Here is a 72,089-nt window from a genome sequence, read left to right as displayed (position 1 = left end):
ATTGTTAGTCCACAGCAAGAATCTCCTTCCCAAGCTTTCCAGCTGATTCAATCTATTGTGTACTGGGCTTCAGTAGGCAAGGAGCAGACCAGCATAGTTACAACATCATTTATTGACTCAAACTAGAACTGGAGAACTGCAGGCAATTGCCTGTAATTTATACTCTGAGCCCACTGGGCCTTAACCAATCACATTACTAGAAAAACCCACCCAAATATGAATGTTCAAGTTTCCCTCCAAAACAGTTGGAGTTAACAGTCAGGTTCATCTAAAGGTTAGTTTCATTTTAGCTTCACAAGCAGTTGGAGTTAAGTTAGTTTCACTTTAGCAGGGACTAACACTAACACTAAAATCCAGTAGCCGCTCTACCAAAAGTATACATAGTCCACGTGTCAAGCAGAGATTTTTTTCTATGGAGATTCTCAGTCATCCAGGTCATGGTTGTCCCAAGGATGCTTTTTCAAAAGGCAACTGGACTTGAAAACATTTTATTTCTCATCCAAAAAGTTTCTTAGTTCAGAACAGAAGAAGATGTTTGAATGAGAAGTAAACCATTTTCAAGGAAAATTTTTGAAAAAGCACCTTTGGGAAAAGCAGAGATCTTCTGACTTAATGTATTGTGGGACTTGACAGAAATCTCACAATCATGGCTTAGTTATCTAAGAATATTCATTTCAAACAAAAATGAAGCCAAATGAAAAAAGGACTTGCTTCTGCCAATGCAAAGGTACAATCTCCCCAGTGTTTTAAACCAATAAAGTGCCATAAATTAATGAATTCTTTGCTTGCACATGGTGGCTTTGAAGCCAAATGGTTGTTCACTGTTTATGTAATTTCCATTTCTGGCCTGAGAATATGTGACTGTTGCCCTAACTCCAGGGAACCACAGTCTCCAGTTACCAACCATTTCCCTTACCACATCATTTAGGTACTGTATGGCCAATAAGAGTTAAAGTAAAGATACCTCTGGTGATTTTACTGTATCAGTGCAATATATTTGGCAGTGTTACAGAAATGCCTTGCCGTTGCTTTCTTCTGGGACTTTTCAACTCCTCAATGATTCCCCATCAAGGACTAATCAGGGTTGATCCTGCTTAGCTTCTGAGATCAGCTTAAATTGGATAGATGCTGCCTCAGGTTGAAGTTAATCCCTTAGTTGAATTTCTAAGTAAAATGCATATTTAGGAGAAGGGGCAAAAAGAACCTAAATGTTTGGCTTAGCAATGCAATTTTCAAGATAAAACATCCACCTTTTGGGGATTTATTTTAAAGTAGTAACATACAGCAATCCCAGTTATATGAATAACTTGCCACCAGTGGAGACCTCTTTGCATAAATACAGTACAATGAAATGTTGCGTTGTTAGAGATGAAAGCAATGGAAAATAGCTGAGGGGAGGGGGAATCAGACCTGAGATTGTAGTATTTTGTTAATGCTGAGGACGGGCAATAATATGCACAATCAAAGCAAGCCTGTTTGATTAGAAGGTATCATCATTGCCTGGTGAATATAACTGGCTCCTTTATTGTCCTTCATACATTTTTATCATTCTGACAACTTAGGGTCCTATGGAAAAGAGAAGTGCTTAAATATTTCTCTATAGCCAGTCCTTATATACAGGTATAACATAACAGAACATAAAGTAGCTTGTGCAAAGTAATTGAGATGCTCTGGAAACTTGGAACATATAACATTTTTTTTTAGGATGGGAAGGGATAAAGTCACTAGAAAGATCACAGAGGTAGAGAGATGAAACAAAAAGAAATTACCTGAACCAGAGTCAGACAAAAAAGAATGAATGCCTATTGAATCACATGGAAGAAAAGTACATTTTATAGCCTAGTAAAATAGAAGAGTCTTTACCTTATCAAATGATGGATGAAATGATTTTTCATTGTCCTACAGCAAGCAAGAGGCAATTGACAATACAGCATGATGTTTAAAGCATTATCCATATATCTAGAAAACAATTTCAGTATGATATTATGAATTGTCAGTTGCTCTTCCTTGCTATAACACAGGCGTGGGCAATTAATTCTCCCAAGGGGCCTCATGTGAAATTAGCAGGGCCAAACCAATAGGGCTTTTGTCACCTCCGTTGGCCAGACAGGAACAGCCAAAGGGCCAGACGTGGCCCATGGATCATAGAATGCCCAGGTTTGCTATGACAATGAAGAATCATTTCTTTCAGAAATGAAAGAAATTTAAATTCAGAGCCAAAAATATGGAACATTTAACCAAACACATCTGGAGGGTGCCAGCTTGAAGAAGGCTCTCTTAAATCTAAAGGGCATCAATTCTTTTAAGATTCCAGGATTATCTTTTACATAATACATCTAAGCGGATCAGTATAAACAGCCATACAGGTTTTTTTAATGTAACTCCCTAAAAATAATGAATATATGCATCCAAATGTATGTAATTCCAAAGTTCGTATGCCATTCAGTAACTGTCATCTGAGCTATGACACAGTGACTTATCTTTCTCCAAATTGAGAAAGATAGATAGGAACCTATTTATTTCCCGCAAGACAAATGTGAATTTGCCTCTTATGCTAGTTATCAAGCCACCTTATTTCCACATCTGAGCAGTTTTTTAAAGTGTGAGGGAACTATATTAACTTTCTGAGAGGATTTCTGAATTATTTCAAGCCCCACTAGTTGCCTGTATAACCCAACAGTCTTAAAATATGCAGAGCATTCATATTGGTTCTTTCAATGTTCTCCTTTCTGCATTTCTACAAAGAAGATACTCAAGGTTTCCCTTGGGGAATATTATTTGCCCTGAATGGAAAAAGTTGAAACGATCAGTCATGCCCTTTTGTATTGTTCATTTTATTGTGGCACCTGATCTATTCTCATGCCCATCCCCACCACATTTTCAGTGAATGTGAATATTTACTATATTTAATATTATACCCAATTACTTTTGGCAAATCTGAAACCATCAATCACTCTCAGCATAGAAAATTCTGTGCTGCTGCCTGTTAGGCACAAGATCACAGTAATCTGAGCTTTATTAGCTCTCATTATTTAAGTAAACATGTGCATTGCTACATATGAACATATTTGCTTATCTGCTTGTTAGTTGCTTATATGTTTGTTCTGCAGGTTCTTGCTTGTTTGGCCAAGGTCTATAATAAAAATTAACTTGCCTGCTTGGTATTTTTATTCCAGTCATGAACCACTATGTCTTAATTAATTAAGTGACATTCCCCCTGGTAGCAATACTTAGGTTGCATTTTGCTAGGTTCCAGTTCTTAAAATGGATACAAAATCAAACAGAGCAAATCTCGTAAGCAGCTCCTGATAAAAGGGTTCAGTCTAATTTGTTTATAGCCATTTGACTACAACCATTCCTGCAGAAAGGGATGCGGTGGCTCAGTGGGTTAGGACGCTGAGCTTGTTGATCAGAAGATCGGCAGTTTGGCAGGTCGAATCCCGAGTGCCGCGTGACAGAGTGAGCGCCTGTTACTCATCCCAGCTTCTGCCAACCTAGCAGTTCGAAAGCACGTAAAAATGCAAGTAGAAAAATAGGGACCACTCTGGTGGGAAGGTAACAGCGTTCCATGCGCCTTTGGCGTCTAGTCATGCCGGCCACATGACCACGGAGACGTCCTCGGACAAGCGCTGGCTCTTCGGCTTTGAAACGGAGATGAGCACCGGCCCCTAGAAACGACTAGCACGCATGTGCAGGGGAACCTTTACCTTTAGCTTACTCCTGCAGAAAAAAAAAACAAAAAGGTGGGTAGTTTTTGGCCAATATACTCAGATCACTAGTTGACTGTGGGCTTCTCTGCTGGTATATGTTCTGGTGATAGCAATTGCTTGCAAAACGTAGAGGGGGGATCCTTAGATTCCCTCTCATAATTTCACATACAGCCAAAATCCTAAACAAAAGAAGTATTTTGCTGCAAAATCCCACAGCTATCTTGTGTTTCATATGTCTCAGGACTTGTTGGTAAACTCCCAAAACATTTTGACAAAATCCCAAACATTTGCCTAAATGCGGAACAAAAATAAAACTGAGAGAACCAGAAGTGTTATGCTAAATATCTGCATATTGTTTGGAATATCTCTGTTGAGGGAGGCACTTAAATGAGATGTCAGTTCAGCTAAAAAGGGTGGGGGGGGGTTGGATGTGCACCGTTTGGTATTATAGCAGCAAAAAAGATAATTTCATTTAACTTCCTGAGGGCTGGAATACAAAATATCTTCTTTATTAAACAGCGACAGTTTGTTGCCGAGGCAAAAAGAACAGCTTTCTGATTAAATACCTCTGGGAAAAAGTCTGTAGCAAAGCAAGTTATTTTATTTCAGGGGGACATTTCATATAGAACTTATTTTCTTTGCTAGCCCTGACCATTTTTCTTTCAGAAGCAACACCCCTCTAAAACCAAGCAGAATCAGAACCCAATCCCCCAGTGCAACCAAGAGGACCGTGGGCAACCTACACACTGTTCTCCCTACCTCGGCATTTAAATCGTGATTCCGAATGTGAAATCCCCTACAGCCCCTGAAATGTCTCTAATAATAAATTCAGCACATTATTTATGTAAAAATCTGCCCCACTGAAATTTCAACTGTGGAAAAAGCAGAGGGATGGAGAAAGTGCATAATGAGATTTTCCAGCACAATTCTTTCTCTTGCTAACTGGGAATTTTAACAGAATCTGCCACTTGACCTTTTTATCTTATTCATAACAAGAGCAAAGAAAAATAAGTCAGCTGTGGAATCATCCATAGCTCTAAAGAAAGCTTACTCGGTTTCTTTTAGGAGGAGAAAGACATTTAATGATGCGTGTAGATATGTACGCACAGACAAAAATATGATTTCAAAGTGTTTATTAAAATATTTCTTCCTCCTTCTTTCAACATGATCCAAAATTTATTTTTGGGGGGTGGGGGGATCCCTTTGAGTCAATTTTGATTCCAGGGATTGTCTGTACAAGCCCCTGCAGTTTTCTTGGCAAGGTTTTTCAGAAGTGGTTTGCCATTGTCTCCTTCCTAGGGCTAAGAGAGAGTGATTGGTCCAAAGTCACCCAGCTGACTTTATGTCTAAAGTGGGATTCAAAGTCACTTCTTCATGGATTTCTAGCCTGGTACCTTTAACCGCTACACCAAGCTGGCTCCAAACTGAACATGTAAAAAGAAAAAAAATGTATGCTACTTTTAGGTATGTCTACTCAAAACTAAAGCTACTCAGTTAAGCAGGGCTTATTGCTAAGAAACTATATAGGTGACTGTAGCCAGAAACAGCAACATATTGTTGTTGTTAGCTGCGAAGTCGTGTCTGACCCATCGCGACCCTATGGACAACGTTCCTCCAGGCCTTCCTGTCCTCTACCATCTTCTGGAGTCCATTTAGGCTCACGCCTACTGCTTCAGTGACTCCATCCAGCCACCTCATTCTCTGTCATCCCCTTCTTCTCTTGCCCTCAATCTTTCCCAGCATTAGGCTCTTCTCCAGTGAGTCCTTCCTTCTCATTAGGTGGCCAAAGTATTTGAGTTTTAGCTTCAGGATCTGGCCTTCTAAAGAGCAGCAACATATTACCAATAGACAGACAGACTAATGGGTGTTAGGCAAAGGGGTAAGAAATAGAAATCCCAAACCTCAAAAACTGAGATTTCTTTTTAAAAAGGAAACAGTTAAAAGTAGCTTACACTAACCCCATATTTCTCCATAACTCTATATGCCATCCTTGCTTCCATCTGTCCATAGCACAAAATGAAAATGACATTACACTATTTATGACATCATCCCCAGATGATGCAAATTGTATAATTTATCCTTATTGCATCATGACACAAATGACATGCGGAATGTCTGCCATTACATGATGACATCATGCTGTGCACAATTTCTCTTCCTCTTTGCCTCCCACACTACATACATTAGCTTTGTTTTTTAATTTTCCCATCTCCCTCTCAAGTTTTTATCAAGGCTGCCCGCCCACGAACCACCTATCCTTTCCTAAAATGGTCCAGGTGATTCTGAATGTTACCACCAGGCAGGAATTTGCAGATGCAAAACACTTGGAGAAGAACTGACATTTTGCCCCTCTTACAACACAGGGGAAGCTGAGATGTGAGTTCTTACTAGTGCTGAGTCAGAGCCACTAGATTTATAACACTGTTTCTCTAAGCATCTTTGCAAGCACTTCATTCCCCTTCACTGGCCATCATCAGTTTGGTCAAGTAATGACTTTGTAGAAAGGTGTTGTTGTTTTTTGCAATATAGAGCAAAGTTTGATTAAGTTGCCAACTTTAGCTGTATCATGCACAGTATTCACAGATATTGTTAAAAGATAGTTCCAGTCAATTTAGGCACTTGGTGGCTAGCATGCACAGTACAACCAAAAACCAGTTTTATCTTAAACATGCTCAAACTGTTCTGTGTAAACTAAGATTACTAATCTGGAGACTACTTTGCAAACTAACATGGCTGTTGCCCATGTTTCTAATAACAAGTCCAAATACTGGAAAAATAACCATTTGAAGAACAAAGTATTTTTTTTAAAAAAATCATACATTAAAAACTATTTGCAACAAAGGTGTTTTCATTCAATTGAACTTGCAATATAACATATTCCTAGAAATGCTTACCAAGAAGAAAATCCCCTCAAATTCACTGTGGCTTTTTTCCAAAGTTGTCCATATAGGTATGCAGTCTTTAGAATACAAAAGCTTTCCTAAGTCTTCAATCCTAACATATGCATAAGTCTGAAAAGCGAGAAGTGCAAAGCAAAGAATTGACTACATAACAGAAGAGTTTAACAGCACCAATGAACAGTTAATAGGCTTTTCATATTTCAGACAAAAAACTTATACTGATGGTATAACACCAAAGGATGTACTTACTGACTTCCAAAATTGGGGGGAAATGATTGAAAATAATGCAAGATTGCTAATTTTACAAGATAATTTATTTCCTTCCATGATTTTTCATGAGAATACACACGACTTGATGATTTTTTCCACAGTGTTATGAGACCTTGTGGGAAATCACTTATATGTTAATGCAGCCATTTGTGCAAGAAACTTACATAAATGGTCTGCAATGTATATATAAATCTTATCTAATATTACATAGAGTTTAAGTATAGGTAAATGTAAAACAAACTTCTGGAAAAGAACTTCTGTCATATCAAGTTAACCTGTCTATGTTAGCCTTTAGCACAAATTAAAGAAATGTTGAGAAGGAAAGTTTTGCTAAGCAGAATTACAAATAACTTCATTTAATATCTTATACTGAACCTTCTCTTAAGGATAATGTCCAAATCAATGAAACAAGTTGATAAAATTCCAAAATGTGAAATGGATACCAGTGTATTCCCTGAAGAATAGGATACAGAGGTTTTATTAGAAATAGTGTTACCTCTTTTCCTAGGATGATGATGATGATGATGATGATGATGATGATGATGATAATAATAATAATAATAATAATAATAATAATAATAATAATAATAACAACGATGATGATGATGATGATGGAAGGGACCTTGAAGGTCATCTAGTTCAACCCCCTGCTCAGGCAGGAAACCTTATACCATTTCAGACAAATGGCTGTCCAGTCTCTTCTTAAAAACTTCCAGTGTTGGAGCATTCACCGCTTCTGGAGGCAGGTTGTTCCACTGATTAATTGTTCTAACTGTCAGGAAGTTTCTCCTTAGTTCTAGGTTGCTTCTCTCCCTGATTAGTTTCCATCTGTTGCTTCTTGTCCTACCTTCAGGTGCTTTGGAGAATAGCTTGACTCCCTGTTCTTAGTGACAGCTCCTGAGATATTGGAACACTGCTACATGTCACTCCTCGCCCTTCTCTTCATTAAATTGGACATACCCAATTCCAGCAACCGTTCCCTATATGTTTTAGCCTCCAGTCCCCTAATCATCTTTGTTGCTCTTCTCTGTACCATTTCTAGAGTCCTGACATCTTTTGTACATTGTGATGACCAAAACTGGGTGCAGTATTCCAAGTGTGGCCTTACCAAGGCATTGTAAAGTGGTATTAATATTTCACATGATCTTGATTCTATCCCTCTGTTAATGCAGCCTAGCACTGTGTTGGCTTTTTTGGCAGCTGCAGCACACTACTGGCTCATATTTAAGTGATTGTCCACTAGGACTCCGAGATCCCTCTCACAGTTACTACTTGAGCAAGGTACCACCTACTATACCTGTACATTTGGTTTTTCTTGCCTAAATTAGAATTTTAATTTTTTCACCATTGAATTTCATTTTATTAGGTAACACCCAGTGTTCAAGTCTGTCCAGATCCTTCTGTATCTTAAGCCTATCTTCTGGAGTATTGGCTATTCCTGCCAGCTTGGTGTCATCTGCAAATTTGATGAGTTCTCCATCTATTCTGTTAGGCATATGGTGTTAGCCTACAATGTTGGGTTGAAAATATATTAACCATAATGCTATGGCTTTAAGATGTTAATTGGCCAATGGGTGTGTAAGTGTTCTCATGGCCATAAGAGGAAGCTAGGAACGTAGCTTCTCTCTCTCTCTGATTTCACTGATTTCTACTGTTACTGTTTTTGCTCTGCTGTTGGTTTACTACTGTTGTAACCTGAACTGTGTTTTGACCTCTGGACCGGTAAGAAGACTTTGTAGCTTGGACTGTTGCTATTGTTTATGACCTGGACTGTTTATTTTTGACTGTGCATTTTTGTTCTTACACCACCTCAAAAGTAAACTACTTTTTGCTTTTAGAACTCAGTGTACTCCTGTGTGTGACTTTTACTACTCTCAGTACCCTTCCTTGTCTGTGCAACTCTTTGGTAGCACAAGGAGACCTCTGCACAACAAATTCCTTAACATATTCCCTCGTCCAAATCATTGATGAAGATGTTGAAGAGCACTGGGCCCAGAACAGAGCCCTGGGGCACCCTACTACACACTTCCCTCCATGTAGATGCTGAGTAAGCCCGGTCAGCCAGCTACAAATCCATCTGGTGGTGATGCTGCCTAGTAAAGGATAGCATAGTTCAGCAAAAAATAGTAAAGTCAAAGGTCAAGGTGTATCATATTTAATTTCAATTGTGATGCAGATCCTAGCAAGTGGGTTTGGGTAGGAATGTATTGTTTGGGGGAAAGGGCTCTTTTTTTAGTCAGTGGTGATAAACTGGAAGAGGTTAATATCAAGAGAAGAATCTTTCAAGAAGAACTACTATCATTGTACTGATGCCTCTTTCAACAGTACTGAACAAGTCAGGCCATGGCTATCAGCATCAACACCTTTAACACCATCAAACAATATCTCCCTATTCCAGGTCATTGGGACTCGATAGGTGAACAAGAATGTCAAGTCCAAACATCTGGCTGAATATGCATCCAGCCATAATACCGAAATGTATTAAACTTGTATGCTGCCTGATTCTCAATAGAAAGAAATAAAATGCAAAATCTATAAAATTGCACCTAATCCAACTAATATGTTGAAAGTTAGAGATGATGGATATGACTATTCACAGGGCAGGCAAATGACAATACATATCATTACTCAATTGCACCATGATGCATGTGTCCTTATTTTGACATCATTGCCGCTTGTTACAGTTGCCATTGATGATGAAAGCTTCTGCTGCGAAACATATAGATATAGAGCTTACTTTTGTTTATTAGGATGAGAAACATAATGCAGAATGTTATAAACAATACTATGTGTGCACACTACTACACTACCCTTGATCTTAGCCAAAAGGCCGAGAAGCCTCCCTGGGTTCCATCATTCTGTGTCACAGAATGACCATCCAAGTGTGTCCTGAAAACTTATAAAAAGGACAAAAGAAGCCTTTTCAACTGCTCCCCTCTAGAATTTGTATTTAAAGTAATCAGTATTAAAGTATTCAAATGGAGACATATAGTATAGCCATCTATGGTGGCCTTCCTCAAACTGGAGCCTTCCAGATACATTGGAACTGCCATTTCTGGAGTTCCAAGCCAGTTCTTAGCAATGTTGATCTGTGATTCTGGAATTTGTGATTCAAATATATCTGGAAGGCAGATATACCTTTTAACACCAAATATTATTTGGCCATTAGGTTATTCAATAGATTTCTCTACAGTACTATTAATCAACGGTAACAGAATATTACCCCTTCATGGATTACTGCCTTGTCGTGGCGAAGGGGCTTGCGTAATTCAATGAAGCTATGAGCTATGCCGTGCAGGGCCACCCAAGACGGACAGGTCATAGCTGAGAGTTCTGACAAAACGTGATCCACTGGAGAAGGAAATGGCAACCCACTCCAGTATATTTGCCATGAAAACCCTATGGACAGTACCAAAAGGCAAAACGATATGACGCTGGAAGATGAGCCCCTCAGGTCGGAAGGCGTCCAATATGCTACTGGGGAAGAGCAGAGGGCTAGTACTAGTAGCGCCAGAAAGAATGAAGCGACTGGGCCAAAGCCGAAAGGACGCTCAGCTGTGGATATGTCTGGTGGTGAAAGGAAAGTCCGATGCTGCAAAGATTTTTTTCTCCATAGGAACCTGGAATGTAAGATCCATGAATCAAGGAAAGCTGGACGTGGTCAAACAAGAGATGACAAGACTGAACATCGACATCTTAGGTATCAGCGAACTAAAATGGACAGGAATGGGTGAATTTAATTCAGATGACCATCAGGTATACTACTGCGGGCAAGAATCCCTCAGAAGAAATGGAGTAGCCTTCATAGTCAATAAAAGAGTAGGAAAATCAATACTGGGATACAATCCTCAAAATGACAGAATGATCTCAGTTCGAATCCAAGGCAAACCATTCAATATCACAGTAGTCCAAGTCTATGCCCCAACCACCAGTGCAGAAGAGGATGAAATTGACCGGTTCTATGAAGCCCTACAGCACCTTATAGAAGTAACACCAAAAAATGATGTCCTTATCATCATGGGGGATTGGAATGCTAAAGTAGGAAGCCAAAAGATAACTGGAATAACAGGCAAGTTTGGCCTTGGAGTACAAAATGAAGCAGGGCACAGGCTGATAGAATTTTGTCAAGAGAATACGATGGTCATAGCAAACACTCTTTTCCAACAACCCAAGAGACGGCTCTACACATGGACATCACCAGACGGTCAACACAGAAATCAGATTGACTATATGCTCTGCAGCCAAAGATGGAGAAGCTCTATACAGTCGGTAAAAACAAGACCAGGAGCTGACTGTGGCTCAGACCATGAGCTTCTCATTGCAAAGTTTAGGCTTAAACTGAAGAAAGTAGGGAAAAGCACTAGGCCACTCAGGTATGAATTAAATCATATCCCTGTTGAATATACAGTAGAGGTGACAAATAGATTTAAGGAATTAGATCTGATAGACAGAGTGCCTGAAGAACTATGGACAGAGGTTCGCGACATTGTACAACAGGTAGCAACCAAAACCATCCCAAAGAAAAAGAAATGCAAGAAAGCAAAATGGCTGTCTGAGGAAGCTTTGCAAATAGCTGAGGAAAGGAGGGAAGCGAAAGGCAAGGGAGAAAAACATAGATATGCCCAATTGAATGCAGAATTCCAGAGAATAGCTAGAAGAGATAAGAATGCCTTCTTAAATGAACAGTGCAAAGAAATAGAAGAAAACAATATAATAGGGAGGACCAGAGATCTTTTCAAGAAAATTGGAGATATGAAGGGAACGTTTAATGCAAAAATGGGCATGATAAAGGACCAAAATGGCAGGGACCTAACAGAGGCAGAAGAGATTAAGAAGAGGTGGCAAAATTACACAGAAGAACTATACAAGAATGAGCTTAACATCCCAGATAATCACAATGAGGTGGTCACTGACCTCGAGCCAGACATCCTAGAATGTGAGGTGAAGTGGGCCTTAGAAAAGCTGAGCAACAACAAAGCTAGTGGAGGTGACAGTATTCCAGCTGAGCTATTCAAAATCTTAAAAGACAGTGCAGTAAAAGTGCTACACTCAATTTGCCAGCAAATTTGGAAAACTCAACAGTGGCCACAGGATTGGAAAAGATCAGTTTACATTCCAATTCCAAAGAAAGGCAGTGCCAAAGAATGTTCAAACTATCGCACCATTGCACTCATTTCTCATGCTAGTAAAGTCATGCTTAAAATCCTACAAGCTAGACTTCAGCAGTATGTGGATCGAGAACTACCAGAAGTACAGGCAGGATTTCGAAGAGGCAGAGGAACTAGAGATCAAATTGCCAACATACGCTGGATCATGGAGAAAGCTAGGGAGTTCCAGAAAAACATCTACTTCTGCTTCATTGACTATGCTAAAGCCTTTGATTGTGTGGATCATAACAAACTGTGGCAAGTTCTTAAAGAGATGGGAGTACCAGACCATCTTATTTGTCTCTTGAGAAACCTATATGCGGGTCAAGAAGCAACAGTGAGAACTGGACACGGAACCACTGATTGGTTCAAAATTGGGAAAGGAGTCCGGCAAGGTTGTATACTGTCGCCCTGCCTATTTAACTTATATGCAGAGCACATCATGAGAAAGGCAGGGCTAGATGAATCAAAAGTTGGAATTAAGATTGCCGGAAGAAATATCAACAACCTAAGATACGCAGATGATACCACTCTAATGGCAGAAAGTGAAGAAGAACTAAAGAGCCTCTTGTTGCGGGTGAAGAAGGAGAGTGCAAAACTTGGGTTGAAACTTAACATTAAGAAAACCAAGATCATGGCATCTGGCCCTCTCAATTCCTGGCAAATAGATGGGGAAGAAATGGAGGTAGTGACAGATTTTGTTTTCCTGGGCTCCAAGATCACTGCAGATGGGGAATGTAGCCAAGAAATTAAAAGACGCTTGCTCCTGGGGAGGAAAGCCATGGCAAATCTAGACAGCACACTAAAAAGCAGAGACATCACCCTGTCAACAAAAGTGCGTATAGTCAAGGCTATGGTCTTCCCAGTTGCAATGTATGGCAGTGAAAGTTGGACCATAAGAAAGGCTGAGCGCCAAAGAATTGAGGCCTTTGAACTCTGGTGCTGGAGAAGACTCCTGCGAGTCCCTTGGACTGCAAAGCGATCAAACTGGTCAGTCCTGGAGGAGATCAACCCTGACTGCTCTTTAGAAGGCCAGATCCTGAAGCTAAAACTCAAATACTTTGGCCACCTAATGAGAAGGAAGGACTCACTGGAGAAGAGCCTAATGCTGGGAAAGATCGAGGGCAAGAGAAGAAGGGGACGACAGAGAATGAGGTGGCTGGATGGAGTCACTGAAGCAGTAGGCGTGAGTTTAAATGGACTCCAGAAGATGGTAGAGGACAGGAAGGCCTGGAGGAATGTTGTCCATAGGGTCGCGATGGGTCGGACACGATTTCGCAGTTAACAACAACAACAACAGAATATTATGAAGAAAAACCCAAATGAGTTCTGTGTAACATGGAAGGATTAAACTATGGTGACAGCCCCTAACCAAGTAAGGAGGCTATTAGACACTCCCAGGGTATTAGACTAAACTGGGAGATAGAATAACACACTCTGGAAGAAGACAATGACAAACCAATTCCATCTGGTTGCCAAGCAAATACAAGGATATCTCTATAATGTCACCAGAAGCTGACAGAGTGAATGAATCTTTATGTTTCTATTTGTTGTCTCTCTGCAGCAAGAGTTATAGACTAGTAGTTGGATAGCATCAGCAATCAGCAAGGATTTGGAGATGGTGAAAACATGCTGCAGTAGTGTTGTAGTAGGTCTGTTTGCTCTTGTTGACCATTCCCCAAGGCTTTCAGCTAAGCTACTGAGAGATTGCTGAAATGCATTTAGAATAAAACCAGCCTGGAATGTCTTTGATTTTTCTCCCCTCTATACCATCACTTTCCTCCTTCCTATTCTTAACGCTTCAAGCACATCAAAGTGTCTTATACATCAGCTTAGTCTTATCGACGGACGTTAGCAATTATTTTTGCTTCATTTGTTGCCTTCTTTTTTTTAGACTTAAAAACATAATCTATGAGTCTAAGTTAAAAACTATAATCACAAATTAGCTAAAGGCTTTGTATTAAACATTTTGTTTTCTTTACATTTTCACAATGCTTTTCCTGAATAATTTTGTCTGTAACCTTTCATGCTTTATCTCATAGCTTTGAATAGTAATTCTAAAATCAATGCCTGCATCAAAGGCAGAAATATACTTTGTTCTAAATTGCAACTTGAAAGAAGAAGGGAAGAATCCAATCAACTTTACATGGTAGGTAGAAGAAAATAGTGTGGACAATTTTTCACTTCTAGAGATATAATCAAAAGAAAGAAAAATCTGTAACTAAGTTAATTCTCACCTTCCCACCCCCAAATTATTATTAAGAACATCTACTATATTAAAATATCACAAGCACACTCAATAAGTCATAAATCGAAGACTTTGCATAGCAACAGCAATAACAAGTGATTATTTTTCAAGTAATTTGCTCTACCTTTGAGTCCTGGAATTATAACCATTATTGAGCCCCCAACTATGATCATAAATCATGAGGATGGTGAAGTGGGTCACCCCATGACCAGGCCCAATTTTATGACCTTTTTTGTGGTAGTCGTTGATCAAAAGCTGCTGTTGTTAAATGAACACATCATTTGCTATGTGGCGGTTTTACCAAAAACCAGAAGCAAAAACATCAAAAATCACATATCTGCAGGGCACCACAAACTGCCATAAATCCATGCTGGTTGCTGAGCACCCAAAATGTAGTCATGTCACCAGAGGGAAAGGGCAGACATTGTAATTTCAAAACCAGTCGTAAGTCCTTTTTGGGGGGATCTGTGGTAACTTCCAACAGTTGCTAAGCAACCAGTTGTAAGTCAAGAACTACCTGTATACTTCAGTTACTACTGAACAATATATGAGAATTATTTTTGCAGAGGGATAATTATAAATGTCCTCCTGGCAAAAAAAACCTGGTCATTGTCTCAGAATATTATTAAAGAATACTCCAGAATTTTGTTATATAATATTACTACAGAATATTATTAAATCATCTTAAGCAAATATGCATTGACTCATTTAAGTGACACACTGTGGGATTATGTGACTGAAGAAAAGCAGCACTGTTAAAAAGGGTTGTACAGGGCAATACAGATGCATTTTCAGTCTTCTGTCTAATCAGAAGAGGGTGGCAGTGCGCATTAAATTTATTAGTCCTAAAAAAATTGAAGTCTCTCAATGCAATGCTGCTACAAAACCCTGTTCTCTGTACAGACTATTACAAAGTGAAACTTGAGCACCAGCTTTTCTCTTATCATCTAATCTCCTGTTATCCAAGTATCATCCTTGGTTGTCTCTGAAATTTTCATGCGTTAATCACACCTTTTCCTTTCCTTTCATTTTCTTGTTTGGGAGTTTTCAATATTTGCTGATATGTATGTTATTTTATGCCTGCCCAGATAAATGTCAGCAGATTTGAAAAGCAGGCAGAAAAATAGGTGAATGGGAAAAGGAAGATGATATTGAAGAATTGCTGAGGGTTTCTGTGCAATCCAAAATGGAAATAAGCAGGTCAAATAGGGCAGAAGAACCACACAATAACATCTACATCAGAATATTGGCGTGAAGGAGGGTCCCTCAAAGAAGCAAGAACTACACAGATTTTCAGAAAAGTGACTTTAAATCTGCAGTAGTCTGGAGTAAATACAGAATCTTGGAAACTGTATGGGGAATTTCCCACTATTTATAATAGGTTAATTAAGGCAAGTTCCCTTTGACAGATTTGAAATGCTTCCCCCTAAATTTCTCTCCATCAGGTCTAAGTTGCTGTTTATGAGATGAGCTTTAAAGCAGCATCTCCTTAAAGAAACTGCATTTTTTCCCCAAGCTCACTCATCTATCTGACTGCTGCTGCTTCATGAATGAATGAACCTTTATTATCAAAGTACAACATGTATACAGTGAGATTGGCTGAGCCTCCCAAAACATCATTTAGATTAATGATGAATGAATGAAACTAGATGAATCTAGATTGCTGAACAGGATTAGCCCACACATATATTTGTGTATGTGTGCACGGTGCCTGAAGAAGGATTCTGAGAAATTGGAACCATAGCAGAATGATCAGCAACTTAAAAACGAAGTCATATGAAGATAAGTAAACGACAGCTAGGCATATTTTAACTCTGAGAAGAGAAAACTTATGTGAGAGACCAAAAAAGATGCCATTCAGAAGATCAAGAAGTATTCTTTACCATCAAGGATGGCAGGATGTGGAATTAGTGGTTTAGATTGCAGGAAGGCAGATTCCAACTGAAATTTAAGGAAAAAAATGCCAAAGCTCTGTCGTGCTATGGGGATGTTCAGTTGTGCTTTAATGGACCTATCTATCTATCTCCATTTATACATAAGGCTGCCCACATTCATGACTCTGAGCAGCTAACAAATATTTAAAACAGCATTTTAAAAAGTCCTGATATACAGCCAAGACTAAAAGCAAACTCACCTCACCACAACCATTACACAGATTCAGCCACACACCTCCAGAATCGCAGACCCAGTGACAAAACCATGTCTCAAAGGTCTTATGAAAGGCTGACAGGGTCAGGGCCAGTCTAATATATGGGAGAACAATATTCTCCAAGCATCCCTTCAAGCATAGACAGGGCATCTATCAGCTGCAATACTTTAATTTATATTTCATGGTCCAAGTGACCTCTTTCAGTTCTGTGATTCCAAGAAAGGGACAATGAATGGTCTTTCCTTGACGTCTCATTTTTTGATTATATAATAATTTACGTATTTGGCCTACAGTACTTTTTTGAAGTCTTTTTTTGTAAATAGGGACGTGTATAGTATAAAATCTTTTTAAATTCATAATATCTTTTCCCTTGTTTTTGTACCTAATCGCATATAGAGGTAGTCCTTAGTGACTGCCTCATTTAGCAACTGTTTACAGGTATGACAGTATTGAAAAAAATAATTTTACAATCAGCCCTTGGATTTATGACCTTTGCGGGTCTGTAAAGCAAAGGAAAGCAGAAGTAAGATCATAAATACATTCTGGTTTCACTTACTGACCACTTTGCTTAAAGACCAGTTGGTGGTCTATTTGTGGTTATTAAATGACAATTACTGTAGTTTGCAGCTGGGCACCTTTACTCTGAATTCTGTTCCTTTCTCTTACACTCTTACACTTGTAATCTGGACTATATTGTTTTGACCTGTGATGATCTAATTTGAATAGACAAAAGACATTCAACAGTTGTAGTCCTTTAGAGGTAGGATACCTGCAGCCTGACATACTACAGGTAGTCCTCAACTTGCGACCACAATTGAGCACAAAATTTCAGTTGCTAAGCGAGACAGTTGTTAAGTGAGTTGTGCTCCATTTTACGATCTTTTTTTGCCACAGTTGTTAAGTGTATCACTACAGTTGTTAAGTTAGTAACACAGCTGTTAAGTGAATCTAGATTCCCCATTGACTTTTCTTGTCAGGAGTTTGCAAAAGGAGTTTGCAAAAGATAATCACATGACCCTGGGACATGGCAACCCTCATAAATACATGTCAATTGCCGAGCATCCCAATTTTGATCATATGAACATGGGGATGCTGCAACAGTTGTAAGTGTGAAAAACGGTCATAAGTCACTTTTTTCAGTGCTGTTGTAACTTTGAACAACCACCCAATGAACTGTTGTAAGGAGAACTACCTATACATCACATCTCTGAGAAATCTTCATGCTGATAAGTTGCTGGGAATTGTCATGGGGGGGGGAGAGATTGTGTGTCTGTTCACCTTCATTCCTTTAGCCAAATATGAGCGAGCAGTATGCTGCAGCCAATGCAGTCCTAGGCTGCGTCAATAGAGGGAAAGAATCAATATCACGTGAAATGTTAATACCGTTGTATACTGCCTCGTAATATCACACTTGGAATTCTACATCCAGTTTTGTTCACCATGATATAAAAACATGTTGAGATTCTAGAAAGAATGCAGCGAAGAGCAATAAAGATGATTAAGAGTAAAGGTTTCCCCTGTCCAGTTGTGTCCAACTCTAAGGAGTGGTGCTCATCTCTCTTTCTTAGCCAAGGGAGCCAGCATTGCCTGCAGACATTTCCATGATAATGCGGCTAGCATGATTGTATGCCGAGGCACACGTAGTGCTGTTACCTTCCAAACAAAGTGGAACCTATTTATCTACTTGCATTTTCATGCTTTCGAACTGCTAGATGGGCAGGCACTGGGGCAAGTAACTGGAGCTCACCCAATTGCGAGCACTCTGGTCTCGAACCTGGGCTGATATCATGATTCAGGAGCTAGAGGCTAAAACATGCAATGAATGGTTGCAGGAGCAAGGTATGTTTAATCTAACAAAGGACTAGGGATGACAGTCTTCCAATATTGAGCAGCTGTCAAGGAGAACTGGGGGACAACCTATTCTCCAAAGCACTTGAGGGCAAGACAAGAAGTTGTGGGTGCCTCCAGAAGTTGTGGGTGCTCCATCACTGGAGGTTTTTAAGAAGAGATTGTCATTTGTCTAGAATGATATAGAGTCTCCTGATTGGGCAGGGATTGGACTAGAAGATCTCCAAGGTCCAACTCAGTTATTCTCTTACAAATGTCTCCTTCCTACAATGGCTTCCCTCTGTCTGCCTCATCCAGAGTGGGGACAGTAGGACAGTGGGAAGGATAATTAGACATAGATAGATAGATAGATAGATAGATAGATAGATAGATAGATAGATAGATAGATAGATAGATAGATCCCAAATCTAGAGTATCTTTTTAATATCCCTGTGTTTTCTTAGTTCCTAAACAACATATATTTTATGCAGACAATTTAATGACTTGAAGTAGTTATGACATCATCTGAGCTGTGCTTATTATTGGGCGATTTGAAAATGTATGAATTAATAATGTGCTTGCACATTGTGGAAATTAACACTTAAAGGTAAGTCTCTCCCTCTGGGGTTGCTGCTTTATAACTACAAGTCTTGTTGCGTCAAACTCTGTTTCCCACCATGCAACTCAAAAAATGAGAATGGGATAAGACGGCTCCTTATTTAGAGCTACCAAATATCAAGGTCTAAAACAAAGAGGAAATATCTGCATATAAAGTTGCATAATATTTTTAGTTTTTTGATTCCAACTAACTCAACCCATAATTTGGGTTGGGTTTTATTATTTCTTTCATTCCATCATCTGTAATTTTTGTTTTTCAGTTAAACAAAGCTGTTTTATTCCAATAGTATAGTAAATAGTAGAAACACATCTCCTACATGGCAACTATAAGCTGGGTGGAATGCTCAAAATATTAGGGCAAGAACAGGCAAAAACAAAGCAAATAGTGCTATAATTTTTGATACAGATGATATACTAAAGTACTATGAAAATGCCCCCCAATACAGGTAATTCTCGACTTACAACAGTTCATTTATTGATCATTCAATATTACAACGGCACTGAAAAAAGTGACATGACCGTTTTTCACACTTATAACTATTGCAGCCTCCCCATGGTCACATGATCAAAATTCAGACACTTGGCAACTGACTCATATTTACGATGGTTGCAGTGTCCCAGGATCATGTGACCTTCTATTAAGCAAAGTCTATGGGGAAGCCAGATTCACTTAACAACTCTGTTACTAATTGATCAGTTGCAGTGATTCACTTAACATCTGTGACAAGAAAGGTTATAAAATGGGGCAAAATTAGCAACAGAAACATGGGGCTCAATTATGGTCATAAGTCAAGGACTGCCTGCAATTTTTAAAACATTTGAAAGCTCTTTTCCATTTTCTGTTTCTTTCTGCTGTGCCCATGCACATTTCTCATTGGAATTAATTCTTTTATGCGAATTGGATTATTCGGCAAATAGGCATGAAGGTTTTTGCATTACTCTCTGTTCCTGCTACATTTCATTGCTTCTCCCCACTCCCCCCCCTCTCCTTCTCATCTACTAATCATACCTAGCAACCACTTACACTGTAATTTCTTGAATATTCTGCTTCAGAATTTTTAAAAAGGGCCACTTAATAATAGTAGCTGAGGTCGACTTCCGGTGGCTCCGCGGCGACGGAGGGAGCCTTCCCGGGCTGCCCGCGGCTCAGCTGTTGTTTTTTTTCGCCCGAAACAGCGCCGATCAGCTGTTCGGGCGAATCCGAAGCCCCCTCCTCGGGAGAAGAGGAGGGGGCGAGCTCCCAGGTAGGGGTAGAGTTCTCCAGGGCCGCCTGAGCTTATGGCTTGGGCGGCTGAAGGATTGAACTCCCCCGTAGCCTGGGCTGCTCCCAGCTGGCCGTCGCCTCTGCTCCTGATTCTTGGAGCAGAGCCAGCCGTCTGCGACCACCCCTGCCTGAAGGAATGACTATGATTTAAAGGAGCAGGCAGAGCGATACAAGAGGAAATGGTAAAGAGGATTACTATGTTTTACTCTCCAGCTTGATGGACTTTTTTGGATTACAAATCTGAAGTGAAAGTGCGTCATATTTGGTAAAAGATGGCGGCTAAACCACCCCCTAAAACTCTTCGGAGTGCTGGAACTTCTCCCGTGCAACAATCATTATTGCAGGCGCTGCATCCTCCTGATGTATTGACATCAAAGGACTTACAAGATGCTCTTGAAAAACATACCCAGGTAATTTTGGAATCAATTAATATTAGATTTGCACAGATGGAGGAGAAATTGGAGAAATTGGAGGAGAGAATGGAGGAGAGGATGGAACAGAAGCTCAAAGCGATGAGGGTAGACATCTTGACTTCAGTGTGTAAAGTGGCTCGGTGTGTGGAAGAATTGGAGGAAAAGCTAGAAGACTTGACTCAAAAGAATGCTATATTAGAAGCAAAAGTATTGGAGAATGAAAATAAAATGGAAAAGGAACTGTGTCTTGCTGAATATTTCCAGATGCAGTTTGCCATTAGAATTAGAGGCTTAAAGGAGAATACTAAGGAAGATCTAAAGCAGCTGGTTTCTGAGGCTTTTGAAATAGTGTTGAAACAGCCAGCATCTGAAATAAAAGGAGGCATGGACAAAGTGTTTCGTGTGAATTCATGGATTGCCAGACAGAGGAAGTTGCCTAGAGATGTGGTGGTATATTTTGCAAAAAGGGAAACTAGAGATGAAGTTATACAAGCTGCTTATGATACTAAAGTTATGATTGCTAATCAAGAAGTTTTGGTCTTAAAAGAAATTCCTCCAAAGATTCTAAGGAGAAGGAAGGATTTTACATTTCTTGTGCAAGAGCTCAAGCAACGAGATATAAGGTTCAGATGGGAGATCCCAGTGGGGTTGATGGTGACGCACGAAGGTAAAAAGTACCGTTTGGTTACTGTGATGCAAGCGCGTGATTTCTACAATAATGTTTTAAATGCAACGCCATTAACACTTTTGGAAGCTGGAAAGGGATCTGGAGAAGGAGTGCATCAAGAGGCCGAAGATGGTCAGATAGAAGACAACGGTGTTGGAGGAGATCAAGATACAACCTCGTTGGATGAATCTATAAAACAGAGGGTGACGCGTGCTGCTGCAAAACGATCTAAGAAGAGAAAGTAGCAGGAATCGCAGAAGTCTTTGGAACTTTTACGATATAGTCATGTAGTCAAGTAGGGGAGGGGGGAAAAGATTTGGGTGTAGACGCAATATATTTCTATATTTGGTGGTTTTGTGGAAAGGGTGAGCTTTTTTGGATTAAAGTTCAAGTTTTGTTTGCAATTTTTTTTTTCTTTTTTGTTGTGTTTGGAATAATTATAGATGTGGTACGGGAAGAGGAACGGTCGATTACAGAAGAGTTGACTTTAAAGTTTTTTGATTTGGGATCCTTGGTTAATTTGGAAAATTATTTGTAAGAATGTTATATCATGGAATGGATAAAATGGATGGAGTTTATTTAGGATAAGTATAGGGTTGAGAAGGGTTTTTTTTTTTCTTTTTCCTTTTTTTTGTTTTTAATATATGTTTAATACTATTAAGGTTTGTTCCATTCTATATAAGCTAGAGAGTGTCCTTTTCTTATTCTAGTTTTTTTTATATATATATTTAATATTGTTAAGGTTTGTTTTATCCTATATAAGCTAGAGAGTGATGGATTTTAGAATTTATAGTTGTTAGTATATGGTTGCTTAGGTTTGCTTTTTTTTATATATATATACCTTGTATTCAGCTCTGGGAAGTAGGGGGGGGGAGGGGGGGAGGTAGGGGGGGGAGGAGGGAGGGGGGAGGAGGGGAGGTAGGGGGGGAGGAGGGAGGGGGAAGGGGGGTTTTTCAAGGGAAAATTGTATTTTAAAACTTTTCAATTAAAAAAAAAAAATAGCTGAGAAAGAAAAGGAAAAAAAAGAAAGGAGAAACAAAATAAACAACTGCAGGAAGTGGCATCACTACCATTCCTTTTGGATGCCTTGCATCATATGTGGATTTTCTAAAGGGGTTTGTGTGTTTGGGGGGGACGGGTTTGAGGAGAATAGAATTAGTTTGTAGACAGATCGAATTAGAACAACTGGCATATTCAGTTCTTTAGTGTAAGCATTTGATTTAATCTCTCTGAGCCCTGGCAGTCCCTTTTTAAAAACTGAATTTTATTTTTATGTGACAGTAAACTGTTAACAGAAATCAGTTCTAATACATAAAATAAGCATTAATCATTGTCCTCTCTGCCATTTTGACTTTTTTTCCCCAGTATCTGGTCTTGTGCTTCACACTAAGTTGTAACAACAAGGTTTGCTAGGCAAGGCTAAGCTGAGCTGGTACTTTATGCTTCATCACAATGTAAGGATGTCTTTGTATTAGCTTTGCATGTTTGTTTGATAATAATGAGTTATGTCAGTGCAGCAGTTATGATTTGTAAACCTTCATTAAGGGTTGGGGATTTATTTATTTATGTGATTTCTCTACCACCTGAAACCTAAAGGAGTCTAGGCAGCTTACAAAACCTGTAATGCAAAAATACAATATAAATGTCAGAATTATGATTACCTAAAATAATAACAGAAAACATATCTTTTCCCCAACAGACACTAAAAATAAGCTGAAATATTTGATATGGCATCTAAGACTCAAAGTGTTTTCACCTATTTACAGAAGACTGTGAAAGTGGGAGCCATCTGTCAGCCCTCCCAGAGAAAAGACATGACTAGATGGATTAATTCTACTTTATTATAAAATGACGTTAACAGAATTTTGCTCATCTGAAAGTATAAACTTCTTGTAACTGCTTGATCCATTAGGCTGAGCCCTTCCTCTGAATTTTTTTCTCTGACTATTAAACCTCTGGGAACTTCCTCCTCTCTTGCCTAATTGTTTTCTAGGCAACATCTCCTCCCTTCATTCTCAAAGTCATCCACACATTCCATTACTACACAATGCTTTCCACAGGAGACAAGCTGTTCCCAAGGAGAGAGAGCCACCACACTGAATGCCTGTAATTACAGGCCCCTTTCATTAAAACATAGCTCGAAGGGCTTCCCATTCAATCATATTGCAAACAATTTAAATCTACTTAACAAAAAAACAATTAAACTACAGTGTTCTGTTATATGGAAACCATGATTTTGAAGCCCTCCAACTTGACAGATACCTGAGATTTGGTGGAATTTCAAAATCCCAGGCCAACGTGGTACTTTCTGAATGTTGCTAGATCTTTATCTCAATACCTGCTAGGAGGATAGAGGAATGAGAATTGGATGTACTTGAGGAATTGTCTGAGGCAGTTTCTCAATATTGGCAACTTTAAGGACTTCATTTCTCAGAATTGAAGTCCAGTGCCAGCTGGCTGATTCTGGAGTTGAAATCCACACTTCTTAATGTTGCCAAAGTTGACCTAAGAATTCAAAGACTTGGGTGGTTTGAAGAAGCTGTCATTAAACTTTATTAAAAGCTCATTAATTCACCAGCTACTAATGGACATTGAAGAAGATACCACAAAAATAAAATCTTGGATAATTTGAGGAAAGATTACCTGAATACATTGGAGGTACTTTCATATATGACGATTTTCATTCTATTTTCTCTTTATAATCTCTTACACACTTGTGTTAAGTGTTTGTTCATCTTACTTCAGTCAGCCTGAACATGGTGAAAGACAATACTATAAACTGATTAGTTCTTTACCAAACTGACCAATAAATCTATTTTTAAAATGGTATTCAAATTGTGTCACATTCTATGGAGTAATAAAAAATATCTTCCCATCACTCCAAACAAAATGAAATAAATAGTCCTTCCCAATCCACATAATTTCATTTTTTTCAGGTGTGCATTTCTATCTCCAAAGAAATAAGAACATTTACTATGTTAGGCAAGTCCTGTTTTGAAGACAGCACTTCAATGGGAAATTGGTGCTATAGGGCATTGTATGCCAAAACAACTAGACCAGGGGTACGAGACGATATTCCAGGGGGTGCAAGAACTTGGGTTTTCAAAATTATAGTGTATATACATAATTCATTGGCATTATTTCGAACTTTTGTAAGGGGTGCAAGAAAATATCAGAAGCATTCTAGGGGTGAGGGGTATAGAAAAGGTTGGGAACCACTGGGCTAGACACAGAGACAGTTTCTTCCTTTGTGCCATTACCCTAATTCTCACAGCTGGGTATGGATATATATATTAATCCATAGGTAATATATGCACAGGGCATGGCTGCAGCATTGATCACTTTTAGTATTCTTACTTCTACCTTTTATTAGCTGTACATGTTGTTGTTGTTGTTGTTGTTGTTGTTATTCTGATGTTTTGTAAGTACACTGAATGCCTCTGTACCAGAGACAATTTCCTTGTGCATCTAACCAAATAAAACCAAAGTAAGTAAGTAAATAAGTTTTGTTTCTATTTTAAAATCCTCTGATAACTGTAATACTGGTAGTTCTCAGTTTATAACCATTCCTTTAGCAACTAAAGTGACAAAGGTGCTGAAAAAAGGTAACTTAGGAATAGCCCTCACACTTATGACCAACACAGTGTCCCTGTGGTCACATGATCAGAATTTGGACCCTTTGCAACCCGCATGAATTTATGATGTTTACAGGAGCCCCAAGACACATGGTCACCATTTCTGACCTTCACAGCTGGCTTTGGACAAGAAAAGTCAATGGGGAAAGCCAGATTCACTTAATGACCATGTGCTTCACTTAAGAACCACTGTGATTTACTTAACAACTAGGGCAAAAAGGTCATAAAATAAGGTATGACTCACTTAACCATAGCCTCACGTAATTGATACTGTCTGGTAGCAATTGTGATCATAAGTTGAAGAATTTTGGCATTTTGCAACCTGGAAATTTTCACAACAGCTTAAACATGAATGAACATTCAGCCCTCAAAAAGTGCGGTGGGGAAAGGTGTGCCCCAAAACCAAACTGGATGATACAAAGAGTATTTCTGGATTGGTCTTATTCTTTTTCACAGTCCTGTGTATCAGTTTTTATTTGATTTGCTTTCTTAAGTGCCTTCTAGAGGAATTAGAACTCAAGATCCAAATATTCTCAAAGCCACAAGAGTCATTGGCTGGGAATTCTGTGAACTGAGTCCCAAAACATCTGGGTCCACATGGAGCTGCTTTCTGTTTATTATTTAATACAAGACGAGCTGATTCTTTTATGTATTATTTTAGGAATCCCAGGGTGATGAAGCTGGCTGGATTTAAAAGGCTTAGTTCCTCAAATTATCAAAGGAAATATTCTGCTAAAGAAATTTGCATGCAAGTAACATTAAGTTCTTTTTCAGTTCTTTTAATGGCTGCAAGGAAAGCTTTTTAGGAAAAAAAGTTTTAATTGATTGATCTTCTAAATTTGCAAGCATTTTTCTCTCTTACGCTTTTCTGTTCATTTAAATCATGCTCTGGAAATTAATGTTTACCTTCTATCGTAGGAGTGATGCCAAATTCTGAAGGAGGGGTAGGGAACTGACATGGGAAAATAGTGCAAAAATTGACCCCTATGTCACATTGGCTATTTTCCCTAACCTTCTTGGGTTATGGCTTCTGATGTGTGAGACTGTGGAAGTCCTAACATGCTTAAAGCAGAACCTGATTGGCTAGATTGCCTGGAGATTTACCCACATCTTTATATGTAACTCCACAGAGAGAGAAGATTTTCTTTCCTTAGCAGATTAGGTCAGGGGTAGGCAACCTCGGCTCTTTTATGACTCATGGACTTCAACTCCCAGAATTCCTGAGTCAGGGGTTGCCTACCCCTGGATTAGGTCATCATTAGCCATAGTTTCTTGGTGGGCTTTCTTCTTCTTTTTTTCTTAGAAGGGATTTATATTTTATTTTCAAATTCAATAGATCCTGATACCAGAGTCTTCAAGCAGTGTTGTATATAAACTATATATGCAGCACACAGTATATTTCCTTTTAAGATGGCCCACTCTTAACCAAATCAAGCTTGCTCCCTATTGCCCACATTATAATGCTACTTCTTTTCTTTGATAAATATGAACTTCCAAATACTAATGAGCACATCTTATTCCCCTAAATGAGAACCTGTTTGATGTATTAGTTAAGACACTAGGCTACAAACTCAGAGATTGTTTTAGGCACAAACCCACCTGGCTGACCTTGGTCTTCTCTTAGCCCTAGGAGGAATACAATAGAAACCAATTCTGAAAATCTTGCCCCCAAAGTTACAAGGACTGGTCAGGCGTTTTCCAGGAGTCAAGACCGATTTTAAAAAGTAAAGCAAGCAAACAACCCTTAAATCCCTAAATACCCTTTCTGTGATCATTATTTTTTGCTGTTAGGTGTGAATGAATATTTAATATAAATGGCAACATTTAGAAACATTAGTACTTCTTTCATGCCGTCTGATTTAAACCACAGTGTGCATGTTCTCCTAGGTTGGGGCATCATTTCTCTCAATTCTGCCAAATTTACTGTGAAATAACATACTTAATATTGTAAGATGGTGGCTACTTTCTAAGTATAGGTCCATTCCATCATCTAGAATGTAGCTGAGAAATTATAAGTATATTTTGCAGGTTGGCCCCAACTGCATAGTCACTGAGGGTACATAAATGCAGGTACATGTCCATCTGTTTGACAGAAAAACCTGCCAGGTTGCACTTTTTATATTTTGCTTCCCTTGCATTCAAGTTTTCCTCTAGAATTTCTCCAACATAACAACATCAAAATCATTGGCATTAGGGATGGCCATCAGGGTCTAGCCTGGCATTAAAATCCCCTCCTATTATGATTGATGATGCAGGATAGGGTTTAGTGCATTTAACTTTCATTTTCAATGCACTCCTGGCTGGTTATTATCTGGGTGTGAGCCCTAAGAAGGGGAATGTATATATTAATGAAAATAATTTCAAACTTTTTGAGACACAGTAAAGAAGTTGCTACTAATGGCTGTAGGGGTGGCAGGCAGACATACTAAAATGCCAATCTGTGCTAAATAAATCTTTTAGATTTCCCCATTACCTTACCAGGTGCTGCCATACAAGACTTAATACAAAATTCATTACACACCTAGGTAATTGTAGCCCAAATCTCTTGCCAAAAAAAAGGATATCAAATTTTGAAAGGTACTTTTAAAAGGAATCAGTCTGTTGCATTTGCTGCCCATACTGAAATACTCCAAGAGATAACAGTTTGAACAAATATTACACTCCCTACTTTTGTGGACTCACAGATGTTTTAAAGGTGTTGATTCTGTAAGGGGTGTGATGGAATGTAGTCCAGAATCACAGGAGGGCTCTTTCCCAGAAGGCAAAAGACAGTGGAGCATGGCATGTCTGGTAGACAAGAAAAGGGCAAAGGTGGACCCTCTCTAGCAATTCAGAGCACTGTCTGTAATTGTTGTAGATAATTGCTTTAGGCAAACAACATTAAAGGAACTATTCAGAAATGTCATTCTTGGTTCTTCAGGTCTGAAAGGGTGTGAAATTTCCCAACTCCTGATTGATTCCAGGACTCACTATGTGGTCCAATGCCCAGAGTAGGCAATGTTCCTTGCACTTTGGATAGAGGGATTGCAATGAGACTGTTGGACAAGAGTAGAAAATATAATTTGCTGAGTGCCCTTTGCAGAACATAAGTTTCAATTTTCCTGCATCAGGTTTCCAGTAGACATCTGGAGTGACAAATTTGGATTTGGAACTACCACGTTTAGAAAAAAATAACAATATCAATAACAATAATAGAGTTGGAAGGGACCTTGGAGTTCTTCTAGACCAACCCCCTGCTCAGGCAGGAAACCCTATACCATTTCAGACAAATGTTTGTCCAGTCTCTTCTTAAAAACTTCCAGTGTTGGAGCATTCACAACTTCAGGAGGCAGGTTGTTCCACTGATTAATTGTTCTAACTGTCAGGAAATTTCTCCTTAGTTCTAGGTTGCTTCTCTCTTTGATTACTTTCCATCCATTGCTTCTTGTCCTGACTTCATGTGCTTAGGAGAAAAGGTTGACTCCCTTTTCTTTGTGGAAGCCCCTGAGATATTGGAACACTGCTATCATGTCACCCCTTGTCCTTCTCTTCATTAAATTAGACACACCCAATTCCAGCAACTGTTCCTTGTATGTTTTAGCCTCCAGTCCCCTAATTATCTTTGTTGCTCTTCTCTGTACTCTTTCTAGAGTTTCGACATCTTTTTTACATCATGGTGACCAAAAGTGGATGCAGTATTCCAAGTGTGGCCTCACCAAGGCATTGTAAAGTGGTATTAACACTTCATGTGATCTTGATTCTATCCCTCTGTTAATGCAGCCTAGCACTGTGTTGGCTTTTTTGGCAGCTGCAGCAATGTCATCCTTGCCTTCTATGCTTAACCTTGTAGAAGAAAACATTAATTGCTTTGAATGTTCTGCAAAGCATAAACATCTTTTTACTGGTTCTATGACTTCTTGTGTTAATAGAGACTTCCTTCAGGCATCTGGACTTCTGCTGCTCTTTCCTTCTCTTCCCCTTTGCTACATTTGTGAATTATTTTGTGAAATTGACCTTCCCAGTAACATGCCCTCTTTCCAGCTGGAGCAGCTGTTCTAAAATAGCCATGCTTCCTATTAAATCTGCTGACAATTTAAGCTTATCTTCAAGGTCAGACACTGTCTGTTCTAGATTATTGTGGTCTTAACTCTGCTGTAATAGGAATGGGGTGTTTGTGTTTTGTCCTTGAAAACCATTTGAAACTTAGCAAGCAATGATTTCATCTCATAGCTGGGAGATTGTTGTGTAAGTATGAGGAGGATTATTTCTGATTGCAGAATCAGTGAATTGTGGTGAACATCTAGAGGGCTGTTTATCACTCTTCAGTCCAGCGCCTGGCTTTTGTTGATAAGACTCATAACAACCTGCAAAAGAACCTGATTATCTGGTACACTCTGAAAAGTAAGAGATATTGGGGAATTTGTAAAGGTGGCCTGTCGGAAACTCACAGGCACCCACTGTCTCGAGAGGCAGGAGTATTACAAACAAAATAATCTTCTAGGATCTTTCTCAGATCATTCCCCTCGTCTCTCAAAGATGGCTCTAATCATTTGAATAATAAAGAAAAAAAGCTGGGTAATACTTTCTAAGCCACTCCCTCTTCCAAAACTGGAAATTCATTGTGGAGTGAGAGATGGTATCCTCTAAAGTCTTAAATCATTTTTAAATTAAATACAGTTGATTTCTCACTTTGTTCTTCAGGTAGCTAGTAAATGGTCCATCTTTAGCAGTTTCACCATTTCCCTCATTGCTTGACTGGGGCTAGAGACTTATCCCCAGAATTCTAACTGTATCTGGGGGGAAAAACTGTACAATATAAAATCTCCAAAAATAGATGATTAAAAATAATAAAATTCTTCAAGAGAAGCAGGGCACTTACCAATGATAGTCCATCCCCTTTTGTTAAAGTTATATATCACCATTCACCATGGCATACACAGAGACCCCTCCTATTTTCTTCACAGCCATAACTCTGTGAGATAATTTGGACTGATAAAGTTTAACTGGTCAATTATGATACTAGATTAGTGGCACTGAAACTTTTCAGTCCATTTTTTCAAGTTTGTGAATTTATTTTATTTATTTGTTTGTTTGTTAAGTTTATATAGCTACCCATCTCACTAGAAGTGATCCTGATTGTCTTACAACAATTAAATAAAACAATAATTTAAAAATAGTCACTATAAAAACAATCATTAGATGATAGATAGATAGATAGATAGATAGATAGATAGATAGATAGATGATAGATAGATAGATAGATAGATAGATAGATAGATAGATAGATAGATAGATAGATAGATAGATAGATAGAGATGGAGATGGAGATATATAGAGAGAAAATAAGTAAATTAAAGGGAATGTTAAAAGAGTTTTAAGGAAACATATTTTGTTTCATAAAGAATTAATACCTTTATGTCTGCCTTTAGTTTTGTAAGAAAAGTTTATATATCCCAAAGGATTTTTTTGCTGCCAAATTTACCAGCAGAATCGGGGCTACTGAGTGAAGAAAAAGGAGCCACATTTGACTCCTAGATAACAGAATAACAGAGTTGAAAGGGAACTTGGAGATTTCTTAATCCAACCCCCTGCTCAGGCAGGAAACTCTATACCATTTCAGACAAATCATTGTCCAATCTCCTCTTAAAAACCTCCAGCGTTGAAGCACCCACAACTTCTGGAGGCAAGCCGTTCCATTGATTGACTGTTCTAACTGTCAGGAAATTCCTCCTTAGTTCTAGGTTGCTTCTCTCCTTGATTAGTTTCCATCCATTGTTTCTTGATTTCTTGACTCATCCTCAGAAGAAAAAAAAATAATCTATACCATTTTCTCCATTCTGCATTTTCCATTTTTAATCATAATTTCCTAGAATTTCTTCTATCAGTCCTGTTATTTTCACAGATCCTCCACAATGGCTGGTTGCTTTTTCTATCTTCTGTGGTATATAGTCAATATTTTCCACTTCCCTGTCTTCTTTCTTTCATGTGGTAATATTACATTAATTCCCCAACTCCTTTTCGCATGATCTGTTGTTTTCTTACTATGTATTTCTGTTTACTAGCTTTCCTAAACTTAGTGCCCCTTCCTCCCACCAAAGATGTGTTGGACATAAATTTTCAGAATTCTCAGGCAGTACAGCTTGGCCATCTGGGAAATCAAGGAGCTCTAAAAAGAAAAAGATGTACAATTCAAATATTTGCCTAGATTCTTTTCTCTTCTGCCCATTTCCTGCATTTTTGGTTTACAGGTGTGGTATTTCTAACAGGCTTTCCCATTGCTGTCTCTGTTATCAATGGTGCTATATAAATAAAATTATAAGGAGACTTCTAACTCCTATGAGAACCACATAACTAATCTGGGTTGTTGTTCCACTAAGACACTGGCTTATTCAAAATTCAGTGTGGTTGATGTTATTTATCAATTAATGGGAAATTGATGGATCTCCTCTCGCAGTCATTCTTAAAAACAAGTAGCATATAATTAGGCCATTAGATTTTCTCACTTTTTCACATAGTCCTCTGCCTTATAAGTAAGTCACTTTTTAATACACAGTGAAGGATGATAAATCAGCTGTGGTTGTTCAGTTTCCTGGTAGAAGTGGTTCCTTGCAAATAAGCACCTGAGAAGGAAATGTGTATGCAAATGAACCTATTATGCAGTCTGTCCCACAATTCCCAGGGCTTATTACCTCTGAAATTGCTTTCTGCATAAGGAGTAACTGGAACTTATTGAAGTTTTTTTCCTTTTGTCACTGTGAGAGCCATACTGTTGGTTGGATGTTGTTTCAAGTGTATAAAATGATAGTCAGGAATGTCAGTGCTAAATCTCGGATTTGCATCTTTATAGATACTGAGAATTAAAAGATTTTTGGATTTCGTAGTAGAAAACACCTAGTTTTATCTTTATTTCTACTCTGCTTTGTCTTGTATGTTATAAGACTAATATAAATCACTAATAAAATCAAATATGGTAAACTGGATGTGACAAAATTTACAATAACTTACAAAATTTAGAAAAAGGCGGGGTTCTTATGATATTATAAGCCATAATGTAGTTTGGTTTTGGCTTAGCTTGTGCAAATCCAGGTTGTAAACTATACTCTCTATGTGAGCTATGTGAACTCAGATAAATATGATTCATTCAATCAACATAGTTTGATAAATCAGGATATCTTAAGGACTAACAGATTTATTATTCATCTATTATGATATAAGGGAAACTCCTCAAGCGTTTATGCTATAACAATAAATCTTCAAGGTACCATTGATTTTGATGGTTTCAAAATTGTCACATCTCTGGAAGTTGTTCAGATATTCATCTAATATCTTGGCAATTGCTGATTGCATATAATAATGGTCTTGCATGCTTCAGGGGCTAGGATAATTAATATGTACCTGTGAGTTTGCACTAGCAATGATTCCACTATTGTAGATGCAGAATAGCAACCCAAGGCAGCACAAGCTATGGCATCATCTAAAGAGATACAGATTCCTTACCCACAACAAACAGGAAACATGTACAGATTATATCTATGCATAATTCTTTAGAAGTATGAGCTGCAAAGTTCAAGACTTATTCTTGAACAAGATTACATCCTGTTCTTTAGTTTTCAAACAAGTGCTAGCCTGAAATAGCAAAAGCAGATAAAGTCCAGTATCTTTAAAGCTGTCATAAATATAATTTGATTGATTTCTGGTCTGTGCTATTGGAAGATCATGAATACTATCCAGAATTTTACCAGCAAAGCCAACAAAAGGATATTGATTTTTTTATCTCCTGTTTGACCATATGTAAGAGTGGCAGAACATGATGAGGGAAACGTATTTAGTTGAGGAGAATTCATATCTTGCATTTTGATATTGAAACTGGATGCTTTACACTTATACAGCTTTTACCATTCAGGGTCTTATCAATTACCAACAGATGGTGATACATTGGTCAGTAAAATATTCAGTTCAAAGAATGTCTTCCATAGGAAGTTTATATGTGAGTGTCTGTGCCTTAAAAATACTTGGATGAGGTTAACACAACTGGTTTTGTAATTTGTTTCATGCTCATGTGAAACTTTTATCAAGTGTGTTCAGAGGATCAAAAAAGTAAAAATAGCAGCCACTTCATTAAAGCCACATCCCTTTTTTATTTGTGTTACATAAGGAGTGCATGTTAAAAATGGAAAGCTTTGTGCAGTTATGGCCAACAACTTGAATTTTTTTTATTATTCTCATGTGAATACTCTTAATTTTACAGAGTTTTATCTACTCTACGCAACTTTCAAAAGTGATTTGTTCAATACTGCAAGATCTTTGTGCAGAGTCAATTTAAACAGAGTTAAATGTATCCTTCTCAGCAGATTACTTGCATAGTTGTTGCAACAAATAGCTTTGGAAAATGTATTGAACACTTTTGAAACAGATTTTTTTTAAGATATATCACATTTATCTTTTCAGGAAGAAGCCCAAAATAGCTACCTATATTATACAAAATAAAAACAATATCAAAATACCAATGCAAACAATGTAGAAATATATGTAGAAATTAAAAAGTAAAATTTATTTATTTTTTATTTTTATTTTATCACATTTGTATACCGCCCTTTCCCTGAGGACTCAGGGCGGTTTACAGGGAATTAAAAATCAAAACATACAAAAGTTAAAAACCAGTTAAAAAATATTAAATTCACCCTGTACACTTAAAAACCCCAGTTAAAATCTTCTCCTCAGCCTGGGCCCGGGAGCTCAAAGAGCCAGGTCTTCAGGCCCCGGCGGAATGATCGGAGGTCGGGGGCAGTCCTCAGCTCCACCGGCAGCTGGTTCCAGAGGGCAGGCGCTCCCACTGAGAAGGCCCTATCCCTGGGTGTCACCCGCCGGCAATCTCTCACCGGCGGAATTTATCTAGCAATAATATTATAATTTAACACCTAATCACCCATCCAAAGTTTTAATGATGAAATATTTATGTATATACTAAAAGTATTCCAAAAAAGTATTTTAAAAAAGAAATTCTAAAGGACTATATAATAGATGTTAAAACATTTGGTTAAAAACATAATGAAAATAGAATAAAAACAATCCATTAAAAGCAAATAACTATTAGGGAGAGTTATGTAAGCCAACATACAATTAGATTTTTAAATGATGCTTAAAATTCACCAGTCATTTATAATATGATATAAATATGCAGGTAGCATCGTAAAGTTGCTCTTCTAAATGAAGCTGCAAAATATAAAAAGATGAGGTTGCATGGCTACAGCATAAAATTGGGGTCATTTATTATATTGCCTTTCTTTCTCCTGCTCTTTCTAGCTTCGGAAATAACAAAATGGCACTTGATTTATTAAATGTTAATTCTAATACTTTGATCTACAAGTCCCAACTCCTTAAAGAACCTTAGCAGTGATCAAGAACATGGGTGTTGTTATAGGCTAAACACCTAAACTTTAGATATCTGGCATGATCTAAGTTTGGAAAAGCTGATTAGCTGATGGCTCTGGTGTGGAGAACCTATTCTTACCATGTTTCACATCATATGTAAATAGACTTCTAGGACATCTATAAAAAATGTATTCAATGCTTTTTCAAAAGGCAACTGGACTTTTTTTTTGTCCTCGAGGAAGACCTTTCCATTTCTCATTCAAGAAGCTTCATCAGTTCTGTCAGGATGGTGGGATGATGTGAAGGATTAGTTCTGACAGGATGGGGGAGGGTTGGAAGGATCATATTTCTTTGCAGTCATTTGATCATTAACACTCTCCCTGAGAGCTCTTGAGGCCACTTGGGGGTTTATCTGTGCCCTCAGGGTCATCTGTATCAGAGTGCAAATGGGGGTGGAACCTTCCTGGAACTGCTGAAAGGACTGCATTGTACACAGAAGATAGGTAGTGTCTTATCCCTCCCTGTCTGTCCTTCCTCAAAGAAAAAAAAACATCCAGTTGCCATTTGAAAAAGCACCTTTGAGATAACTATGGCCTGGATGACGGAGAATCTCCACAGACACACCAGTTACTCTCGAAGCAAAGTGGGAGCATATAATTAATCCATACCAGCAAAATAGAAAAGATAATTCTATTTCCTTGGTGATATTGTTAACTTAAAAATCAATCTAAATCTTTGTTCAACCACAAAAGAATACAGGCTATGTGAAAATAAAGAACTGCTTTAATTAATCTGTCTACATATTAAATAGCATAAATTTTGGGCAGTCCTAACTTGTTCCTAAGATAATATTGGATGAATTGACTGTAATATTCATGCCAATATAGTTGGGAAGCATGATATTTCTGCTAATATTTCTCAAGATTCTAGGAAATTTAAAGATGATACACACATTCTGGTAATAGAAAAGAATCTCCTAAATAATCTTATGTAACTTTTCTTGGAATTAGATAATTGATTTCTCCTTTAGAAACCAGGAAAATACCAGGTTTAAACATAGTAATATCTGGATTTCTGAGGTTAATAGGATTGTGCAATTTCCTGCATCATGAATTGAAGCTGTCCTGTTACTAGTTTGAAAATTAATGTAATAAATTAATTGTAAGCTTTATGCCAGTTAATTAAATCAAAGCTTTATGTTTCAGACTGAAGTTGTTCAATCCAAATCATTTTTCTGAAAAGTACAAGGGAATTTTCAACATGCTATTTTTGTTGATTTAAAGACTTATTCTAATTCAATCTCAAATGAGATTATGGATAAAAACACTTTCTTTTTCTGACAGAAGACAATTATAATAGACAGGTCAATGCATAGTCACTAAAATTAGAATCATCAAATTGATTTGAGCTACTGGAGGCGACCTGATTCACTTCACCAAATATGGCAGCTTGAACTTTTGCAGTCCATTGTTATGGAGAAGGCTGAATCTTTGTCCCCAGTGTTGACCAACATGCTTCAAACCATTTGGCTCCGTGATTACCTATAATATTAATCAAGCCATCTAACCTAGAACATTTGCCCAAGAGAGCTCCAGGCTGGATGGCTTGAGCCTTCAGCAAAATTGCAGATAATTCCATAGTATTTGCTGAAGCCAGCCATCTTGAAATATGTTGGTCAGTGCTACAGGAGAAGGTATATTAATTCTGGCCAAAGTGTTTTGAAATTCATCTTATAGGTTCTTGTACATTGTTCCAGTTTGTCAAAATTCACCTGAATCCTGATGCTGTTTTCTAAGGTATTTGTTATCTCATTTATTTGTTTGTTTGTTTTCATCAAATGTGCATGCTGCATCAGTCAGTGATTCTAGCTGGTTTACAAAATGATTTTTTGTGTCTATCACCTACAAATGCAAAAATCTTATATTCTAACTTGTTATCCAATGGATTTATGAATATATTGAAAAAACAACAAACTCAAAGAGAGCCAAGGATCCCACAGTTCAACCATGAGCTACAAATATTCTCTTCTATCAATATTGAAAAGTACACTGCCTAGAATAGAGCTCTATGGTATGCTATTCAACAATGTCTTACAAGACAACATGGAGCTATAAACTGTAAACATAAACTCACTGAGTACAATAGCTCAACTATATAGTCACTATCTAATTGTGGCATAGGCCAATACATAGGTTGCCACTTTTTCCACTAAGACAAGATAGGTGATTTTGTCTAATGCTTTGCTAAAGTTCAGACATGTCCACTGTATTCCCATAGTCAACCAAACTGGTCATTCTTTTAAAAAAGGAGATTGGTTCAGAGGAAATAAGCTTGAATTGACAGGACTTGTTAATAAACCCAGTCTGGCTCCTCCCGAGCAACTCTTTCTTCTCTGTGATAGTTGTTCCAAAATAGAAATAATGGAGAAAGAATAATAGAAATTATTATTGGAGTCATCAGATGCTTTCCAGTGTATATATTGTCTGAATTCCTCAAAAAGTCCCCTTTTAGTAGTGTGCTATTTCGTATTAAATACAAGTTGAGCTCAACTTTACAACTGTTTGATGTAAAAAACATTCACCTAAGCTAAAGTCTTCCAGCCAGTTGCCTTTAGTTATCTAGACAATGTTACAGTAACATGAATTAAAGGATGGTTGGCACAAATACAGAAGTTAAACTTGGAAATGTGAAAAGAGTGATATATGATGGAAATAAAACATGAATAGTTCATTTTTTATCAGTGAGGAAGACAAGATTGTGTGGTATCCCTTGGTTTTATTAATGTATTTATGGATAAATGTATAGGGAATGCTCATGGTAGAGGCTTGTTAGTTAAGATGTTAACATGCGTAATTTTTGTGTGAAACATTTCCATATTATTGGCTGAAAGCCAAAATCATTTGCAATGAATATTAAATTGTGTGTTGCAGCATGGAGTATGGATTTGAAAAGTAATATACTTAAAACCAAGATAGTGTGTTTGATAGGAGCAAATCAGTTAGTGCTTGCTTATGCATAATTTTAAAAAATGAAACAGAACAATAAATTTGTAAACCTTGGTAGTATGTTTACTAAAGATATAAAATTAATATGTTCAAATACTGAAAGAAGGGTAGTGGATAGTATATGTGTGTTGTAAGTAATGAATAACTGTCAAAAGAAGCAAAAATGGAAAAGAATAAATGCATGCTTGGCATAGATCTCCATAGGGAGATAAGCAGACAAATGATAAACATATGCACAATTATGTCCTCGTGCAAATGCCACAACTGTCATATCTGCCTTAAACATAGTATTTGCATGAGGCTGCCATCACACTCATGTCATGTCATGGTTTGCTACAGATGTCACTGCAAGTTTCTGTCGAGTTTGTTATATGAACGTGACTTGGGTACTTCAAGAGAAACACAAAAGTTAGTTGAATACTGTAGGAATGGGAAGAGAATTTCAAAAACAAAGAGTAATGAAATTATGTGTATTGAATATCAAAATGAGTGATCAGCAGTGCTTTTTTTGTAAAAGAAAAAGGTGCCGGAACTCACACATGTCATACAACCCACCTTGCCTACCATACAAGGTTCCATCCAAAAAAGGTGCCGGAACTCCGTTCTGAGCGTTCTATGAGAAAAAAAGCCCTGGTGATCAGTATAGAGAAGTGTATGGAGAAGTTGGGTTATTGAATAAGAGTCCAATACGAAGAAACAGTTGAAAAGAATAGAAAGACTAAAAAAGTCACAAATGAGCTGAATTGAGAACCAGAGAGGTTAGCAGTTTAAAGAACAAAGTTAATGTATGGATCAAAATATGGATATGGGACAAGCAAGTTTTGGTCACCATATTATAAAAAAAGATGTCAAGACTTTGGAAAGAGTGCAGACAATAGGAATAAATATTTTCAAAGGCAAAATTGTACCAAGCAATATGCCATTTGACTTTCTATTGTTAAAACTAGATAGTGCAGTAATAAGTGAACATACAAATTTTGGAAAGCTTTTCGTTTCATGTCATGGAATTTTTTAGGTAGCAGTTTGAAAATTATAGAGCTAAAGTACATTTGATTTGTGGTTTAGATAATATGGTAATGCTTAAATGATAAGCTATTTTTACAAGCAATTTAAATCTATCTAGTTGACACAGCAGATGGGGAAAAGTTTCTTGTGGGAGGTTAGAAGCTGTGTCCTGGTACTTTGTAGAGTTGTAATTAGTATCTGAATTCACGTTTCTCCTTAGCTTTAGCCAACTAACATTTTAGTCTTATTGGGCTTTGTTATTTTTTTTTCTTAAGCAAAAACTATTTAATGCTGTTTTCATTTAAAACAGTTTTAAGCAGAGGGAAATGATCAAAAATTTGATAACTCAAAACCAAGAGAGTTTGTCATCATAAACTCTGTATGATAACTAATTTAAAGTGCTTTATGCATATATTACTTGAAATAAACGTTTGAACCTGTTTTTCCAGGATGGAGTTGAATGACCTTCTCAAATTCCTAGGTAAGATAAGAACAAATGAAAACAAACAATATATATTGTCTATGCATTGTCTAATATGTCTTCCGGGACTTTGAATTTTTACTTTTTAAAATTATTTTAATTCTGCTTGAATGTGGAATATGGAACTATGCTTCATATGGTTTTAGACATTTGCTACTTATTGCTCCTGGCTCTTGTTGTTTCCTCCTGAAAAATGCTTTAAACCGGTTTCTCCAGCACAACTCCTAGGCTTTATGTTGTTTAAAAATGATTAATGTATGGACTTCCACTGTCTTCTCTCTTTTTTAGTACCTAGTAATTATTTAATTATCTACAGTATTTGTAGGTTGCCTTGTGGAAGACTGTCAAGAAATATACAAAGCAATTAAACAATCATCAAAGCATAAGTGTGTAAATAAGGCCAACTAAAAACACGCTCTGGGTTACCTTTCAGGAAGCAGGGACAGCATGTATTAATTGTAATTTCCAGAGGAATACATTTTATAATTAATACAACAGCCCAAGAATCATTGCAAGTGGCAGTGTTTTCAGATCAGCACTTCTTAACATTTTAAAGACAAGTCAGGTATCATAAAGCAGCCAGCTTCAGAGCTAAAATCACTATCTTGAACAGAACTGAGAAAACAATGTGGGATCTATGTAGAGCTTTTGGGAAAGGGTGATCCTCCTCTTATGCATCAGTTAGTAAATGGTGCTATATTTTACATAAGCTGAATCATTCCTGTGATCTTAGTTTAGGTATGAAGTAAGCAGGATATAGATAACTGTGGTCAAGATAGGTTCAGAACAGTAAATCTCTACTACTACTGTGTTCATGAAAATTTTTCAACATGTATATGTATATTAATGAAACATTACAGTAAAGGATAAAAAGTATGCACTTATAATTCAGTAAAGGATAAAAAGTATGCACTTATAATTCTCTGGATTCTTTCCACACTACTATCTCAAAATCCAAAGATAAGGTCAATGAATTTTCTTTAACTATGAATTAATATTTCCAGTAGAAATCAAATCTCAACTCTTGAGCCAGACTGTCTTCTGACTACTGTTTAATCTTATTAACCTTTCATCCAGCCCATTATTCAACCCACTGTTTAATTTTCAAAGATAACAGATGCTTCCTTGGAGTAAGCTAATAAGAAAAAATATCCCAATATGGCAGTGGAGCATTAAACAAATATCTGTGGTCACTATGACCATTAGAGTGGTGGAGAGGAGGACAGATCTTTGTTTTAGAGGAGACAGGTAAATAAGATTACCAATCTAAGCAGAGAGCTGCCTTGGTTATGAAATAGCCCAGGTCTTCTCTTGAATTTACATTTATTTTCTCCATAACACAGTAAGACAACTTGCAAATTATGACAATTAAAATGCAGAAATTGAAAGAGATAAAAACATAAACAGACACACACAAAAATCTTGAGCCCTGTGTATACTTGCTGTATGGAAACAGTCTACAGCACAAAAAAGGAAACACTTATGAAAAGTGAATTGTTTAACTGTGGATTTAAATAGATATTTAAGCTAATTATTTCATTTACTGTACTGTAATTGAGGAATTTGCTTTATTTTCCTTTCCTCACTAATATGTTAGGTAGCAGTTCTGGGGATCTACAACTGTGGAGTTCCGAGCTGCATTCTTTTAAGTATCACATTGGTTTGAAAGGAAACTGGGGATCACTCTACTTAACTGGAATGGAGAAATTCTTCTTTAATCTGCACTATCCTAATGTGTGGACCAATCTTCAACAATGGCCCAGTTGGCTGGGGAATTCAGAAACAAAAGTCATCACCTTGGGAAGGGCCTTAAGTTAGGAAAGGCTCAAGATCAAAAGTTTGCCAAAGTTATCACATTATTTTTCAACCTATTATAAAACTGTTGAATACCGGTAGTTTGATATACTGAAACAAGTGAGAGTTGCCTAATGTTTCTTTTTCTCCCAAAGGAGAATTATGGAGGCTTTTATTCTTTTTGTCTGTTGCTTGGTTTACAGTGGGTAAGTTTTTATTCATTTAAAATCTTTTTGACCTAAGAAATTTTAGAGTGTGTTATCACTTAAAAGAGCCTTGGTGGAGCAGTGGGCTAATGCCTCAAGTAACACCAGCTGCCTGCAATTAGTGCAGGTTCGCATCCCACCAGGCTCAAGGTTGACTCAGCCTTCCATCCTTCCGAGGTAGGTAAAATGAGGACCCAGATTGTTGGGGGCAATTAAGCTGACTTTGTAATAATGCCGCTTGGGGGTGTGTGTGAAAGCCCTAATAAGCAGGCATATACATAGAATGAAGGCTACTGCTAAGCTTGTAAGCCGCCCTGAGTCTTCGAAGAAGGGCGGGATATAAATGGAATTAAAATAAAATAAAAATAAATAAAACTATGTTGAATAATAAATAAGGAACAAAAAAAATGATCAAAGTTGGATATTTAGTAAGAGACCTTTTTTAGTGGAGCAGCTGTAAGAAAATGTATACTGTATGCATCTTTTCAACTCATTTTCCAGCAATCTAGTGTGACTAGTTATTTTATTTTACTTATTTAAATTCTGTCTTTTCTCAGTAGGATGTAGTCAATAGGATGTGCTTAGTAATTACATTAATAAAAATATTAGAAAAATCATGAAAATATTAGCCACAATATGTTTTTGAGATAATTAGTTGTCTGGTCCAAAAGGAAGACATATGGAGATAGGAATCCGGTACAAATAATCCAAAGATGGCATGTAGGATAATTGATAGAGCCCTCATTCAGCAGGACATGATGGGTTTAGTTCTCCTATGAATATTTCTCAATTTCATTAAGCAAGTCGTAACTCCTAGTTAGCTCATGGGACAAGTTATTGTCCATTCTTCAGATTTAAGCTGCTTTAGATATTCCAATCTTGCTTTTCTTTTAGCAATTAATTGACCCATTCTCTCCAAAGATTAGACATGAGTGCCGTCTAGTGGCTGCTGATTATTTCAACTTATTTCTTTTGATTTTTCCCACAGGGTCCTGTGAACATAATTTCTCTATTCAGACAAACACTAAGAAGACCAATGCCCCTGCCATTCCCTGCATTTTACCCCGAAAAGGTAAATGCCAACCCTATCATTTAGGTCTTCTTTTTCTTGATGAAGTTTCTCCCACAACTTTCCTAACATTGGAGCTGAGACAGCTATGCATGTAAGCCCTTGAGTCAATGAAAATATTTGTGTAACAAAGAGAAATACTTTTCCTCTGCCTTCATTTTAATTTGAATTGATCTAAACCATACTCCCAAATTAATTAAGAAATGAAAAGGCAAATCTTTACTATTTAAATGTGGGAATCTGCACCTTGATTCAAACATTCTGTAAAAAATTGTAGATTAAACAAAATGGTGCATTTATTCAAGTAAATAATATACATAAATGTTTATATTTGGGGACATTTCTCACTAATTGTATGCATTAGGACAAATGAGAACAAAATGCATAAGAATTATGAAACATATAGAAGTGCAAAAAAACCCAAACCAGGAGCAAACTTGAAATGGGGTAGAACAAATCTGAGTTTGCAAAAAATATCTACTGTATGATGAAGATTAAAATAGGCAGATTTAATTATTTATAAGTTGAATCCCAGAACACCTCACTGTCTTCATGCAAAACCTACATACAGTTAAAGACGCCATAGTATGGACCGGCATGGAAAAACAGTCTGATTCCAGTTTGACAAAGGGGACTAGGCTGTAGGCTCTCTCCTTATTTATTCAACTATATGCCAAATCTATCTATATCTTTCTATGGAAGCTGGACTGCAAGAAGATTAGTGTGGTTTTATAATTAGAGAAGAAACACTAAAAAGCTATGATGTGCTTAAGATATTTCAATGAATCCGCAAGCTCTAATGATAAAAATCAAGGAACACAGTGAACAAATGGGGTTTCTTTAAATAGAAAGAAACCAAACTAATGACAACAGGTACATTAACCAGCCTTAGAATGGATTATAAAAATACTATGTGATAGATAGCTTCAGCCTTTAGGATCAAACAGAAAAGCAGGCAAGAAATTTATCATGGATTACTACTTGATAAAGTAGCAGTTAAGCCCTTGGAAAGATGTTCAGATGCTCTGATTTGTCTATATTTACAAAGATCAGAATTAGGCAAGCAATAGTATCTCCTGTGACACTCTATGGAAGCAAAAGGTAGACTTTTAAGAACCAGAATAGAAATTATTGATGTTTTTGAAATTTGCTGTTGGAGGAGGCTTCTGTGAATATATAGAGGACAACAAACAAAGGTATCGTTGAACAAATCAACCCAGAGTTCTTATTCAAGACACAAACAACCAAGTTCAAATTATCCTACTTCAGCCACATTATGCAAAGACTTGGCTCTCTAAATAGGGCTTTAATGCTGAGAAAGGTAGAAGGAAAGAGAAGTAAGGTGAATGTACTTAATTACAATAAGTCATGGGTGCAGTGTTTGAAGGCCAGAAAGTTTAGGCTAAGGACAGATTGTTTAGTTTAGTTTAGTTTTATTGAATTTTTTGTAATGGAACAAATTGTAATGGAACAAATCAGTTTGTGTGATTGCTAAGAGTCAATGAATTAATGGCACATAATCAGTCAAGGGTGAGAAAGTGAGCAATATAAAAATAAGTCAAGGCAAGCATTCATAATTTTTAAAAAATGTCACTTATCAATTTTTCATATCCATAATTTTTTTTCTCTTCTCTTATAGTTGTTTCCAGTTGTGACTATCCTTTGTGCAAATTACAACCAGGTGAATACTTTTGCTGATCAATACCTGCATAAGCCCGGTTCCATGTATGCTTCCCATTTCCTCCTTAATTATGATTTCAGGTGCAAGTTGCCATCTATAAAGCCTTGAAACTTCTCTCCAATTCACTCTGTCCAGCCCTATAAGATCTGACAAGGGATATTGATTAAAGAGGGCCACCTCGGGGGGATCCAGGAAGGGTGCTTTTTCTGTCATGGCACCTGCCATCTGGAACATTTCACCATGCAAGATCAGAATGGCCCTGACCCCCTTGGTCTTTCAGAAAGTCTTTAAGATCTGTTTGCCCATGCATAGGGGTCAGGAAGTAAATGGGGTTTGTTGTTGCTTTGAGAATTTTACTCTTCATTGCTTCATTTGCTTGTTTTGGTCATGTTTTGTGTTTTCTGAAGTTATTTATATAGCTGTTTTTAAAACTAAAAACTTTGTTCACTGCCCAGAGTTGCTTTGGCAAGATGAACAGCCATAAAATTGAATAAAATAATAAATAAAATTCTTTGGTTAACAGACACTACTAAAATCCACCCAACTTTCCAATATGAAAGTTATTCCAGGGCATTATGGAAACTCAACATGGCAGTTCCCTGATTCTAATAGTATAAATACAAGTGCTCCTGGGTAAATGAACTGGGAGAAACACACTAAGATTGAACACAGTTTATCAGAAGGATAGGTCAAAGATTCTCACTGCTTAAGTGAGAATCTGTGAACTGGTTGTTTCACCTGCCAGCCACAAAGGAAATATCTGGTCTATTTATTACCAAAGTAGAAAAAGACCAGCAGCTATATACAGATCATTTTGGAACACACTGGGTTAATATGCAATTAATTTGCAGGAAGTACAAACTTGAGTCTTGTGGTTTTATAGTATAACAAAGATTAACATCTCTGATCGTTCCACACCTTATTCATGTACTGCGTCTTTTAATAAACAAATGTGAAACAGTTCTCAGAAGTCATCCTCTGCTTCTATTTTTAAAATACTGCAAAGCAGTGGCTGATACTGTAATTCTAGATTCTGAAGTTTTATTTGAAAATTTTAAAAAAATTACTATAATCTCAAACATCAACAAGGCAATGGGTCCAGATACACAAGACCATCTCTTCTTTACTTATACAATCACAGAACAGGATTCTTCCATAGCAATAACGTTTCCACTTACCAAAACTTTACAAAGCAGCATGAAGTATTTTGATTTCCACCAGCACTGATATGCAGAAAACATATAAAGAATACCTTGCATCCGGCTAACTGGAGAATTCAAATCATTTAAATATTGTCCCGTCCCACCCCCTAAAGTATGCCGGATCCTAGCATAGGTTGCAAAAGGTATATGATGGTCTAACAGTAAACTTTCCCAGTAACCCTTATCTTCTTTGCATGTTGCATGATAACTGGAGCTGGAGAGATGAAAGGATCATTGTAATCAGTATATACAGTCTCAGGAAACAAGATATCAGAAATCATTCTTGGAAGAGGGAGAAAGAATGTTTTCTTTAAACTCAGGAACTGGGAAGTAGATGAGGTAGAATGCCACCAATGGGGAAATGGATTGCCCTTAAGCATTATGAAAAAATTCAAAATTTTCCATTTTTGCCCAACTATATCAGATGCACTAGCTACACCCTTTCTTAAATCAGGAGCATGGAGGGCTTCAGACAGTCACTCATGCCCTGGTCACAGCACTTGACTATGTGATGTGGACAATGGTGCATAGCTTGAAGTTGCCCTTGAAGGCCATCTGGAAGCTTAAATTGATCCAGAATCAATGATCCTCTGATTCACAAGCTGCTCTGGTTGGCCTGGTTACTTGGGGGACCACCTGTCTCCCATAGCATCATAATGCAAATATGGAAGGATGGAGCTGGTATGGTCATTTCACAGTGCAAATTTCATTATTTTGGTTTTATTTGGCTATCAGTCTAATGTAGACCCTGATGTGTTGCAAAGTCCTGGTGTTTAAGTACCCATAATCAGAGGCTAATGCAAACTGCTAATATTATGTAAACAAAATAGGGGAAAAATCAGCAAAATAATCTCCCCCCAAATTAAAATGATATTTCCATCTTATATCTGTCATGAAAGGCTAAATAATGAAGTGCCATATTGTATGAAACATATATGGTGGACAACTGTAATAACATTTTTTTCAAACTATAATTAAAGGGAAAGTCAATAGTTAAGTCTTGTTTATGCCAGACAAACATAAATATAGTAATAATTTATTATACAGAAAAACCAGAAGTCCTGGAATGGTTCCAATAAAGTTTGTAATCTCTTTCCTTTCTTTTGAGTTAGCACCAGTGAGTGAAGCTGCTTTCTTTCTTTGTTTCCTTCACAGATTGGCAGGATGATATGAACTACTACTTTGAAGAAAATTCTGGACTCCACATTTCTTGGTCACCGCTTTCTCACACATCCAATCTATTTGCTTATACAGTATTTTTAAAATGGTAAGATGGTCAAAAACTGGGAAAGAATTTAGAAAGTACAAGAGGATACTTCTAGCTTATTGAACAAAATACAGCTCGAGAGCTAAATCTGCGTAAAACTGGTTGCTAATGGTATAGTTAGTGAGTCATTCTGAAAAACACATTGTTGGAATTCATACTATGTGGGGAAAAATAGAAATACTGTTGCTTTGGTGTACTTATGTCTTTATCGTTATAAGTTGAACTCTTATCTCTGTCACTTTATTTAAAATGTGCTTAAGATCAGTGGTCCCCAATCCCCGGGCCATGACTACTACCAGGCCTTGAACCTTTCGGAACCAGGTTGTGGAAGTGGAAGGCGAGTACGCCCATACGTGCACATCCCCACTTGCATGAGCGGCAGCTACCCATGCACTCACACAAATGGAACTGCATGTGCACGTGCCCGCCACTCACACAAATGGAGCTGCGCGCACACACTTGCCCACCTCTCAAGTGGAACCATCCCCTCTTCTCCATCACCCAGCCTGTTCACAAAGCCAGAAAGATTAGGGAACTCTGCTTTAGATTGTACTGTACTCCTCCTATTCATGTAGTTTAGGAGAGAGATGAGGTGGTGCTGAGCTATGGGTAACAGGTGGTCAAAAAAAATGATTCTGGTGTTTTATTTCTTGTGTAGTTTCTTTTCCCACTCTATTATTAGATGTGATTTGCTCAGTTTCCAAGCGCCCTATAGGCACCCAAACACTTTTCTCCCAGATGGAGAAATGATGGAGATTGGAAGCTTCATTTGCTTGTAAATGGGCTGCTTGGAGACAGAGCGAATCACTCAGTTTCTAAGTGCCCCATTTGCAAGCAGACAAACCTTCCAGTCTCCCTCTGGGTGAAAAGTGTTTGGGTGCCTATGGGGCACTTGGGGCAGCTCCACCCCTCCCCCACCTGTCTTGCCTCATGGCGGCAGCATGGTGTGGCAGGACATGTGGCCTGCCACGAGCGGCTGCAAGCAGTCAAAGAAGTAGGCTGGCAGCCATGTGGGGCCCTGCTAGTTTGGGCTGTTGGTGCCACTACTGTGAGGTGAAGCAAATGGGAAAAAAATAAAACATCCCCCCCCCCAAATAAGACTTACTGCCTCTTTTGGATGTTATTTTTAGGGAAACACAGTATGAGGCAAAAAACAGGAACAAAATTTGGCTAAAATTGAGGAACAATACAAAAGGACTTATGGATTTTTAATTTGAGCACTAATGTATCCTGGAAGATCCTGAGAGATAAGGGAAAGAGTCATAGCCTAGACAACCAACATGCAAATGATATCTCAGCCACAGAAGCAGAGGCAAATGTTTCAGTAGGGCCCTCCCATGTTTTCTAGGGAGTAAAAAGAAAGACAGAATAAAATACTTTGAAACTTGCAAAAGTCACTTTGAATAGTGAGATGGGCAGCACATAAATTTAATGAATAAAAAAATGTAACTTTAAAATAAAGATAAAACTAGTACAGTATTCATCGTTGTGCTTCTTGTCTGGACTACATCAAAGGGCTCTAACATATCTCCAAATGTATACAACCTGTCTAATTCATATAAATGTTCAGTATGCCAGGATTGGCAAGTCACTCACTGAAAATGGCATAGGCAGATAGTTCTAAATATGCAGTGAGAGAGAATGAAGTTCACAATTTAAGATTCTGATTTTTGTGGATAAAAACCTGTAAGAACTTAATATAGAAGTGTGCTACATTTATGAACTTGGTTCTTCCTCAAATTAAGGGTTATTTCATTCTCTTTTCACTGCCTAATTGTCAAGCAATTTGCCCTCTTTCTTTTAAATTAATCTTGGTAATTTATGGATAAATTATGGATCTGAAGTCAAGAAGAAAAAGAAAACAAGAAGCACTCCTTCTTCCTTCCCCTTTCAGAATTTGTCTCTGCTCAGTGAGAGAAATAGCAGAGAAAGAAACTCATTCCCCTGATTTATAGTCTTCTAGAATCACTGAATTAATGCAGATAAAAGAAGAGACTGGACAGCCATTTGCCTGAAATGGTATAGGGTTTCCTGCCTGAGCAGGGGGTTGGACTAGATGACCTCCAAGGTCCCTTCCAACTTTATATTATTATTATTATTATTATTATTATTATTATTATTATTATTATTATTATTATTGTTATTGTTGTTGTTGTTGTTGTTGTTGTTGTTGTTGTTATTGTTATTGTTATTGTTATTGTTATTATTATATTATTATTATTAAAAGCATGAATGGGAGAAAGGAAATGCTAATCTTTAGAGATGAAGCAGAGATTTGATTGTCTGGATCAAAAATGGCAGAATTAAAACCTTATTGATTGGCTCACATCTTCTTACATTAGAATCCTTTGGATACTTGAAATAAAATATTATCTCTCCATACGATCTTCTGTTCTCCACATTAAGTACTTTGCATTTTCAACTATTTCTTATGCACTTGTCCTTTCAGACCCTCCTTGAAGAACTGATATAAGAAATCTCAAACAATTTCTGATCATTTAAATCTAATCTTGATAGGTGCACGATAAATCTTTTAAGTTCATTTGTTGTGTGTTGCTTCTTGAGGTAATTGGCCATTAGAAAAGACAAGCTGAAGTAGACGTGTTACAAGATCTGGATAGTCATAGTTGCATTACCTTTGATAGGCCGCACAATTTAGGCATCCTCCTGGACTCACGACTCAGTTTTGAAGATCATATTGAGTCGTGGCCAGGGGGGCATTTGCCCAGGTTGGCCTGGTGCGCCAGTTGCTCCCCTATCTGGACCGAGATGCCCTACGTACGGTCACTCATGCACTCGTTACCTCTCAGATAGATTACTGCAATGCTCTACACATGGGGCTGCCCTTGAAGACCACCTGGAGGCTTCAGCTGGTGCAGAATGCGGCTGCGCGGGTAGTGATGGGAGCATCCCGATACTCCCATATTACACCCCTCCTGCATGAGCTGCATTGGCTACCAGTTGTCTTCCGGGCGAGATTTAAGGTGCTGGTACTTACCGTTAAAGCCCTACATGGCTTAGGCCCGGGATATTTGCAGGACCGTCTGCTACCGGGGACGACTTCCCATCGCCCAGTACACTCACACAGAGAGGGCCTCCTCAGGGTGCCGTCGGCCAGACAATGTCGGCTGGCGACCCCCAGGGGGAGGGCCTTCTCTGTGGGAGCACCAGCCCTTTGGAACCAACTCCCCCTTGAGCTTCGGATGGCCCCGGACCTCCGGTCTTTCCGCCGCGACCTCAAAACTTTTCTCTTCCATCAGGCTGACCTGGATTGATGATGGGTTTTTAAATATGTTTTAATTTTTAATTTTTTAACTGTGTAGTTAATTTATTTTGGGGCTGTTATTTAATTCTTTTTTAATTTTTGTACTGTTGTTTTTTATTGTTGTTAGCCGCCCTGAGTCCTTCGGGAGATAGGGCGGCATATAAGTCCCAAAAATAAATAAATAAATAAATAAATTACATTATTATTTATTTATTTACCAAATTTTTATGTTGCCCAACTCTCAATGACTCTGTGGGGTTTAGAGCAACCACCCCAAATGAAACTACAACAAAGCCAAATTTAAAAAAGAAAAAAAAGGAAAAACTTAAAAAATGGTAAAAATGGCAGACTAGAGATAGAAACAAAGCAAATGGTTTCTCTCTCCCTTGTCAAAGTTCCTGGGGAAGATATGATTCGGATCATGCGGAATCATATTGGACCTTAAAATAATTAGCCAGTCTTCAGCCTTGCCCAGTTTAGCTGCCACATTCAGTTGTTTATTCAATTCTTTGCCACAGGTGAAGATTTTTAATGGATTTTTTTATCAGAGAGGGTCATAGCAGTTTGTCCTTCTGGCTTATTATGTTAAATTAATTTTCTTGTGCTTCTTGCTAAGACAGACAAATCTATCTAATTTCACTTAAAAGCCCTGCAGACAACTCTCTACATTACTGCTTCTCCTATATGATGAAGTGACAAGATTAGGCACGAAGGATACCAATGTCATTTCAAGTAATGTAGCCTGGTTTCCCAAAGGGATTGGGCTGCATTCCAGAGGGTAAAGATAGTTTAGATCCGTGGTGGCAAACCTATGGCACGAGTGCCACTGGTGGCACGCAGAGCCCTCTCTGTCGGCATGTGCACCATTGCCCCAGTCCTAGGCCTTTAGCTGGGTTTTATAAAACCTTTTCGCTTTAGGCCTCCGCTGCTGTGCGCAGAAAAAAGGATCAATCAATCAATCATTTTCAACTTCTCGTGGGGGGAAAAAAGATTTCGTAAAGTTGGAATTGATTGAACTTTTTAGTTCCACCCAGTCTGCCGTTACCACCACAGCCACACCGACCCAATGGGCCATGCCCACCCAATGGGCCACACCCACCCAATGGACCACACCCACCCGGCACACGATGATACATAAGTGGGTTTTGGGTTGCAGTTTGGGCACTTGGTCTATAAAAGGTTAGCCATCACTGGTTTAGATAGTTTGGTTGGGAAAAACAGAGTTAAGACAGCTTCTCCCCAGCAATTCTCAGAGTATATCCTAAGGCCCCTATGGGGGTGCTTTATTCTGGAGAAGGTTGGTGGAGTAATAGAGAAGGTTCCACCTCCATACCCTTCATGCTCTTGGTTCTTAGTTTTCATCTAATTCTTGTTGATTTTAATCTGTTTATATTTATTGTATTGTATTGTATTGTAAACTGCCCAGATAGTGAGATTGGCAACATATAAATGTAATAAATAAATGAACCAGCTAGCAATTCCAGATAAACAAAAATACTCCTAAAATCATAAAGTAAATTCAATGAACAAATGAAATAAACTTCAAGGACTCCTGATGTTTGAAGTCCAAAATACTACAAGTTGAAACTTCAATATCTGGGTAGCTTGCCCATCAGTTTAGAGAGAGGGGAAAGTTGCTGAAACTATCTATATGGAGAAGATGTAACATGTGCAGTAATGGCCTGGGTGCATCTGGTATTATAACCAGAAACGTATGATTAAAACATGTTTTCTGTTTTCCCTTCACTTACAGGGGTCCCAAATGTTGTGACAAGTTGGAAAAAGTTTCATCTCCTGTCAACAGAACCCGGGATCTCATGCATAAAAACTTACATGTGACTATATGGGTAATAGCTAATTACCGGTATTCCAATGAAAGCTGTGTGACAACAAAGAACATTACAATTTTGCCTAGAAAAATAGGTTAGGTACCTTTACTCACTATTTATTTAATTTGTAAGATTTTTTAAATCTTTAATTACCACTGAAATAGTCATTTCCCAGTTATATATATTTAGCAAGGCACTGAAAAGCCATTTGGTGGAAAGAACATGATCATATCATAATATGGTAAGCCAGTGTGGGGTAAAAGTTAAAGATCTGAACTAGAATTGAAAAGGCCCAAATTCATGTCTGCCATGAGCTATGGAAACTGAGTTGATGTCTTAATCTCCAGAGCACTTGCTCATACCAGCCTCTTTCAGACGATTTTTGTGAGGGAAACCTTCCTTTTGGGAGGAAATGCCCAGTGTGCCACCTTTTAGTCTATTTGGAAAAGGAGAATAAAAATATATCAAATAGTAGCACTATGTTTTTAAAAAAGTGTTGGGCGAACAGTCACTTTCTAATTACCATCACTTGAAAGAAATAGTTAATGTTAATGAATGGATGTTTCTTTACCTCTTATATGCACTAAATGTTCTAATGCTAATTTGAAATTATATGCTGTGAAGCTTCATTATAAACTTACTTCCATCACTGGGAAGCCCTCCTGTTCCATCATCTTCATAATTAAAAGGAAGCCTCTTTTGATCTGAGCTTTTATCCTGGTGATTTCATGGATACATCTATATAGTTTTCTTGAGAACAGTAAGGAAGTGGTTTTCTGATGACTTCTTCCAGAATGGTGTTTTTTTTTAACTTCTCAGCCTAGCCTACACTTTCTGGTGATTTCCAGTCAAAGTCACTAAGTGTTTTCAACCTTCTTTAGTTTTTGAGATCAAAGTGAGTTGGGTATTCCCACTTGCTGTAGTGATACCTTACCACCCACCTTTAAAAAATTTCCTTTGACTAGAGAAGGTGTTTTGGAGCTTGTACAAATCAATGACTTTTGCGTATTTTTATATTCTAGAAAAATGCCCTTCACCCTTCAATGTAAACACACAACAATTATTCAATAAGCTAATAATAACATGGGAATCGCCACAAAATATACTACAGTATGAATTGCAATACAAGGAAGCAATGCAAAGAACCTCATCCTGGATACCGGTGTGTATTTTCAGTAGATATGAGACAGAAGAAAATGTTCTCATTGTCAGAAAAATCTAGATATCCTCCATGTGTTTTTTTAAAATTGGAGTTTCAGTGAAAGCCAATTCATTAAAGTTTAATTCTACAGTTCTTTGCTTCTTTCTCTAGCTTGTTAAAAGAGTTTCTAGACCTCACAGGAGGCTGTTTGACATCTGATCCTTAGTATCCTTTCACTTTTTGAGCCAACCAGCAGCAGCTTTTCTGACATTCAGACAAAGGCTTCTAAAAGAGATATACTTGACACGAAGGTGCTGTCCCCAAATTAAGTAAGTCTTACAGAACAATCCAGAAGGCAGATGAAAGAGATATACTGTACATATGTTAATGAATTAAGAAATTGAACCTATCAGGGCAAAATGGGAGAGGAGCATCTGGAGAAGAAAGAAGTACACTAGCTCAGTGGCATAGCGTGGGGGGTGCAGGGGGGGCTGGCCGCACCAGGTGCAACATCTGGGGGGGCGCTCGCACTCGCAGCTCTCTGCCCCTGCCTGGCTCACTCACTCTCTCTCACTGCAGTGCTGGCTGTGCGAATCCGATCCGAGCCGCCGGGTCGCCGCCCACTGTGGAGGGGGGGTGCCAGGCGCAAATTACTTGCCTTGCCCCGGGTGCTGACAACCCACGCTACGCCACTGCACTAGCTTCAGAGTTTGTTTGTTTGTTTGTTTATCATATTTATATGACTGTCCAACTCCAGATGCCTTTGGGAAGCAAACCACAATAAAAACCAAGTATAAAAACCATCAGAAAAAAACAAGAGTTAATCTTGAAGGGATACCCAAGTAAAGCAGTTTGCTGAGTGAGATTTCTGCATCCACAGCAAAGAGGATGCTTGTAATAATGTATCTGATTTTCTGTTCTAAGGTCTTGAGGTGCTAACTAAGGACTTTGGCCCAAATGGACACATCTATAAACAATGATAAGCCCATATAATAGAGTTCCTTATTAGTAAAGTGTATCAGATTATGCTGTAAGGACAGAGTTTTATATTTGTTTACCTAAGAATAAGTCTATTGACCTTAATGGGATCATTTGGGGGACTTTAATTCGTTAATTTTTTTCCTCTGTTTTTGTATTACCTCCTATGTTCAGAGCACCTCCAACAATGTTTGTAATTTAAAAATGCACCTAGTTAGGATACAAAAGTCAGTAATGTGAAGTAATAATAATGAAACCATTCTGTATTAAAATGTTTAAAAGAAACAGGATAAAGGCAGAACAATGCATATAGTATCCCTTGTGATGAAGGTGCTTTTATCTCAAATTCTTTGCAGGTCTCCATGGAGATGAAAGCCTTTAATGTTACTGTCCCTGATGTAAACCCAACAGCATCCTACGTGGTTCGCATCAGATGCATCTCCAAGGATAACCGCTGTACTGTTTGTCTTTGGACAGAAGAAACTAGTATCCCATATAGTGAGTGTCATGTTGGGTAATTGATGACAACATTATTGATGAATTTCAAAGTTTCCCTTACGAAAGAGTGTGCATATAGTTCTGAAATGAGACTTGACATACTATTGTCCTTTCACAGAGCTTACCAAAAAGCCTACAATTTTGGAAAATATAACTATAGAGATCTCACAAGGGAAAAGAAGTCTCTTTCTTACATGGGAGGTATATTTTCATTTTCATAATTATTTGTTGCCTTTTTCTTGTCCTTAAGAAAACATACATGCATGTTTTTTCCTTGCTGTTGTCTCATTAAAAAACCATAAGAATATATGATAAAATCAGTCCCTGAGTAGAACTTTGAAACAAGGCCCTCCATCTTCCAGTATCTACATGGTACCAGAATAATTAAAACTTACACAGAAAATTGATGAGATTCGTATAAACAATGATTGTAATCTAGTCTATATCCAAAAGATATTTAAACCTATAGATAATAATTTTTGTTTGAAATGAGCTGGGTGACTCCTGCTGCCTCCTTCCCTGCTCCATCTCTACTAAATCCTTAGCTCAATAATTCTTGGTTTATGTAAGCATAACTTCCCTGACATCTGAATTAGAAAACTATGGCTTAGAAGGTTTAAAGTTGAAAGATGAGAGGAAACCCACATTCACATTTGTTTCCTATCCAAGAAACTGGTTAATTAAGCCATAGTCTATAAAGGCATAGAAACACTGAATTATACTGCAAGATAATTAAATATAGCCAAGAAAAAATAATCTCGAAAAACATCTAATGAAGTCATGGTTAATTATATTTGTCCGTGAAAAATAAATTATATAATTTATTTGGATTACTTTTGCATTATTTACAAATTCAATTCTATGTATAATTGTTATTCACTTAATTGTTCAGTGCTGGTATTTATCTGTCCCAGACTTGTGAAAGCAAGCATACCATTGGATATTTCATACATATTAAGAGAATACCTGACTCCTTCCATGGAATAACATCTCTCAATATAAAGAAAACCTCGCTGCATCTGAATCTCTCAATGTCAGCTTACAGTATTAAAATCACTGCCTATAATGAACATGGAAACTCATCTTCAGTGACATACAGGGTTCCAGATTTCATGTCAACATATTCAGGTAAAGTAGTTTATTAAAACAACATCAAGAAAAAGTGACCTTTAAAACTTTCCGTTTGTATTTTAAGTTCAAGTAACAAACTATGGAAAATCAGGTTATTCTGTTTTATTATCTCTGAATTCATGGAATAATAAAACATAGAATTCAATATGTTTAGACACTATAGCATTAACAAATGTGATGTTCAATGTGATGCTCAGACCATAGACTGGAATATTATATATTTTATTCCATTTGTATCCCTCTTTTCAGCTTATTCTGCAGAAAAAAATATATAGATTTCTCCCATGTGAGAGTTAGGAATGAGTTTTCTTCGAAGAATATATATTTTTTACTTATTAACATTTCTACTTACTCTTACAGATTTACCGGGTCATATCATTATCTCAAATCAGCAAAATTACACTGTTATAACCTGGAATCTAAAATATAACCCTGATTGCCTTGCTATTGACTGGGGCACTGGAACAGAAGACATGAAATCCAAATGTTTGTGTCAAAATGAGACAAACATAATACTTGGTAATGTTATCTTTATAATGTATTAAAAGTAGAATTTTGTTTTCTTTTTCATTTTAAGAAACCACAATAAAAATGAGTTTATAGTTCTGTTCACACAGTTTTATATAGGCATACAAAAAGAGCAACAATAATGATTGAAATGGGAATATGAATTTCCAGCTGCATCAAAAGACCCTCTATCATTGTGTGCGTGAATTGCTCGGCATTCTTGTATACGTGTAGATTTCGTTCACAATCTAACACAGAATTAGATATGCTTAAACCAATTGATATCAAATGTCTTTTGTGTCCTATGAAGTGTGATTGCAAATGTGGGTCTTCTGCTCTGAGCAACTTCTGTCTCATATGGGTTTCCTTTACTGGACTGAGGTGTTTGTTGACCTGTAGATTAAATTTTGTCAACGAACAAGAAAACAGGTCAGTTAGCATGATCTTAATCCCTTAACAGCAAATGCAATTTTAAAGCAAAATATTTCAAACACTGCAGAAGTTGAGTACAGAAGCAAGGTACTGAACATTACATCTTAATCCACCTTGTGGAACTTTTTTGCACTTTCTCTTTCAGTGAGGCTTGCACTCAAATTGCACTCAAAGTGAATATATTAAGAAAACTGCATTGTTCACAGCAATGATGCCAAAAGCATGACATCCAAAAGGACAACTGGGAGATTTTAATGAGAAACAAAAAACTGACTGCTATTGCTTAGTTTGTTGGTAGGACCAGATTAGAGTGCTTATTTATTTGTTCCACAGTTTTGCACAGTATCAAACTAGTTACTCCTTAATTATCTAGGGCCTTTACTCTCCCTCCCTTTTTTAAAACATTTTATTAATCACCCCCTCCAATTCCTTGGTGCTGTGCCCATCTTCCATGATCATAGAAAAGGCCTCTGAAATTACATCCACAAGGTCCTTCAAGTCTCTTGATATACTGTAACTAATCTGGTCCTACCAACAAACTAAGCAATAGCAGTCAGTTGCTCCTAGACCTAGACAATGTCTGTATTCACCTTGAATTGCCAGTCATTCTTTTATCAATTGTTCTGCTTTAACCCATTTGAACCCAGTTCCTTTGGTGCAGCAAAGCTACTTCGTAGAGCTACTTAGTAGCTCCTTAGGTAAAGGTAAAGGTTCCCCCGCACATGCGTGCTAGTCGTTTCCGACTCTAGGGGCCGGTGCTCATCTCCGTTTCAAAGCCGAAGAGCCAGCGCTTGTCCGAGGACATCTCCGTGGTCATGTGGCCGGCATGACTAGACGCCAAAGGCGCACGGAACGCTGTTACCTTCCCACCGGAGTGGTCCCTATTTTTCTACTTGCATTTTTACGTGCTTTCGAACTGCTAGGTTGGCAGAAGCTGGGACGAGTAACAGGCGCTCACTCTGTTACGCGGCACTCGGGATTCGACCCGCCAAACTGCCGACCTTCCGATCGACAAGCTCAGCGTCCTAACCCACTGAGCCACCGCGTCCCTATAGCTCCTTAGAGCTACTTCTATTATTTGAATTTATACATTACCATTTTTACTGTCTTTGCTTCCAATGTGGATTAGCAAATTTATCTACTTTATTTTGTCTTATTTGTTTTTCACTGATAACCTGTTCTTTTTTCTTAAATCACATTGTTTTCTTAATTGTGTATTTCCAAGTGATGACATTTCTGTTACCTAGATAACCTCCAGCCTTATCAGTTATATAAAGTAATGTTGCACGCATTGGACCGTCAAAGCAAGGACTTGATGAAAGATGAACGGACACTGGCTATAGCCAACTTCTATGCAGTGGAAGGAGGTATTTTTACATTTTCTTGCTTTGCTTACTGTTTGCCGCTTTTAGTGAACTCCACTCCTATGTCTAATTATACTGTTATGGTTTGATTACATAAGAGGAATCGGGATTAAGATTTTTATAATATAGTTTCCAAGTGTTCCTTTTCTTTTTTCCATTTTTAATTTCTATTGCTGTGCTTATTAATCTTGCCATTTTCTTCATTCTCTAATTTATATTATAAGTTCAGTATGATAAAAGAATCTAAATAAATACTAAAATAGAAAGTAATTGTAATAAATTGCAGAAATTGAATGAATTGGGGGGGGGGGGAATTCTTTGGATGGTTTATCAAGCAGATTATTTTTTTCTTTGCACTAATCCAGAACATCAGCATACATACAAATTCTATCTGTTTTCCAGTTTCTGCCATGAAATACTGCAATGCAAATAGGGAATGAAATCTAGTGCAGCATTCCTCCTAGCAGAATTGCTTCTGTCAGCAGTTTCAGGAAGACAGCAGTTCCCTTGCACACCTTCTATAATCCTCCCTCTGCATTTTCAAGTTTTATTCTTCAGATTACTCAAAGCTCTGATGCAGATTTATTTTATTTGACAGCTAAATTTCCCTGGATGTGGAGCTTTTTAAATGTATATTTCCCAGTTTTAAAATTGTCTGTATATAGTTTTCAACTTTCTTCAGACATGACTTTTACAAACTTTTGATTGAAGAATACCAAAAGTTAAGACACATTTTAATGTTAACATTCATGTCATATAGAAGTCAGTGGGAATAGAAAATCCAAATTTGTTCCCAAAAGATTTATAGATTTGATCATGTGTGGGGTCTTTGTTGCTCTCTGAGCTTGGTTGTTTTCTTGCAGATGTTTTATTAGCAAACTAGGTAACATCTTCAGTGCTAAAAGAGAGTGGAGTTTGTTCTCATTTTATATATCAGTGGCTTGCCATGTCAGTGTTTGTGGGAGTGGTCTTGATGGTTCCTTTATTAGGTTGTTGTTTACTGTTAGTCTGTCTGAGTTGATAGTTCCTCGATTGTTGTATTGTTTATTTGTTGATTGTTGGTCTAGTGCTAATCTTGGTATTAATCTCTGTTCTTCTGGATATCGATTGCTGGTGAAGAGGTATTTTGGTCTTTTCGTTTCCTTTTTGATTGTCTCCTTTGAATGGTATGTAGATGTTGTTTATCTCTGTGCATGTTGATGGCTGATTCTTTCAGTGCCAGGCTTCCAAGAATTCTCTAGCATTTGGGGACTTTGCTTGGTCTAGGATAGTCACAGTTTTTCAATTGAAATTATGGATAAATCTGTCCATGTGCTATGAAATAAAGGAGTTTTCGTCATGTCTTCTGACTACTGGTTGGTGTTCGTGAATACGTTTTGCCAGTCTTCTCCCACTTTAATGGCTGTTACAGTCTTTGCATTGTTTGCTGTAGATGACTCCTGTTTTTTCTTCTGGGACTGCTGGGTGTTTCATTATTATGACTTAAGTCTTTCAGTATTTTATTTGTATATGGTAGTTTACAGTTCCCTTCTCTTATTTCTTCCATCTCTAGGTCCATTTCCTCTGCTTCATCTTCTGATTTCTGGTTTATTTGTTCATACTTTGTAGTCATTGTCTGGGAACTTTGTAGATTTAATTTGGAGATTTGCTCATTTATATTATCAAAATTGTTTTTAGTCTCATTATGGTTTCTTTTTATGTCCTCTTTGTATGCAACAATTGTTTGCTGAATTAGTTGTAGCATAGAGTATATTTCCTTCTGAAATGTGTTTGTTTTTTCTTGAGGCATCATTCCTGGAGATCCTCTAGTACCACCAATCTCAGTAAGAGTAGAACAAAGCTTCATCTAGTTTTCTGGTCTTTATATGCAGCCTTTATAATCCAATAGGTTCCAGAATATATGTCCAGTCCAGAAAGCAATATTTTATAGTGATCCTTGTCTCAGGTATCCAAAAATTGTCAGTCAGGCAAGGTTGTAATCTGCAATGTTCAAAGTGTTCAAAATGTTCAACCTCCCTAAAAACAGCTCAAAAATCTCTCCTAGCCAGATGTAGTCAAAATCATTATTTTCTTTCTCTCCCACTAGCTCTTGAGATTAAAAGTCCAAGCTCAGTAGGTGTTTATAGTCCAAGATGGTCAGGGCGATAAGTATGCCAAAATATTTTCCTTTATTGCCAGCTGTTCTCCCTAAAGCTAGAAGTCACCAAGCAGCCAGGAAGCTTGTTATAGTGCTGTACTCGAATCCACCACTAGATGTCATTCAAAATCTATTTTCCACTCTTAAGACAAGAGATTGATTTCTTATATTTCACCTCAATGTTTTTTTTTCCAAAGGGAAAATCTTAACAGTTATCTCAGTTCTCAAATTTATCAAAACTGTAGCTTTATATTACTTCCACTTCAGTATTGTGTATTTCTGTGCCCCATAAAATAAATTGAAATGCTGCTTCCATTCACGTTCGGAGGTTTTTAGCTTCTTGGGAGCCTTTCCCAGGAAATTCAATTGTAAAATAGTATTTATTTATTTATTTATTTTGATTTATATACCGCCCTTTTCCCAAGGGACTCAGGGCGGTTTACAGGGCAAATTAAAACAATACAATATATACAGGTTAAAATAAAATTAAATAAAATAGCCCCAAAATAATTAAAAATTAAAACCTTAACCCAAAACCCTCAGTCCAGGCCAGCAAGCTCCAATAGCCAAGTTTTTAGGTCCTGGCGAAACGAGCGAAGGTCGGGGGCCATCCGGAGTTCCACAGGCAGCTGATTCCAAACGGCAGGTGCGCCCACAGAAAACGCTCTCCCCCTGGCGGTCGCCAGCCGGCACTCCCTGACCGGCGGCACCCTGAGGCGGCCCTCCCTGTGGGAGCGCACAGGACGATGGGAAGTTGATGCTGGCAGCAGGTGCTCCCGAAAGTAATCCGGACCCATGCCATTTAGGGCTCTATAGGTCATCACCAGAACCTTGAATCTCACCTGGAGGGCAACTAGAAGCCAATGCAGCTCGCGGAGAAGAGACGTTACATGGGAGTATCGGGAAACCCCCATCACAACTCGCGCGGCTGCATTCTGCACCAGCTGAAGCCTCCGAGTGGTCCTCAAGGGCAGCCACATGTAGAGAGCATTGCAGTAGTCTATCCGGGAGGTCACAAGTGCATGAGTGACTGTACGTAGGGCGTCTCGGTCCAGATAGGGCCGCAACTGGAGAACCTGAGCAAAAGCCACCCTGGCCACGGCTCCTATATGATCTTCCAAACTGAGCCGTGAGTCCAGGAGGACGCCCAAGTTGCAGGCCCTATCTACAGGGGATAACATCTCACCCCCCATAGTTAACGATGGAATAGACTGGTTAATCTGAGATGCCGGTATGCACAGCCACTCAGTCTTGGTGGGATTAAGTCGAAGCCTGTTTCTCCCATGCAGACCCGGACCGCCTCCAGGCAACGGGACATCACATCGAGGGCATCACTGGGTTGGTTCAGGGTGGAGAGAAAAAGCTGGGTATCATCAGCATACTGATGATACCCCACCCCAAACCCACGAATGATCTCACCCAGCGGCTTCATATAGATGTTGAACAAGAGGGGAGAGAGGACCGACCCCTGAGGAACTCCACAAACGAGAGGCCTCGGGGCCAACTCTGCCCTCCTGCCAACACCGACTGCGAGCAGCCCAGGAGGTAGGAGGAGAACCACTGTAAAACAGTGCCCCCCACTCCCAACCCCCTGAGACGCTGCAGCAAGATACCATGGTCGATGGTATCGAAAGCCGCTGAGAGGTCTAATAGGACTAGGACAGAGGAACAACCCCTGTCCCGAGCCCGCCAGAGATCATTCACCAGCATGACCAATGCTGTCTCCGTGCTGTACCCAGGCCTGAAGCCCGATTGGTACGGATCCAGGTAGTCAGTTTCCTCCAGGAACAGAGGGAGCTGACGTGCCACCACGCTGTCAACAACCTTCGCCACGAAGCGAAGGTTGGAGACAGGACGATAGTTGTTCAAAACAGCTGGATCCAGGACAGGCTTCTTGAGGAGGGGCCTCACCACCGCCTCCTTCAAGGCAGCAGGGAAGCTACCCTCCCTCAAAGAAGCAGTTATTACTGCATGGATCCAGCCTTGTGTCCCCTCCTGAGCTGCATACACCAGCCAGGAGGGGCACGGGTCCAACAACCATGTGGTGGAACTCAGCCTCCCCATGATCCTGTCCACCTCTTCTGGAGTCACAGGATCAAATTCATCCCAGATAATATTTCCAAGACCGCTCGTCTCTCCCCCCCCCCCGTCTGACTCTGCCCAGTCGGAGTCCAGACCGGCCCGGATCTGAGCGATTTTATCCATCAGATGCTGGCTAAACTCCTCGGCCTGTCCCTGCAAGGGCTCCTCCCTCACCTCCTGATTAAGGAGGGAGCGAGTGACCCTAAACAGGGTGGCCGGGCGATTATCTGCAGAAGCGATGAGGGCAGCGAAGTAGTTAGACTTCGCCACCTCCATCACGATGAGATAAGACCTCATTGAGGCTCTTAACCACAATCGATCAGATTTGGACCGGCTGGATCTCCAACAGCTCTCCAGACCCCGTCTCTGGCACTTCATCTCCCGGAGCTCCAGGGAAAACCATGGAGCCCAACAGATCTGTGCCGGGTCAGGGGTCGCAAGGGTACAACACGGTCGAGCGCCTTGGTGGCCGCCCTTTCCCAGGCATCCACCAAGGTGTCAGCTGGGCTGTGAGTGAGGGAGATAGGTATAAACCCAAGCACCATCTGGAACCGTTCCGGATCCATTAGGCATCCGGGGCGGAACCACCTGGTCGACTCTGCAGCCCAGCGGCGAGGGGTGGCAAAGCAGAAGACCAACCGCAGAAGATAATGATCGGTCCATGACAGGGGGACAATAGTTGGTGAACCCCCTCCCAGATCATCAAACCACTGTCCAGATAAGAAGACAAGGTCGAGTGTGTGACCCCCTCCATGAGTCGGACCCTGAATTACTCGGGTCAGGTCCATGGCCATCATGGAGGCCATGAACTCCCGAGCCAACTCTGACAACCCCCCCAGGGAAGGCAGGTTAAAGTCCCCCAGAACTATAAGTCTGGGAAACCCAACCGCCAACCCTGAGAGGGCGTCGAGAAGCTCAGGCGGGGCCGTTGCCATGCAGCTGGGCGCCAGGTACGTCAGCAACAGGCCCAACTGAGCCCCAGGGCCACACGTCAGGAGGAGTGACTCACACCTGGCTATCTGTACGACAGTGGCCTCCCACGGACATAAGGTCTCCTGTATAACCACCGCCACCACCCCCGCCCCTGCCCTGAGCCCGAGGCCGGTGAAGCACACAGAAACCTGGAGGGCAAAGTTCAGTCAGAGGGACACCTCCCTCTGGGCCCAACCAGGTTTCCGTAATGCATGCCAGGTCCGCACATTCCTCCTCGATCAGATCCCGAATGAGGGGAGCCTTATTCACAACGGACCTGGCATTAAAGTACACTAGCCTGAGTACAGAAAGGATCTATATTCTCACCCAGTTCCAAACATGCTGTTTACGATGTGCTAATTGGTGCTTTTCTCCTTCAGTTGTCAGCAACTAATGGCTAGCCACAGGTCTTTCCCCAGCCAGTTTGGAGGGCTTTCCTCGGATCCAACGGAAAGACCGCCATCTCTCCATGATCGACGAGGCATCCCTCCTTCCTTATCGCCTCTTCAGGGTGACTTTAGGCCCTTTTTAGGGCCCCCAGCAGGGTGAAATCAGGAGCAGAAGGCAGAGCCCTGCCTTCCTGAATCCATCTCGACGTGACACAAAATCAGAAGTCGGGGTTAGGCATTTTTGAATGAAGTTGCATGGATATCCATTTTGTCAGAAGATATTGTACAGATTATCTGTTTCCTTTTTCTGATGTTCTGGATTGCTGCAATGTGTTTGTGCTCATCTAAATAGTGTTCTTACACAACTTCTCTTGTACAAGGTTGGGTTGTTACTTTTGTAGTGCAGCACTTGGCCGGTGTGGGTAGTTTTATGATAGACTTGAGTTTCTAATTTGCTATCACTACCCTCTGCAGATGAGGATTTGATGATGAAATTCTTTTACATCCCCAATATTGACATACTAAAATGCTAAAGCTAGGCTTTTATATTTTTATATTTTTATTCTTTATTTTTATTTAACCTTTCAAGGATGCCAACTCCATAATAACACTGGGTGGCTTACAACTAGAAATTAAAGAAAATATTTCAAGAGAAAAAAAAGACAGGTAACCAGAAACCAAAACCCCAAATGTCAAGCAGGCAATGATCAACAAAATGGCTTCCACCACCATCACTTCCCCCATTCTAGCTCAGGGCCTGGGAGAAAGCAGCATCTTAAGCAGTTTATGAAGATCAAAAGGTGGAAGCAGGGCAAATAAATATTTTTGCTACAATTGTGAAGATCAATAAATGTTAATTTTATGAGTGACTTCTATGAATTAATAATAGAATGAAAATTGGATTGATTCACAAGAAAAACAATAGTCCAATAGTCTAGTCCAATCGGTATGGCTGTCTACAAGGAATATGTCAAGTTTCATTTCCTTATGAGTAATTGAAATTCATTTCTGTGACTCAATAGGCTTCAGAAGTGGCAGACCACAATTCCATTATTTCCAATGTGTGCTGACTCCTGATGGTGAGGGTTGCAGTCCAATTTATTTAAGAATAAATTCAAGAGTATTGTAGTATATTAATGTGATGGATAGGAGCTGTAACCAAGAATTTTTTTTCATATCAGTACTTTGCAAAGACTAACAGCACAAGAATGTATACAACTGATCAAAATAATTTTGGAAAATGGAAAAATAATTTGAATCTTCTTTTTAAGTTCCCAGGATAGGTCCAGCTAATGTAACAATTACAGTTGTGGACAAACATTCAGCTGTTGTGAAATGGACTGAGATACCTACAAAAGATTGTTTGGGTTTCCTTTTGAAATATAGAATTTACTGCACAAAAGTCGCAAACAACAACTCTTGGGGTAATTTACTTCACTGCATGGGCATAATTAATTAAACTATGCATTGTATATCCTATTTCTCAGTTCTGTTGAGGAAAATCCTGTAATGTAGACCTCTTGCCTAAGACCATTTGCTCAAGTCAGATCAGAAGTAAAAGTTAAACTGAGAATTCCCAAATGTTCACTTGTCATGTTATGGAAAGCTTAGTTAAACAGGACTAGTCCAGCCTATAACTTTATAAAGTAGGATCAACACAAGGCACTGGAACTTGCAAGAAGTTTTTGTGGATGTGTGTGAATGCACTGTTGGGCATCACTTGTAAATTTTCTCACAATAAAACACAAAAATAATATAAGGACAAGAAGACCTAAGCTGATATCCCTAGCTCTGTTGCAATGCAATAATTGAATTAATATCCAAAGGTCCTCAAAAGGCCCAGTAAAAATAATTTTGTTTATTATTTTATATAATAATAAATGTATATAATGTTTATAATGTTATATATGACTGTTATCACCAGCCTATATAGTAGAGGAAATTTTAAATGTGTTGGGTTGGGAAGGAACAAGGAAAAAGCAGATCTCCAGGTCATGTTCAAGCAACAAATCAGATGTCCCCACATGAAAAAAAGTGTGTTGGGCATTGTTACAAAGCTGTACTCACAAAAATCTCACTAACAAGTCAATGTTGCAATGTTCACTACTGGTAACTGAATTTTGTTTTTTGGTTAGATTACAAATAAGACATAGCTGAACAATCTTAGGGGCAGAGCCATTTCTATCAAATGAGTTTTCTATTCAGATATATGATCTATATACTAAAAACAGATGTGATAACAGGCAGATAAAAATTTCAGTTGAAAACATGTAAAAGGGAACAAGCTTGCATGACAAGAAATAGATTTTCTTTAATTCGTATAATATCAGACTCCTAAATTTTAAAGTTTCCTATAAAAAAGAGAGAAAAGGAAGGTCAGCATGCATGTATCACATCAATGTATTTTGATTTTGGAGGCAGCAGTGAGCACTGTTCACAATGCTGCAAATGCTTTACTATTTTGAAGTAATATGAATCTTTTACTCTACTTCAATAAAATATTTAAGTAAAAAATACTTTTAACTTCAAACGCTGGTGAAAAAGTTACTTAGAATCCATATACTGTAAGATATTCTCCTACAGAGCCGCATGATTAAATGTCAAAGAAGGGATTTGAAGTCTTTTGCGAAAGTAAGGCATCATAGTTCTAAGTGCAAAAGACCTGGTTCCCTTCAACTGTGCTGCATCTTTTTATTTTATAAAGAAACCGGTTGTGAAATTAAAAGAACTCAGACAGAGGAAAGGTCAAAATAAAAAAGAGAAGCAGCTGAGAGTTGGACAGGGTAAAAAGAGGAGAAAGAAGGGAAGGTAACAAATATACCTAAACTAGAATTAAAAAGTAGACGTTGACAGTACTTTGCAGACATCTCAAAGATAATGGTATAGTACATAAAGCACAGTGAAGTTCTATTGATGGTCCTCTTTAAAGGGAAGACACATATATTGCCTGCTCATATCATGTTACAGGTAGTCCTTGTTTAATTATGCTAATTAGTAATGTTAAAGGGACGCAGTGGCTCAGTGGGTTAGGACGCTGAGCTTATCGATGAGAAGGTCAGCAGTTTGGCGGGTCGAATCCTGAGTGCCGCATAACAGAGTGAGCGCCTGTTACTCGTCCCAGCTTCTGCCAACCTAGCTGTTCGAAAGCACGTAAAAATGCAAGTAGAAAAATAGGGACCACTACGGTGGGAAGGTAACAGCATTCTGTGCGCCTTTGGTGTCTAGTCATGCCAGCCACATGACCACAGAGACGTCCTCGGACAAGCATTGGCTCTTTGGCTTTGAAACGGAGATGAGCACCGGCCCCTAGAGTTGGAAACGACTAGCACACATGTGCGGGGGAAACTTTACCTTTACCTTAATGTTGTTAAGTGATGCAATCATGTCAAAAAAATTATATGACCACCATGCTGACAGTACTTCTGGCAGTTTTGGTTGTCATAGCTAAGCAAAGACAGGTAGATAGGTGACAACCTCAAATGATCACAACTTCTAACTTCCTGCCAGCTTCCCCATTTACTTTACTTGTGAGAAGCCAGCTTGGAAGATGAAAAATCTTTATTACTTGACTGTGGGGACACCGCAACCACTGTTTATGAGATTTGTTCATAATTACCATCATTCAGCATTCAAACCTGAATGGTTGCTGAATGAGTAGTCATTAAATAAGGTCCACCTGTATTGTTAAGCAAAGTTTGAATTGTCCAAGATCATTTGATTCTATATGTAAGTGAAAACAGAATACACTAGCTTCTACACCACATATAGAAAGATGCCATACTACCAGGTAAAGTACATTAAGAGAAGAGACAAGGTCAATCACTGATCAAACTTCAAGAGAATTCTCAGTTTATCATTTGAGGAAAACATCACTAAAACCTTAGAACAGTGTTTTTCAACCTTGAGAACTTTAGGGTGGGTGGACTTCAACTCCCACAATTCTCCAGCCAACCATGAATTCTGGCAGTTGAAGTTCCACCCACCCTAAAGTTGTCGAAAAACACTGGCTTAGAAGATATTCATCTATCACCCAAATACACTTGTAATGAATTATTCCTCTTCTTCCTTTCCATTACAGTTGTTACTCTCAATTCTTCAATGAAACAGCACTTCTTGACTAATCTTAAGGCAAATACCCATTATACAGTCCACATCTCTGGCATCACTAGAAAGGGAGAAGGAGTTCAAAGCCAGCCACAGGATTTTACTACACTGAAATATGGTATTTTGATATGTTATTATTATGCATTAATTTATTTTTACTTTCATGTGTATTCTATTCTTCCACATTAGTATTACCCGGCTGTATATCTAGTCAAATTAAGAATATCCACAAGTCCACATTGTATTCCGCATTGACGCAGAAGAGATGGCTAACCTTTTCAGTGCCAACAATGGGCACAGCTCTCCCTCCCAACCAGTTTCTGGACCATAAATAACTGCATATGTTAGATCCTTGTTAGAGAAAAGAGTTATCTTACTTGTCAGTGGAACATTTTCTACCAGAAAGGCTAATAATTTTTTTTTAAAATTTTAAACTGTGTATTGTTTAGGGCTTTGATTTAATTCTGTTTTAATTTTTATACCTTATGTGTTATTTATAGTGTTTTAATTGCCCTGTACACCGCCCCGAGTCCCTTCGGAGAGGGGCGCTATATAAATCCAATAAATAATAATAATAATAATAATAATAATAATAATAATAATAATAATAATAATAATAATAATAATAATAATAATCCCCTAGACCAGATTTCTCAACCTTTTCTGTTGTTTATTTCTTCTTAGATCAAGGAGAATTTGAAGGAATGGTTGTTAGTCTCTGTCTTGGCCTCATAATAATTCCAGCTATTACTATCACAATTTGTTCCTTACTACTGAAACGGTAATAATATTTTCATGATCTAGAAATACTTTAATTGCTTTGCATATTTTTATTTAGATTGTGTTAATTAGCAAACAAAAGCCATGAAAGTCAAAAAAACGGTGCAAAACTTTTTAAATTGTGAACAAAAGCAAAACAGGGTTCTGCTCACCTCCTCCATGGACTCACCACTACCTTTTGTCGGGCTCTACAAAAGTTAAAAATTAAAGTAACATTATTAACTGAATAACAGAACAACAGAGTTGGAAGGGACTTTTGAAGTCTTCTACTCCAGGGGTCTCTAACCCCCTGTCCATGGACTGACACTGGGTCGCAGCATGTCAGAAACTCGGCCGCGCCAGAAACAAGCAAAGCCCCATCCATGGGATGCAGGCAGCATGTGAAACCACACTCTCTCCAGTCTGCAGAAAAACCTCTCTCCACAGAACCAGTCCCTGGTGCCCAAAAGGTTGGGGGTTGCTGTTCTATTCCATTCCCCTGCTCAAGCAGGAGACCCTATACCATTTTCAATAAATGGTTGTCCGGTCCCTTAAAAGCTTCCAGGTGTTAAAAGCACCTACAACTTCTTAAGGCAAGAGGTTCCACTGGTTGATTGTTCTTACTGTCAGTAGGTTTTTCCTTAGTTGTAGGTTTCTTCTCTCTTTGGTCAGTTTCTATCTATTACTTCTTGTCCTGCCTTCCAGTGCTTTGGAGAATAGGTTGATTCCCTCTTTTTTGTGGAAGCCCCTCAAATTTTGGAACACTGCTATCATGTCACCCCTAGTTCTTCTTTTTTGTCTAGACTAGACAAACCCAATTCCTGCAAACATTCTTCATATGTTTTAGCCTTCAGCCCCCTCCCCCCCCAGTCATCTTTGTTGTTCTTTTCTGCACTCTTTCCAGAGACTTAACATCTTTTTTATATTGTGGTGTCCAAAATTGGATGCAGTATTCCAAGTGTGATTTTACCAAGGCATTATAAATCAGTAGTATCACTTCTTGTGATCTTAATTCTATCCTTCTGTTCACTCTCATCTGGGAATAAGCATTCAGAAGGGCTGCTAGGAGAAGTATACAAGTGCAATATAATGGACAGGAGAAGGGCAGAGAGAATCCATTGCAAATGAACTGGTTCTAAAATCATGTGAAATAGTTTTTCCCCTTTTCTTTTTTCCCTTCTGCAGTATGGATAACAGCAAACATACTTTTTTACTTATTGAGGACCTCCTAGGACAATGGGGGCCCTTTGATCCAGCACATTTAAGCTTCTGCCACCTCAACATTTCAGTTCTTCTTCTTTTTGCACGCAGAGTGCCAGCAAAAATAAGGGCAAAGGCAATTGTGTTCCCATGAGAAATATTGCAAAACTACATCAATTTCTTTACTGGCAGATTAGAATCTTGTTTCTCAGAAACCATGTAATGCAGAGTTTCCATAATCAGAAACGATAGTTTGTTTACAGTTTAAAAGAGCATGTAAACCAATAAAATGTAAAACTATTTTAACCCCTTGAATTATAAAATAAGTGTTTTAATAAAACAGAAAATAATTTTCAAGGGTTTGATTATCAGGATGCATTGACTAGAACAGAGCAAATAGGAAAACCATTATGATCAATTGAGTACATTGGTATTTGCCAGTAAAAATGCTGTGTAAAAAGAAAGAACTGAACAGTAATTAAAAGAAATGAATGTTTAGTAATAAATATACTAATACATATACATAAATACATAAATATACTAATACATATAGATTAGTATATATAGAAGAAAACTATATGCTTAAATAGTGTATGTCATGCAACTTTAGCTAGGAGCTACTACTATTACAAACTGCACCAAATTGCACAAATTGATATTTACAGCGTGTAAATTGCACCTGCTAGTTGGTTTTTCTCAGATAAGCCCATTCTAAATGCTTTGGCCAAAAGGTCATTTCTGCCAAGTGCTCAGCTGTATATCCTGTTGGCACTGAATTAATTATAAAAAAACTTGCTCAGCTGTATATCCCATTAACAGTGAATTCATTATGAAACTGCAGGATTAGGTTTTTAAGAACTAAACATAATTTTCACGTTTTCAACAAAATTTGGACTTTCAGATCAAGAAAATCATGCTGGCCACCTGTTCCAAATCCAAGAGATAGCAGTGCTATGCAAGTTGCAGAAAAAACCTTTCCAGTGGTATGGTTCTTTTAAGCATTATAGCACCATTATAATACTGTGGATGTGTGCTCCATTATTAAATAGTATAGCATAATTGTTTATGTATAGAGTTCCTTTCCACTGTTGTATTTGAATCAACATACTGTTGGGTTTGCTGTTCACACTCTCATCTTTTATGGGTCTAGAATAATCCTGAGCAGACAACTGTGTAGAATTGTTTTTCTTTTTTTAAGAAAGCTCTTAAAAAAAGTTCCATTAATAGATCAGCTCATTTTCAAATTTATAAGTGTAAAGTCAGATTAAATAATCAAGGCTTAACAAAGTTAATTTTCTCCCTAATTTACTAATTTAACTCAACCTACATTTCTTAATTCTGTGTACTATCTTCTATATACAATAAATTTCCAAATAAACTAGGAAATGGCTGGCATATAAATTACCGTAAGAAAAGAAAAAGAAAAAAAATACTATTGAGAAAGAGATAGCAATAGCAATAGCACAGACTTATATACCACTTCACAGAGCTTTACAGTCCTCTTTAAGCGGTTTACATAGTCAGCATATTGCCCCAATAATCTGGGACCTCATTTTACTCACCTGGGAAGGATGGAAGGCTGAGTCAGCCTTGAGGCAGTGAGGATTGAACTGCTGACAGTCAGCAGACTTAGTCTGCAATACTGCATTCTAAACACTGCACCGCCATGGATCCTGTAATAACAGATAATACGGCTATACAAAAAGGTTACAAAAGGTTTTTCATTAGTATTACTATAATTTGTACAAAGAACATAATATCCCTGTGTTGAAAATAGATGAATATTTAAAAATATATTAGAGAAACAGATTATGAATAGTGAAAGAAGTTTCCAATAAAACAGATTACACCTGACAAAGGAATAGTTGTCAGATCCTAAGTAGGCCAACCATATCAATCTGCAACCTCTGAATAAATTGATCTCTACCCTCTAATTGCCAACCAAATAGCTAATGGGCATGTTGACTAGGAATCTTGTGTCCTGCATCCAGCACAACTGGAGGTTATTAGGTTGGATACCTTGCAGTGTCATATCACGATTCATTAATCACAGTAAAAGTAATATTCTCAATTTGTTTATTAATTTTATTTTAGGAATTAATACCATTAACTCTGATATTGCCATAAGAAATTAAAGCTGTGTTTGCACAAAACTCACCCATGGTTAATTTAACTCTTATGCTCAATTAGCCCAATGTTCTGGGCTTGCACAGGATCTAATTACCCAAATGGACTGGTAAGATTGGCTGGTTTGTGGCTTAATATGTTGTTTGAATACAGGCACTTAGTGACAAGTTATTTTCTTTTCAACTTCACTGTATATACAGGCTCTCCTGAGACCCAGCTTACAACCATTGCTTCCTTCAGCACCACTGAATGAAGCCAATAAACTTTATGTGATAAAGGATGATTTGGAGGCATTTCCCCAGCAAATGTTCCTTTCAACCAGTCCAGCAACTGGGAGAGTTTCCACAGAGTATTCTGAAGCAATTATAGGGCAAAAGGAAGGAACACTTCCCAAGCCTCATAACAGAGTTAATGCCAGTGAGAAGGCAAAGGCAGGCCTTCACCTTGATTATGTTGGGATGGAATTCAGTCACAAAGCCATGCAAAAGTTTTCAGAGAATCTGCCTATGAAAACAGTCCATCTCTAACAGGAGTTGTCCAAAAGCTCAGTAAGTGAAGAAGAATCAACAGTATGTAACTGTGCTCGAGATCCTTTGAAGTAAAGCCAATGATGCTTCAGGCAGCAAGCCGATCCTCAGAAAGTATACCCAAATATGAGCAAAATCGTCTTACAGTAGATGAAGGAAATGTAATTAGAATTCATAGTGGCATAAGTAGCAATTGTTTGATAGATTCTAATCAGACAATCTTACTGAAATTATTTCATTACATTGCATATATCATTGGGAAGGGTCTAATTATAATAACAAATAAAGCTCAGTTTAAGCTGTCATGCAATTATATTAATTTGTACCATGGGAATTTAATTATTTTTAAGCCTAATGATTTGAGTTTTACTTGGAACAATTCAGCACTATATTTCTAGAGGGATGTTGTGAGCTATTGAAGCTATAGTTTAAACGGCTTAGGCACCATCCGTTCTTTGCAGATATTTTTTCTAATGTACATTATGTCCAATGTTTTTCACAATTCAGTTCTATTTATAGCAATGTAGCAAAATACATACTTTAAATTGTGCTACTCAAGTTGTCAAAGCTTGAACAGTTTCTTCAATTAACATTACAGTAGCCTGAAATCAAAGGGCCACATTGCTTTTGATCCCTAGTTATATGAAGGTAAATAGATGCTACAACAGAAATTAATATAATAATAATAATAATAATAATAATAATAATAATAATAATAATAATAATAATAAGAAGAAG

At 38.2% G+C, this 72,089-nt stretch overlaps 1 protein-coding gene across 1 annotated transcript; it reads left to right on the top strand.

Annotated features, from left to right (window-relative positions):
- Positions 1-38,659: 38,659 nt before the first annotated feature.
- On the top strand, positions 38,660-71,610 carry LOC308661284 (interleukin-6 receptor subunit beta-like; the record flags this gene model as incomplete). Its single annotated transcript, XM_081316200.1, has 16 exons — positions 38,660-38,690; positions 41,679-41,762; positions 43,399-43,440; positions 45,798-45,909; positions 50,928-51,097; positions 52,026-52,165; positions 53,479-53,620; positions 53,739-53,821; positions 54,535-54,748; positions 55,112-55,270; positions 56,938-57,057; positions 63,906-64,058; positions 66,713-66,856; positions 67,423-67,519; positions 69,599-69,680; positions 71,025-71,610. 16 exons carry the CDS (start codon positions 38,660-38,662, stop codon positions 71,349-71,351), a joined length of 2,100 nt encoding a protein of 699 aa, XP_081172326.1. The 3' UTR covers positions 71,352-71,610.
- Positions 71,611-72,089: the final 479 nt, after the last annotated feature.

Source organism: Vipera berus (genome assembly GCF_964194415.1).
Source record: "Vipera berus genome assembly, chromosome: 2".
Taxonomy (NCBI): domain Eukaryota; kingdom Metazoa; phylum Chordata; class Lepidosauria; order Squamata; family Viperidae; genus Vipera; species Vipera berus.
Note: the sequence above shows the minus strand (reverse complement) of the source record. Positions and strands in the feature narration are given on the sequence as shown.